Consider the following 72,089-nt stretch of genomic DNA (forward strand, 5'->3'; position numbering starts at 1 on the left):
GCGTTTCAGGAAGGATTTCAAGTTTTTAAAATCTCTGGAATCTTGTAAGTGGTCTTGGATGTATGCCAGGAGGAATCCTTAGTAGCTTGAAGAATTGGAATCCATGGTAGTATTTCTATGTGTGTAATTTCTGGGTTGTTCAAGTAAATTTCAGAAAGAAGAGTTTCAGAAGATTCAGGTAGGTTTCAGTTGGATTTCAGTTGACGTTCAATTCGGTTTCCTTTGAAACCCTCGGAAACCCCAACCTCTTGAAACTCCCTTGCAATCTCTAAAACCCCTGCAATATAAATACGAAAAAAAAAACTTCAAAAATATAGTATCCTACTCCTAAATTTGTTGTTTTCGACTCCAGGAAATCAAAATTTGAGTGAATTTGATTTAGTCTAAGGGGGCGCTCAAAGAACTTGATTTAGTATGGACAAATTGGCCAAATGTATGCAGTATTGACAGGTTTATTTACCATGTTTTGAAAACACGATTTCCTACCACTCAGTTCCATCTTTTTCCATCTTTAATATTATGCGAGGCCAAACCACTGCATCACCCTGATTCGCAAATGAGGTCCTCCTATCATTTACTTACGCCTCACTGTTGGAGGCTGTACACAAATGTTGATTTCTTAAACACGAACTCGTTTGATGACGAACAAACGGTATGTATATATTCTGTGCCCTGATGTTCTAGAGAATTACTCAATGGGTGCTACCTATTATTGGGTGGGCAATCCAACCCAACGCCAAGCAAGGTGGCCCAGAAAACTAGAGAAACGTAACCGAGCGACCGACCGACCAACAGGCTGTTCAGTAGGCCGTCCCTTATTTTGCAAAATTTAGAAATGTTATAAGTTCGTTAGTGGAAAATGATCGTTTTAGCTAAAAAATGATCGTGTCAAAATTTGAAATCCGTATCTCAAGGCTAAGTGGTCCCTCAAGGGGCCTAAAAATGTCAAAAATTGTATGGGACCAAAAAAACATGAATTTTTTTTCGACAAAACAAATACGCTATTCCACTAAAACCGGTGATTTTAGGACCCTTAAGGGCCAAAAATGTGCTTAGATTTGCGATATCTCTACTCGTTTCCAAGATATTGTCAAAAAACCACTGAAAAATCAGCATTTTTGACAATTTTTTTAGATTCCGAAGGAAACTTATCCTATTTTGTTCAATTACTCAAAAAAGAGTAGAGATATCGCAAATCTAAGCACTTTTTTGGCCCTTAAGGGTCCTAAAATCACCGGTTTTAGTAGAATAGCGTATTTTTTTCGTCGAAAAAAATTTCATGTTTTTTGGTCCCATACAATTTTTAACAACTTTAGGCCCCTTGAGGGACCACTTAGCCTTGAGATACCGGCTTCAAATTTTGACACGATTATTTTTTAGCTAAAACGATCATTTTCCACTAACGAACTTTTAACATTTCCAATTTTTGCAAAATAAGGGACGGCCTACTGTTCAGGTATCAAGTTACGAACGCGTGGTCCATTGCCCATCATTTCTGCTGCTGAGATGCACTACTAGGATGAAAGGTAGGTAGGGTAATTGTTCCCATCGTTGTGGTAGTACCTAATGTTGCGGTAATGGCAATTGAGCACTTTTTCGACTGAAATGTTACCAAAAGGTATTTTTAATAGATGTATGGTGCTTAAATTATGAGATTGCACCATTTGTTTGCTTGAGATTTGCCCAAAAACCTATTTAAAAAAAATATGTTCCTAAATGTGTTTGCTGCTGTGTTCCTATTGTTGCGGTAGTGTTCCTAATGTTGCGGTATCCCATATGATTTCAATGGGATACCGCAACAATAGGAACAAAATACCGCAACATTAGGAACACAATGTTCTTTCAGATAAAAACGAATAAAATGCTCATAACAACTTAAAAGTGGCAATATTTTGTTATTTTCCCGTAGATTAAGGATGGATTTTATTATTTTCAATTCAATTCATGTAAAAAGTTTGCGTGGGGCGATACAATTGGGGTTTAAACATGAACCCAGCGCTTAACTCCTCCATGATCGGATCAATAACCCTAGGTATGTGTCGATATGAACATCTGCCACTGATCAGAATGATGTGCATAAAAGTAGGATTTCTTCATAACGAAAATCAATAAACGAAAAAGCTACTCTAATGCGCCATGGAAACACAACTCAGCCCTTCCATACTTCAGCATTGTTTTCTTTTGCATGAATCAAAGAAGTCCCAAAAAAATGACCACGTGGTTTATGGACAGCCCCTAAGTTAATCCAACCCATCGCTCAGAATTTCTCACTTTTTTCGTTTTCTTTGAATGTGTTGCCGAAGTGAACAATGTTTTTACACACTGAGCAAAAATCCACAATTTTTTGTTTAGTTTTAACTCTAAACTATTGGTAAACAGATGTCCACTTTCTTTAATGAACAGTCCTTAAATACGCTTTTATTGATACTAGATCATCATTTCCACATGCTCATTATACTATTTTGTCCAAAAAATCTTAGACAATCCGGTCAATTGAAATAAAACAAGCACCTCCTGTTGATAGGAGTTACCAACATTCACGGATTCTTCCTGATGCATTTTTTATCTACGTTCATAAAGAAACGAACTGCTAAACATAGGAAATTTATGTTCCTACACGGTCCACATAATTGTCTCGTATAAATAATATAAACAAACAGCTCCCTGGGGAGTCACACATCCGTCGTCGAATGCGCCGGTCCCTATTCTCCCATAAACTGCCGGCCATGCAGAGCGTAGTGTAGAGGAGATTGAATAACACTTCATTTCACGATTCACATCGTTTTAGTATCTTTTCCTGTTTCGCCTCTGTCTCATCCGTACACATTGCTGATCGCTACAAGCGATTAAGTTGGTCGTTAATTACGATTGGCGCTCGTCACCCACCTCGAAAAAGTTTTTAGGTGAAAATAGGGATTACAAATTCCTTCTGTTAGTTCAATAGAGGTTGGTCTGGCTGCACCGCCCTACTTGTAAAGACATTTTTAAAACAGATCAAACGAAAGTGCTGTGTACATGTTCCACATGTCTACTGGTCAGCTTTTACTTCGAGTCTTCGACGAGTATTCCAACCAGGCTCGAATGTTGTAGATATGTAGCGTCGAAGAACATCGCCTGGGTCATGCTGGCCGCGTGTCGTCCACCAAGTCGAATAAATTAACTGGCGAAACTTGTGAGGTCTCCTTTCCTGAAGATACCCCTGCCTGGCTTGGCGGCTTATCCCCGGATTTGGATATGTACAGCAATCGCTCGATATGGCACATGTTCTACACGATTCCAGTCTAAACGGTTACAAAATGCTCACTACAAGCCAAAGGCGAGGATTAACTACACGATCAATTCACACCTCGCTGCTGCTGCTGCCCAACCCACTGCGCGGAGCAAACCGCGTGTTGGGCAGTGCGCGATTGGAGGGAATCTCATTTCCAATCGATACTACCAGGGTAGTGTGTTAGAGAATGAACCTGATTTTAAATAATCATAGCTTGCATCTCATTCAGCTAATACATACTTACACTTATTTGCTCAACAACACACTTAAGACAAGACGTGATCAACAATAATACGCCACAATGATCGGTGCGTGGCTGACGCACTCCATCCTCGGTCACGCCTAATGCTCGCCAGGTTACGCTCCACCTGGTCATAAGGCCCAAAGCTGAACGAGTCCGCCCATCTGCATGATCTATACCGGGAAATCCTCGAACAACAGACATCCGATGGGTAGTCCCAGGTGCCCGGACTTCAAGAAAGCCGCAGTGAACAACAAATCACAGTGCAGGTAACGCAGCTGAACCTGAACCACTGTGATGCGGCTCAGCAACTGCTTTGTCAGGCGGTTTCTGAGTGGGAGACGGATGTTGGAGAGGTAGACGTTGGAGATGTTGGAGAGGTAGACGATCGGATTCCCACAGCGAAACTCACTTTTATGCTTGGAGCTTGCTTTGAGCTGTAATTAGTTCATTTTAATTTTAAGTACAAATTTAGATCTAGTTAAGAAATTCAACAAAAAAAACTTACATTTCTAGTCCAATTTTTAGTCTGTTTGTCCTCTGTCCAACTTTGATTTTAGAATAGATTTTTAATAACTTTTATATAATTCAATCGTAGTGTTTCGTTCCACGTCCTATTACACACTGTCAATCTATCATAGCTACAGAGACCACTGCTATTGTTCACCGCTCTGCAGCAAATATCACGGTAGAGTAGAATTACTAGGGTGACCATCTTCATCGCTGCTGGTGTCCGCAACATTCCCCGCCCCGTATTGCTCGAGATTCCCTTGAGCTGTACCGCCGACTTCCAGGACAGCTAGCTTTCTGTATCAAAATTTTCCCGTGGATGACAATTATCGCTATAAGTCCAAGTGGGTCAAAAATGCTCATAACAATACGAAGTAGTTCCCTTTTTGTTGGAGTGGAGCAGTTATTCAGCGATAGTAGAATTTCCGGCTTGAAAAGTCCTTCGAAAACGAATGTATCCTCTTCTGGCAACCATGTCATTCCAAGTATCCTCTCGTAGTTCTCCAGTTTGTCAGCTTTGAAACTTTTCGTCTGTTCCTCACCTTTATCGCCGACTTGTTCCAGAACCTCTGCAGAGTTCGACAACCAATTGCGAGTATCGAAACCTGCTTTCGAATTAACGAATTTGACCTCTTCAGCAAGCTGTATTGCCTCTTCTTCAGTATCCAAGCTGAATAGTACGTCGTCTACGTAGGTATTCTCAATTATTGCAGCTGAAGCCTGTGGATGTTGATCAGCATGTTCCACTGCGTTCCTGTTTTTTACGTATTGCGCGGTACAAGGCGAACAGGTCGATCCAAAAATAGCTACGTCCATGATGAATACTTCTGGTGGTTTGCTAGCATCGTCCCTCCAGAGAAATCGTTGCGCCTGACGAACCTCAGGTCGTATTTCGACCTGATGAAACATTTCTCGAATGTCTGCGCTAACTGCAACTTTTCTTTGTCTGAAACGACACAGCACTGAAGAAAGAGGTGTAAGAAGATCTGGACCAGACAACAACATCGAGTTGAATGATTGACCTCCGGCTTTAGCGGCTGCGTCCCAGATCAAGCGGAGTTTCCCAGCCCGGATAAAAACTGACCATAGGGTGTTTGGTGAAAACCATTCCTGCACCATACAGTGTACCAGCTACAATAAAGTGTATTGTAATGAAATGGTTCGCTATACTATACATTTACATTGGATTTTTATGTAACAATATATCATACTGTTTTCTTACGTTTGAATCATTCACTTTTCCGAAACATTATTTTTCCGTGAATTTTTAATTATTTATTCAGTTTAAGATTTTTCCGTGCTTTGTTTTGTTGATGTTTGTGACTTTTTTGATGCGAAGGAAAGGAAAGAGAAAAAAGTGAATAAGTTAAAACATCAATTTAAAATCAATAACATGTTTAAATCAGTAGTAAACCAGATGTCCTAAGAACTGCAGATCCAAGCAGGGTTCCAAGAGATATGGCGGGCTAGGTGTGTAGGGTGCGATGAGAGAAATACGAATGTAGGCCAACCCGGAAAGATGCAGGTCAGATTACCGTAATTCAGTGGATGAGTTCAACACTATTCTTTCGGTATTTGCATTTAGGGGAGTTTTCTCCTCTCCTCTCAAGTGAACTTGCCTTCGACCACAATCGAATCAAATGCGATTGACAAACTTTATCTTTGACGTCTCTCTCTCTTCTTGGCGTAACGTCCTCACTGGGACAAAGTCTGCTTCTCAGCTTAGTGTTCAATGAGCACTTCCACAGTTTTTAACTGAGAGCTTCCTCTGCCAATGACCATTTTGCATGTGTATATCGTGTGGCAGGCACGAAGATACTCTATGCCCAAGGAAGTCAAGGAAATTTCCTTTACGAAAAGATCCTGGACCGACCGGGAATCGAACCCGTCACCCTCAGCATGGTCATGCTGAATACCCGTGCGTTTACCGCCTCGGCTATATGGGCCCCACGTAGAGCCATCTTTAACATATGGACTGGACCAGTCTTGTAAACATTCGACATTTTTCACTACCTTCATTTCGATGCCGCAGTCGGGTGTCAGAGGGCCCATATAGCCGAGGCGGTAAACGCACGGGTATTCAGCATGACCATGCTGAGGGTGACGGGTTCGATTCCCGGTCGGTCCAGGATCTTTTCGTAAAGGAAATTTCCTTGACTTCCTTGGGCATAGAGTATCTTCGTGCCTGCCACACGATATACACATGCAAAATGGTCATTGGCAGAGGAAGCTCTCAGTTAATAACTGTGGAAGTGCTCATAGAACACTAAGCTGAGAAGCAGGCTTTGTCCCAATGAGGACGTTACGCCAAGAAGAAGAAGAAGAAGTCGGGTGTCAGCTTGCTCTGTTACATTCATGCGCTACCGTTACCTCTTACACACAACACGAGCGGTAGGACGAAGATCAAAAAACATAGAAAAGGGCCAAATCAATGTCGTCTGACACGATGACATTTGTCTAATTCTAGCTTTTCGCATAGATTTCAGCCAATTCCGATTATGAATGTTAATATTAGTTTATTCTTGTTTGTTGAATTGAATACAACACACATATAGCCATCACAGCTCTCATTGTGGAAGAAGACAGGAATAACAAATGCCGAACCGTCTCCCGAAGACGCAATCGTGGTCAAGTGCATTCGTTTGACATTTTTGTTTCGTACGGTAGTTTGATTGCTTGTGTTGCGAATGTCGGAGACAAAGGCAGCCAAATATCGACGAAAAGGTGTAAATGACTGTGATCTCTAATAAGACTGGACTGGACTGAACACTGAAATGACTTCTAATATAGGTTCGTCTGCGGGTTCGCTTTTTAACCTAACTTATGTTTGAATTGAACTTGACAGTTTTCTCATGAGTTGTTATGTATTTCAAACTTTAGTCAAACTGGTGCCTCAATATTGCAATAACGGTTAAGCACGCTGTAATGATACTTATGTACCTCGTCACCCACTTCATGCAACTACATTAGTGGTCTAATAACACTTAGCGCGCTCGGCATGGTTCCATCATGCCGCTCAAAGTGTTGCCACAAATAATGCTTAGTTTGCAAAACCCAGTTATCTGGCTGGTGGGGCATGGGAGCCTAAGCTTGAACTGTTAATGCAATCAGAGACTACTCGGACTTAGACGTGGGCGATCCTATATATGAAGGGTTATCGAAAACGCTCTGGAAAATTTCCAAAGCGCATTTTAATAAATCTAGTAAGCCTAAGGTGCCATTAACAGGAGGAAAAGGACAAGATAATATAACAATATATGGTTTATGTAATGTAAAACAATACAACATAACAAAAGAGAACAATTCCAAAACCATTTGATTAAATGTATAACCAGTAGTGAAATTACAATTAAAAACAATTTATTTACGGTACATTTTATTGTTTGAAACCATTCATGTACCATACGATGTACGGTATATTTAAACCCACGTATCAGTATTTTGAACAATTCATTAACAATAAAATGTATGGTTTTGCAAAAAAAATATATATGGAGAAAAATATTTTTTTATATTGTTACGATACTTAACAACCTGTATAATATATTGTAAAAATCTTATTTACAATTCACGGTAATGGTGTCTACATTACATCTTATTGTTTTTGTATTTTTTATTTTTACAGTGGTGTCTATTGTAAAAATATGGTTCTAAATAGTACTGTTACAATACAACGTTCGGTTTTTCTACTGTATTTTTTATTCGGGAGGTTTCCGAGGATTGGCGACGACACCGAGTGGAAGATACCAGGTGCGTTTTGGATCGGCATTCTGAAGTTCGTTAGCGGTAGCTTTATGGGCGTACCCCTTAGTTTGATAATCAGCAAGCAATTGTTTCACGCTCGCGTACAGTTCGGGGTTTGTCTGTAAACGACGCTCAAGACACTGCAATCTTCTTTCTGCCATTGGACGACTGTTGTTGAACTCTACGAAATCGTATTTCCATAAAAGTCCTGATTGATAACGACCCGAAGAGGTGCGAGTTGTCGTCTCTTCTAGAATTTTGCGCGCTCGTTTCTCCTCATCACTCTCCAATAGCGGCGATAAAGTAACTCCAACGTTTTCCAAGGAGAAGAACTGATTCACTAAATCGTGTAATTGTTGTTCAGGAGTTTGAGCGCAAATGTGCAGCTGTCGATGTACTTGATCCATTGGTCCCGGGATTTTCCCATAGATAGTCCATCCGAGCCTGGTCTTAGCAGCAATTGGTGCATCTTTCCCCCCTTCTCGCAGTTTTAGAACGGCTTTCAAATGACTGTTATCCAAACCAATAAGGATCCTAGGGCGCGCATCAATGTAACTTTGGATGGGCAGACCACGTAGATGAACGTATTTTTCACAAAGTTCTTTCGCTGACAGTGTTTGAACTGGAAGACTGAGGTTTTTCACTGTATGTACTTCCCTCATAGTGAACAGTTTCGACGCATTTGTACCTGAGATGTCCAACCGAACGACACGCGAGTTTTGCTCTGTCCTCTCGATATCATTGGTCCATTGTAAGCACAGCGGATGTATGTCTCCGCTCAATCCCAACTCTTCGGCTATTTCTATGTCAATCAACGTTGAAGACGACGTCATCAAGGAATGCGTAGGTGTTCAATGAGGTTCCTTTTCCATAAAGTTTTACTGGAACTAGTCGAAACAGCACAGTGTGACCTGACTGATGATGAGCGGCAACCGTTGTTTTGACAACGTTACCTTCTACCGAAGAAGCTCCGGGTTTTCCAGGATGTAGGAGTTTATGATGTCGCTCCTCACAACCGTCATAGCCGCAAACAGAAGCCTTACAGGGGAATTTACCGTGGCCTATCAAGCAACGGCGACAAAGATAGCGTTCTTGGACACTTTTACAACGGTCATTCAAACTCATCTCACGAAACGTAGAACAATCGCTAGCTTTGTGTCCTGGTTCCTGGCAGATAGGACATGACTTCACGGGTACGTCCTTTCGTTCACTTGCATTTGTTCCGCCGAACGGTTCCTCTCTACGTTCCATGTTGTCCGTTGAATGGGTATTCACAAACAGCTTCTCCCTCGGCTGTCTTTTTTCTTCCTTGGTCGTGTTGTCTGCTACGTGTGAAAACGTTACATCACTTGCGTCTGATACGAGATTCGACATGAAACTACCAAATGTTGTTAGGTCCGCAACGGGGAATCCACGTTTGTACATTGCCCAATCCCATCTCAAACTAGGAGGAAGCTTCTCAATTAGTTCCTGTAGAAGGGATGGATTCGTGAGATGGACCAGTTGTCCAGCTGCATGTAGATGCGCACACAAATTTTTGCACGCCAATCCGAATTTGATCAACGTATCCAATTTGTCGGTCCTAGGGGCTGGCATACCGCGAACTTTAAGCAAAAGGGAATTGATGATGAGTTCCGGTCTCCCGTACAGGGTTTGCAGCGTGTCAATAACGATTGGTACCGATGATGGGTTCAGCAAAAAACTCCTTACAGCTTCCATGGCATTTCCTTTCAGACAGCGTTGTAGTCTCAGAAGATTTTCCCCGTCCGAAAAGCCACACATTTCCGTTGAATTGCGATAACTGCTAAAAAACAACGGCCACTCAACAGGGTCGCCCGAAAAGAGAGGCAGGTCCTTGGGAACGACGTGTCTGGCTGCAAACTGTTGAGGGTTGGGACCATTGAATGGCTGCTGGGGATGTTGCGGCGTTGACTGAATGGAGGGAGTAACGACTGGCGAAAGGAAACTCGAGACAGTTTGCACGGAGGGGCGACTTAGGCTCTGATATGCCAAGGGGGTGCTCCCAATCGATGGTTGGAAATCATGGGACACGGCCGGCGGACGTGGGGGGGGGTGTACATGGTTCGGTCAAAGGTATGGGTTGCGGTATTGAGTGAATATGTGCATTTGGCGGCGTATCAAGTACTGATAAACTCGATTCATTTATTTGATTTGTTGTTATGATATCGAAACATGCCTGACTTACCGAAGCAGCTTGTGGTATTGAGCTACTGACGAACGGGGTTTCTGTCCTGGACGGCAGGGTGGACGTCCGCGTGCTAGCGAACAACCGAGGGTTCCAAGTAATTGCCGGTTGGCTACGAATTGGCTGGTACTGCAGCGGTGGAACTAGCAGATGTTGGGATCTGGAAGTTGGCAGGCCTTGCGACATTAGTGGTTGTGATTTGGGAATGCTGGTTGCAGGCGGATCGGCATGATTCGAAGCTGATCGCAACTTCTGCTGCAGGCGTTCCATTCTCTCCTGAAGTTGGGCGAATTCTTCGGTGAGGCGATCGGCTGACGGTGGGAGTAAAGTCATAGCGTCGGAAACTTTAGCTTGAACGGTCGAAACTGGTGCTGCTACCGTTGAACCTAAAGTGCAACGCGTATGGTCATTGCTAGGCACTGGGAGAAAAGTTTTTGGGATGGTACCAGTTCGAGACTGTTGTCCAGTAGTGGTTGGCTTGATACCTGTACTAGCACTGGTCGGAACTGATTGGCTATCCACCCAATCTGCTATTCTCCGTGCGCCACGGCTTGAACGACGACTTCTTACACTCCCAGCATCTTCTGGCTCATCTAACTGCAAAAGCAGCAAGTCATACTTCTTGGCTAAGAACTGTTGTTCCAACTGGAAAGCTTTCTCCCGTTGTGATTTCTCCCTCTGCCCTTCATCAGCAAGTTGCTTCGCATGTAATTGTGTTTCTTCCTCCAATCGTTGCAGCTCGAGTGCGGCTCGTGCCGCGCGCGTACTTGAGGTTGATGATCTACCTGATCTGCTACCATGCGAGACAATTGCGAGCTGTGTGCACGTTTTGCAAACAAATTGCCGATCGTCGTTAGCAATGCTATCACCTACATCGGCACATGTGTAGTGGTGATAAATTAGACATCGCTCGCATTCCACCATCTTGCCCGAATCTGGAAGACCACATGGGCAACAATTCTCCAACGATTTATCGGTATTTTGTCTCGGTTGCGACATTCTTTAGCAGGTGGCTCTTAATCCTGCGAGATCCGATTTCTAATTAGAAATCTCAAAGTTTGTTGGAGAGGTAGACGTTCGGATTCCCACAGCGAAACTCACTGTTATGCTTGGAGCTTGCTTTGAGCTGTAATTAGTTCATTTTAATTTTAAGTACAAGTTTAGATTTAGTTAAGAAATTCAACAAAAAAAACTTACATTTCTAGTCCAATTTTTAGTCTGTTTGTCCTCTGTCCAACTTTGATTTTAGAATAGATTTTTAATAACTTTTATATAATTCAATCGTAGTGTTTCGTTCCACGTCCTATTACACACTGTCAATCTATCATAGCTACAGAGACCACTGCTATTGTTCACCGCCCTGCAGCAAATATCACGGTAGAGTAGAATTACTAGGGTGACCATCTTCATCGCTGCTGGTGTCCGCAACAGCCATCATATCGGACCAATACCGAGTACCCACCGGCAACGGCAACTGGGTCGCGGATGGAACCAGAAAAATGGCGGTGATATGGACGACGAGTAAATACCGCGTTCAGGAGTTGGTGTCTACTACCTATGAGGGCTTCGTGGTCGCCAAAGTAAACGGGGTCTTCTTCTGTAGTTGTTATACGCCTCCGCGGTGGCCGATCGAGCGGTTCACGCAAATGCTGGACCGCTTAACGACCGTGCTAATAGGCCGAAGGCCGGTGGTAATAGCGGGTGACTTTAATGCCTGGGCCGTGGAATGGGGATGCCGCTTCACGAATCAGCGGGGTCAGATCCTGCTAGAACCACTGGCTATCTTAGATGTCGACTTGGCTTATGTCGGTACCAAGAATACCTACCTATAGTCGAAACGGACTTAGGGCCCATATAGCCGAGGCGGTAAACGCACGGGTATTCAGCATGACCATGCTGAGGGTGACGGGTTCGATTCCCGGTCGGTCCAGGATCTTTTCGTAAAGGAAATTTCCTTGACTTCCTTGGGCATAGAGTATCTTCGTGCCTGCCACACGATATACGCATGCAAAATGGTCATTGGCAGAGGAAGCTCTCAGTTAATAACTGTGGAAGTGCTCATAGAACACTAAGCTGAGAAGCAGGCTTTGTCCCAGTGAGGACGTTACGCCAAGAAGAGAGAGAGAGAGTCGAAACGGAGCGGAGTCAATTATTGACGTGACCTTTTGTAGCCCTGACTTAACAAGTAGTTCGAACTGGAGAGTAGATGATGGCTACACTTACAGCGACCACCTGGCGGTTCGCTACAGGATCGACTACAACAACAGCAGACAGGGGATAGAAGGTCAAGGCCAAGCCCTCGCAGGAGGAAGCGAAACTTGATCAGTTTAGTCGGTGACGAGCTGGTAGTGGTGCTCTCACGTGCGTGTGATGCGACCATGCCTAGGCGAGTCCACCCTAGAAATGGGAGGCCACCGGCTTACTGGTGGACCGACGCGATTGCGGACCTGCGCCGCGCCTGCCTACGGGCTAGGCGGCGGGTGCAGCGAGCACGATCAGAGGACGAGCGAAACGAATGACGGGTGGTGTTCGCCGCTGCAAAAGCCGCGCTTAAGACCGAGATGAGAGCAAGCAAAAAGGCCTGCTTTGAGGGTCTCTGTCAGAGTGCCAATACGAACCCGTGGGGTGACGCCTACAGGATCGTTATGGCCAAGACGAGAGGTGTGATGGCTTCTACAGAGCAATCTCCAGAGATGTTGGTAGGGATCATTGGAGGACTTTTTCCGCATCATGATCCTAGTCCTTGGCCTCCTTTCGTAGGACAGCCGAGGACTGGGGCTGGCGATGAGGAGGGGGTCACCGATGTGGAACTTGCGGGGATAGCTAAGTCCATTAGCGTAGGTAAGGCCCCAGGTCCGGACGGAGTTCCGAACCTGGCTTTAAAAGTAGCTATTGCAGAGGCTCCCGAGATGTTCAGGTCTGCTATGCAGAAATGCCTGGACGAGGGAGTTTTCCCAGAAGCTTGAAAGAGGCAGAGCCTGGTTCTATTGCCAAAGGCGGGGAAACCACCCGGAGACCCGTCGGCATATAGACCAATATGCTTGATTGACACGGTAGGGAGGGCGCTCGAAAAGATCATCCTCAATAGAATGTTGAGGTTCACCGAGGGCGAAAATGGTCTTTCGAGCAACCAGCACGGCTTCCGGAAGGGGAGGTCCACCGTAGACTTATCGGTTACAAAAACCGAGAAAGCACTCGAGCCTAAGAGGAGGGGAATTCGCTTCTGCGCGGTAGTTATTCTGGATGTAAGGAATGCGTTTAATAGCGCCAGCTGGTCTGCTATTGCCGATGCGCTCTTGCGTCTGGGGATACCGGAGTACTTGTACAAGATTCTCGGAAGTTACTTTCAGAATCGTGTACTAGTCTACGACACGGAGGTGGGTCGGAAGTGCTTTCACATAACCTCAGGAGTCCCTCAAGGTTCCATCCTGGGTCCGGTGTTATGGAATGTCATGTACGACGAGGTGTTGAGGTTAGAGTACCCAGTGGGAGTGGAGATTGTCGGATTTGCCGACGACATTACGCTCGAAGTCTACGGTGAAACGATCGAGGAGGTGAAGTTGACTACCGACCACTCGATAAAGGTTGTGGAGGCGTGGATGCGGTCCAGGAAACTGGAGCTGGCTCACCACAAGACAGAGGTGACGGTTGTTAACAACCGGAAGTCGGAGTGCACTATCCTGTCAAATCACTCCGTCAAACACTTGGGCGTGATAATGGACGATAAGTTTACCTTTGTTAACCACGTTGATTATGCCTGTAATCCCAGTAAACATTTTGGTCTGTATAATTTGTGAAATACATCACCATATAAAAACCAATCCAGTCGTATAAAATGCACACAACTGCTTTATACATACCAAAGTGGAGGCCATATATATACTTCTGACGATTTTGCTCGACTTCGCTTGATTAGTAGTACGATTGGCCAAGCTCCCGATGAAAATTAAACAATACAACATTTTGTAACCATTACTACGATGCCAATTAAACGTTAAAAAAAAAGAAAAAAGTTGATACCCGGGAATCAAACATGGAACCTTTAGATTCATAGTCCTGTACTTTACCTCTACACCAACTCATCTTTCTTGAGTCGAGGGTAATTTTGACCAATAAAAGCTTAAAGGTAATCCTAAAGGTAATCCGTATTCGTCACCTTGCTTATTTCTATGAGCACCGATACAAAGACTGGGTTGCAATTTTCCCTAAGTCGTAGCGATTCAGTTTACCTCTTTTCTGACATTATATCCCATATTATGATCTGCCATTTATATACAACTTGTAACGATTTAGAATTACGCTAGTTAAGGCATGTTTTGTTTACAAAAACACAACAGTCCCGTCGCGTACTCGTCGTCGTCGGTGCCGTCGTCGCGAGAATAATACCCTCAAAAATTAAATATTTGCTTTTCATTTATTACCATCCGGTGCATGATAATCGGTAAGAATCAACCATCAATCACAGGAAAACTAGAATTTGGAGTAATGTAACACCAGCGACAAAATTTAAAAAAACGGATGAATCCCACATCTGGAATAGGTATCCGCGGTAACCGCCAGCTGGAGGTGCAAGCGAAGTGAGCGGGACATTTCGGGATGACCGATTTCAATTGATGGCTTTTGGAAGTGCTGTGATGTGCTTTAATTTCAGGTGACCGTAATCCAGGTAAAGAGCGATTGAAGAAATTTGATTAGTGAAGATGCGAACACAAGTGCGAACAGCATCAATAATAATTGTGAGGTGGCTGGAAGCGGCGATACATTGTACTTTTAGTGAAATGTAGTAACGTGCAGATGTGGTGTAGGGGTGGCGGTATGTGGAAATGGTGAAAATGGACTTTTTTGGTTTCGAAAACGACTTCCGTGTGTTCTGCATGTATGAAAAAATATCCAGTTTTTTGACGAATTGCAATGTTGATTTACGTTTGTTGTCAACTCTTGGGTGCCGGTTTCTATTACTATATTATGACTGCATTTGAAACATTGCTGACATGTTTTATGATCTGTCAGATTTTACAACTTGGAGCGATCTTGATTCGCGCTATATGTGGCTTTTATAATAGACCATTCCCGTCAAATTTTTTTATGTGCTCTACGGCTTTCCGACAATTTATTGAGTAAACTTTCCCAAAGAACCCATATGTTTTGAGGCCTCTAACTATTGAAAAACAATGAAAAACCTGCGAAGTAGCGCTTTAGCCCTATAGTCTCCTATAAAATATTTTTCCTCAAAACCCGCTGAACCCCATTCTCCGCTACGGCTTTCTTGGAGAGATGCGAAGAATTTTCAATCAGCTGGCTGTCAAATATGACGTTCAAAATTTTTGTTTTTATCCGCTCCCTTCCGCTACATAAAAACGGTCTGAAACGAACGAAATCCGCGAATTTCGACAAAATTTCGCGAAAACAAGCAGCTGAAAAAGCAGACGCGTATCGCCATCGTCAGTTCCGATGTTCCGATAGGTAAAAACATAAACGATGCCACCAGGACTGCTAGAAGTTTTGTTCGGTGTTCAGGTGGGCAAGCTGCATCGTTTGAAAAATGAAGATCTTGGCTGGCAAGTTGAAGCCCAACCTGCAATGTACGCTGATCCTCCGGGTTGCAACGAGGTCCTGGCCCACTTCCGAAGCAGAACTGGTTTAACAAAATTTTAGGAGTCCCAGATCCCTGATCAAGGCCAGATTCCAAAGACAGACAAGGGCACTGTCGCGACTTTGTTGGACAACATCCCACCGTAAACATCCGGCGCCTTCCTAGGCTGGCCATGGACCTCCTCCGTACGATTTCATTTCCTCACAATCAAATATACCTATCTATGACAACAACAGTGAATTCCAAAACGTCCGAAAACGATCTCTTACCCCGTAATTTCAAGCGCCTTGACTAATAAAGCCTTGTCAATTCTACCTCCGTGCTTGGTGCAAGCACATCCGCCACCAACCAAAGTTTATCATTCCAAGAAACGCTCCTTGTAGAGACCATGGCGAGTCTCTAACTGATCAAATTAAATGGTACTCTGATTGAAATTAGACTGAAGAACCACCGTAAGAAACCAACGAATGAAATAATCATTGGGCGACACACCCAACCGATTCAATGCCCAAAAGCCTGCCGTGAAAAAGGTTCCAAAGCATTAGAGGTGCTGCCCTGCATCAAGGCAATCGAAATCAAAGCCAACGGTGGCTGACCTCGGGAACAAGCGGAAGCGCTCGCCTCATTCTAAGACCCAAATGCGACTAGGAACACTACGCGGAATCAGGTCCCCTAGAACCACAAGAGGAAAACATCCTGACCACCCAATCATTACCGTTAAACCCGAGTTAAACCACTTCCACTTTATGATCCACTTAAGGAAATAATATGAAGTTCAATAGTAACGAAGTAACGTATTTTATTATTTCTATAATATTGATAACGCCGAGAGACATCCGGAACACACCGAACTGATTCAATGTCCAATGCTTGCCGTGAAAAAGTTTCGGAATCAGAGAAGCCAATCGCCATGCATCAAGACAATTGAGATTAAATCCAACGATGGCAGAATTCGGGAACAATCGGAAACGCTCGCCCTATGCAAGGACCTAAATGCGACAAAGAAACACTACGCGGAATTAAAAACCCTGGAACCACAAGAGGAAAGCATCATGACCACCCAATCATCGCCGTTAATAACGACTTCCACTTCATCATTTAATGGAGGAAATAATCCCGGAAACACGTCTTCTACCGGCGCGGCGGAACCTTTCTTCTTCTGGATTCTTCAGTTGCAACGGCAACACGGCGTCTGTAGCAAACAAAAACTATCTGAGAAAATATCAAAAAATATCAGTGTATCGTAAACTCGTTCAATCGTAATAAGTGAGATCATTGCTATTATAGTAAAACAGAACTATTTTTATTTTTCACATAGATTTACTAAAGAGTATTTATTCAACTTTATTCATATGGCCTGTTGAAAATCGCCCTTTATTAGTGATTTGCGTTCGTCAACCGTGCCTTTCAGCGACTTCTAAATCTCCTCACCATCCGACGAAAAGAAAGATCTTCTCAGCATCTTCATCTCCTTCACCCGTATCATAATTATCGAACGATTTTTTGTCTTCCCCTACCTGATTATGGTCTATTTCCGCTTAGCAGCATTGGGAATCAACGAGAAACTCTCGAGTCATCGCGAGAACTGCGACTTGTTTGTGCCGCCTGTCGTGGGCTTCAGAGCTCCAAGAATCTACATTGACAGATCCACCGAAGCTGAAGCCGCTTCCAATGGCGGAATTGGCTTGACCGCGCTAGTTCCACTGCCAAAACTGAATTTGGGTTTATCCTCCGAGCTGGTCGTGTTCATTATAGACGTCATGGGAACGAGATTCGGTACTCGCCGGTTTTGATGCATTTGCTGGCGGGACGCCAAAGAAGCTCGGGATTGGGCAGTATGTATTTGGTCGGTTCGTTCAAAACCGTTCTACCACTGGGTTGAGTGGCCATCCGCCATCTGTCGACCGCTACTACTCACATTCCAGATGCTTCCCTGCTATCAAGCTTCGGTCAACGGGTCGGGACGTTTGTTTAGAAACTCCAAGATCCGTTTGGCCATATTCGAGTGTGCTGAGATGTCCGGTGATGTTGGAAGAAAAATCTGAACTAGAACTCTCAGAGCTTATCGCTGAGCATCCCGACGACTCCTATAGGCTAACGCCCTTTCCGTACATTGTCCTCCTATTGCAAAACGGAGAAAATTGTCAAACAAACTGCTATTACTGCTACCCAGCGACATAGTGCTCCTATAAAGCGACGCATTGAACGCAAGCCGTCAGGATTGACCAGAATTCTCGAACGCAAACAGCAAGATCGCCAGTGAAATCTCTGACGCTAGATCGCTTACTCCGACTGTTGCCTATGAATCCGAATAACTGTCTACCGGCAGGTCTATCGGATAGGGTGTTCCTCCGCCTGACTCAGTTCAGCTTGGACACACGCTACTACTCTTCGACGCGCTCTCGTTCAAATTACCGTCGGATAGCATATTGCCCTCTTCCCGTAACTCCTCAGTACTTTCTCTTCCTGTAGCTGTTGCTGCTGCATCTGCAGGGGAAACCTTGGGGGGAACCTCTGACCAAAAATCAGAGCAGGACGTTCCGAAGTTAAACGATCCGCCGGCATTGATGGAATGTTCAGACGTTTCCGGCTGCTAATATGTCGGGTATCAATGCGCTGCAGGGGGCGATTTAACATTTGCTGCTGGTGCTGCTGTGGAAAATATCGATGAGGAGATTGCATTCTATTAATATTGGCGGAAGTTGTACGCCTGATGCTGTCACCGGAAGCGAACTGCGACAACCGATTGCAGAGATGTTGAGACTACTGCGATCCTCGACTCAGATCCTCGTTGGAATCGACCTTGGTGGCATTCTGGGAAGATCATACAAATATAAGTCATCGGATCATTCGAATAAAATGAAAATATACTTACAAATCCCTCCACCTTCAATTTCCTAATCAGGGAGCATGATCCTGGTCCTCCTCCTGCTTTCCATCATCGTCCTCGGGATAGGATTATTTCGTAGATGCTGCCGTTCCACATTCGCCACTTTCGATTCGCGGAATCCAAGTTTCCATTCCCACCGGCCGCCGATCCAGAACTTCCGCTGTTGCCACTACCGATATCCCTCAAACTTATTGCGGGGAAATAATTTGGACAGTGCGTCCGGAAGGATTCTCGGTTCCTGAGAGGAACGAATTTTGTTGACCCGGCGAGCCAGCGAGCAGGTTTGACATTTAAAAATGTCAACATGTCAGATTGGCAACAGGGTTGGAAGCATAATCTCCACAGTTCAAAACCTCTCCACAGACAAGGGGTGGGCACACTACTTCGCACGGCGATTTTTAAATAAATTTGGAGAGAATTTTCGAGTTTTCAAAAAATTGTATGAAAATCAGGAATCCATATAAAAAGAATTGAAAAACGGCAATGATCATAAAATGCAATTGTCTTTCGAAGAAAAATGTAAAAAAGTGGGGTTAGGTCGGACGGGAATGGTCTATTTACATCCAAATGCATCGTTATGCAATCGCAACGACGATTGATATACTACTGTTTTTGTCATTGTTGTTGCAAGATATACCATTTGATGCGATTTTGATTTTTGGCATATTAATAAAGGATTTGGCACGCACATTCTTTTACGATACATGGTTTACTGGGATAGAGCCTCCACAGCTATTGCGGCACTGTCCCGGATTATGTCCAATAGCTCTTTGGTGTACGCCAGTAAGCGCAAGCTTCTGGCTAGTGTCGCTACGTCCATACTTAGGTATGGCGGCCCGGCGTGGGGCACCGCGCTAAGTACTGAATGCTACCGACGGAAGCTGGAAAGTTCTTACAGGCTTATGTGCCTGCGGATTGCGAGCGCGTACCGTACCGTGTCACACGACGCTCTCTGCGTCATTACTGGTATGGTGCCTATCAGCATTCTTATCAGTGAGGACATAGAGTGCTTCGAAATGCGCGGCACAAGAGGCATACGCAGGACTGCCAGGATGGCCTCTATGGTCAAATGGCAGTGCGCGTCGGACAGTTCCACCAAAGGAAGGTGGCCCCATAGGTTGATACCGAGGGTAGATAGTTGGATTAATAGGCGCCATGGGGACGTTACATTCCACCTGACACAGGTCCTTACAGGTCATGATTGCTTCCGACCATTAGCGGAGCCAGCTTTTTCTCTTTTTTTACTCACTCTGGGGCTGTTCATAAACCACGTAGACCAAAATTTGGCCATCTCAGACCCCCCCCTCCCCCCTCGTAGACTTTTGTCCATACAAAAATTTTGAAATTTATATGGAGCGTAGACTTTGTTCAGGCCCCCCCTCCCCCCAAAAAGTCTACGTGGTTTATGAACGGCCCCTCCTAAACATACACGAGAAAGAGTGGGATGAAAGAGGGGTAAGAAGAAAGTAAGAAAAAAGAAAATGCTGGCTCCGCCAATGCTTCCGACAATATCTACACCGTTTCGGGCAAGCGGGTTCTCCCGAATGCCCAGTGTGCAATGGTTAAGAGGAAACGGCGGAACACGTTTTGTTCATGTGCCCGCGTTTTCGCACAATGCGTGACCGCATGCTTCCCACATGTGGGGAGGACACAACTCCGGACAATTTGGTCCAGAGGATGTATAGGGATGAGTTTGGCTGGAACGCCGTTTCAACGGCTATCACCCATATCGTCTGGGAGCTACAGAGGAGGTGGCGCGTGGACTTGGAGAATGGCTAGTCCAGATGCAGTACATGAAGTGGTCCAGGGGTTCGAAGTCGGCTTCGTAGGTCATGCCGGTGCCCTGCGGTCGAGATCGACCCTTACAGTGATTAAGTGGCCGCGGAGAGGAAGTCCCGGTAGCGGTGCTGTCGTAGCGTCGGTCTACTGGGTTGGATCCGAGCCCCCGGTAAGGGTCGGGGTAGGTGAGACCCTGCTGTCTGCAACCTTCGGGTGCATCTGATAGGGCCTGAAGGGTAGTGATACCCTTCCTTTGCGGGCAGGTCAGATCGGGTTGCACGTGGGCATCAGTTCTTGATGTCTGCTAAGCAGTTGGGCGCGGGCGGGGTTGACTCTGCCCGCCTTCCAAGGACAAAGGGAGTGGCGAGGACCACTCGGGAATCTGGCTAAGCGCCAGCATGTTACCGTGATGGACTCTCCAGAGCGAGTCATCGATGTTCGTTGCTGCAGGCTACACAGCTAACCTTGAGGGTGCGATGTGCACTAGCCCCTCTCTGAAGCAATACCTTCTTGGTGGTTCCGGAGAGACGTAGGGTTTGGTGACCATAGGAATGTGTTTTAGTGGGTCGAGGAGAGAGTAGTCTTGGCTTTTATTAGTGTTGTAGAAGACGGCCTTAACCCCACACTACCCCAACCTTCCTGTTAGGGTGTCTGTTGAGCAGATTTCCCCCCTATGGTTTAGAAGGAACAAAATACCGAAATAAGGCGAGATGGATCTACATAGGTCTTAGCCGAGTCGAAAGACACCAGCAAAGAAAAAAAAAAAATACCGAAATTATCACCAAAGCTAACAAACAGCTTGGGTTCACGCTCAAAATTTCCAGCGATTTTCATGGCCCAACATGCTTACGTTCACTATTTTGTTCACTTGTTCGCTCTATTTTGGAGTTTAGCCTTGTCGTATGGTATCCGTATCACGCTAATTGGATAGCACGTATTGAGGCAGTTCAAAAGAAATTCGCGAAACATGCACTCCGGAATCTTCCGTGGCTCGATCCTTCGAATCTCTCTCCTCATGAAGACCGTTGTCGCCTTCTTGGTTTTAATACATTAGAACGGAGGCGCTTCAATCCCCAAGCTGTTTTTGTTGCGAAGATATTGTTAAGACCAATGTAGCATCAAATGAGTTAAATAAAATAAATAAATAAATGACGATCCTGAGGTGCGATTTGCGGACTCTTCGCAGAGTGTAGAACTGGGGATGCACAGCCATGGACCGAGTCAAATGGAGACGACTCCTACAGCAGAGTACCCTCAGGCCCAGAGTTTAAAATTTTCATTTTCAGTGAGTGAAGTTCAACGTGTATTCTGAAGATTCTCAACTGAGGGATCAAAATAAAATTCATTTTGGTGAATGAATTTTTTCACCTATTCATTCATTTTTCTGTCACTGACAATTTTTACTGAGAAATAAAACTGAACCGTAACTCCCGATTATACTTCCAATTACCTCAAAACTTGTGTATAGTAGTTAATTAGAATATTAATTATGTTCTCTATTTGTCCATTAAGTCCGATTGTGCGTCAGTTAATAGAAATTGGACATTTTACGACGTGCGAAAAAATACTCGTGACAGAGAATTGAATGAAAAAAGAGAGGCATTCAGCTGGCAATGAATGTGGCCAAACACGAATGAAAAAATGAGAATGTCAATCTTCACTTTCAATCTTCGATTTTTTTACTCTCTGCTCAGGCCTTAGTCTGGCCGGTAAGATAAGGTAAGGCGGTGGCGGAGGCGGTGAAATCGAAGTGTCATAGTCCATTTTCGTTCGTCAGCTGGTGAGCGCTAAACTTTTCAATCGTCGGTCTGAATTCCTCCTAATGGCATATCTGAGCGTAGATCAGCGAGTATGTGGGTGCTCCCAATGAAGTTGAGAGATCGGCAGATCCACGTAGCGAGTATCGTAGCGAAGATCCATAGTACACAGTAGAGCTCGGAGTATTTCCCTGGCACTCGGACATCGATCAGCCGCCGTTAACATAGGGATCAAACGCTGTTGTAAGCTACTACTGCTGGAGAACAGAACTCCCTGTCAGTCTGCGACGAACATTCACACCGGGGTTGGTTATCTGAACTTTCCTCAGTTTAGGGCCTAAACTTTAGGCTTGTAGGGATATGTACCATTCTCCCCTGTCATCAACCGTGCATTCTCCAGATTATCGAAAGTTCGCTAAATAGCCCAACATCTTCGAATGCGCGTTTCTGATTCAGTTTCAGCTGCTGCTGTTGTGTCAGTTCCTCCGATGCAAGCTATAAATAAATTTGTTCAAAGATAAGCCATCGTTGATAAGAACGACGCGCGGTAGTGTTTGGCAGATAAGCAATAAAGTTCGCACCCTGATGGGAGGTCGATTTGCGAACAGTGATGATACACAGTTGGAGAATGTTATTAGAATTTGATTTCTTTAGTAGAACTATAAACAGTTTATATCACATACTTTACCTTTATGTATTCGTGGATACAAGTCTTTAAAAACATTTAGAAAATCCAGACACGAATGCCACATAAGTGGTAAAGCGTCTTTAATAAATATTAATAATAATACATAATAACAATTTAGAAAATAACTCAGAGTAGAATACTACATAAATTTTGTATGCGCGAATTTTCACCATGGGGCCGTGCACAAATTACGTCACGCTTTTAGGAGGGAGGGGGGGTTTTGCAGAACGTGACGACCCATACAAAAAATATTTAGGTCCCATACAAAGAGTGTGACATAGGGAGGAGGGGGTTGTAAAAGGTCGATTTTGGCGTGACATAATTTGTGTATCACCACCATGCCTTGTAATCCCTATATGACTCAGTAAAATTACATGGCTTATTACTCAAGTCCATGTTTTACTGAAGAACAATCCCGACTTCGTGAAAAACCATCAAATACTAACGCATTCCAGACACTTCATTCCAAATACCAAAATATTTCAACAAATTATGCCCCACCATCGTCGTTGGAAACTGCCATATCTCGAATTGGGGATCGCCTGCAATAAACCAACGAAGCCGAGACTGCCCTGCAAGGCAGCCAGCAAGTCTTCCACCAACCGACGACTGCCCAGTAGATCTCGCCTCACACGGTGTGTGTGAGCATGAATGCACACACAGCTTTTATGGCGCTCATAAATTGATTAATAATTATCACTTCGTTGTTGGCTTTGTTTCCTGACGGCCGGACACGCAGTCATGCTGGGTTGGAGGTGCGACGGACGCGCGTCCTGGGTAGTCTCCGAATGTTTGCGATTTTTTTTTTGTTTGTTTGAGATTTGATTCGACAATCTAATTTTCATAAAAAATCATGTTATTGGAATTAAATCACTGCTGCGAAATCAACTGAAATTTGCTTAATTATGATTCGATACCAGTTCTATAACAATCAATGACAATGAAAAAGACTAATATTCTTTAAAATACACAGAATAAACAGCAGAGGTCAGCAAGCTATTGACTTCTCGAACTCAACTTAACCAGCATCGTCGACACCGTAGATCTTCGATGGATACGACGGATAGTTTTTCTGACTTGCTTTGGATATCGACTATCGAATTTTGTCTTACTGTTGATTCTTGAATTCTTCTTCTTCGTCTGCTCATTTTTCTTCTTTTTCTGCTTCTTTTTCGTGTTGTTTCTCATCTTATTATTTTTACTTTTCATTTTCTTCTTTCTTTCTTCTTAGTGTTTAGATTTCTAAATATCTAAGGAAATTTTCGTCTGCGAAAATACTAATTTTTATTGCCTAAGTATAGGTTATATGAAGACTTAATAATTCAGCAGAAGAAAGTTCAATTTGTGATGATGCACGATGAAACGTACTGCATCGTCGTTTGAAAACGTCTACGTTTCCGGAACAGTGAAACAACACACTCATATGTCGTTGGAGTGTCAATTTATATTAACTGAACACACGTTTTCTCTCGCGATATTCTCCCTCATTCCCAAACCCCAATTCGCACCGGGATCCATGTTGGTTGAGAGTAGACCCCAACCTCGTCCCAGATGACAGTATAATATCGATATCGTAAGGTTTCTTGCTCATGAGAAAACCTTTGAAGGCTGGGCGGTGGTACTCTGTCTAAACCTGAATCCATTGCGCGCATCAGAGGCAGGTGAGAGTAGTTACCTACACAGTCGTCTCTCGGTGCGAATGAAATATTTCTTTCCGAATGGCGTTTGACACTTGTTTATGGATATGGAATTTACGTGCAAATTATATTTCGATCTTAGATAAGCACCTCCCCGAGGTGGGAAATAAACGATTCAGTTTTGCACAATAATGGTATTTATTGGGGTTTGGTGGCACATGATTAATCAATAAAAGTTTGGTTGACAACTCATGAGAATATTTTCAATGTTTATAGGCTGAGGCCTGAGAGATATAGATAATCATCCCATATAGAAATATCTCGTATACACCAGATACGATTTTCTAAGAAATCCAGTAATTAAAAGTTCTGCATGTGCAACACACTTCTCAAGTTCCACAAAGTTCAGCACTGTACGAATCTTTCTGTCTGCTTAAGGAGAAACTTCAGAGAGTACCAAGAACCAGAACGTCAAAAAATCATAACTACACTAAAACTTGTCAACATTCATTCTTTCGGTAGAAATTGAAAGATATACTTGTTTGCTACAAGTTCTCAGAACAACGTATCCCAATAAAATTAAATGAAACATATGTAACTATCACATTTGTAATCAGTAAAACCTTAAAACGTTGATTTTTTGATAAATTCCGATAGATTTCTGACACTAAGGAAGATTACAAGTGGTAGTCGAAATACACGTATCTGTCAAAGGATAAGCAAAAAGTGGTTGCAGGTGTTTTCACAGTTATTTAAGGAAATTGAGAACTTTCAGTGGGTTTCAGGGGCGTTGTTGGCGCGACTGGAGGAGCTGGTTACCCTAGATAAGCACAGTTTGATAGAGAGAAAGACAATATAAAAAGAACGCTGTGAATTGTAGACGCTAGAGTTTTATCGTTGAATTGATAACACTTAATAGGTTTGAAACCATAATAAGGCGGATAGAAGCACCGATAATTGTAAGTGAAAATCGTGTATTACATAGTTAGAATTATTAAATGATTAAATATTATTTGCAGTTCAAGCTGCTCACTGAAAATCTATATCTTTTGATCTGCTCTGACGGTGCGCAGTTGGTGGTTGAACCATCGCAACAGGTGTATTTGGGGATTCCGGAGGGTGGCGTTACAGTGGATTTTGAGGAGGTTTAAGGGGTTTACAGTTTTTGAAAGTACAGGGAGATTTCAGACGTCTTTAAATGCGTTTAATAAACGTTTCAGGCGGTTCCAGCAAGGACTCAAACCGTTCCAGACAGATTACGGTTGTAGATTCGATTACCTATACTCAAGGGAACTCTCGGAGATTCTTGAACAAACATCGAACACATCACGTGACAGCATATAGTTGCGTAAGACTATGCAGCATGGAACAAAAATCAAATCCTCACTCCAGTCAACTTTTTGGATCCCGTTTAGGTCCCATATGACAAAAATGTGCAAAATTTTAGTGCAATCGGTGAAACTGTATTTTAGCGCAAGCCGTTCATAGTTTGCATAGTACAGGTACTCTTCGATATAACGTACAAAAAAGTTTTCTCTTTGTACGTTATATCGAAGTGTACGTTATATCGAAGCAGAGAAAAATTTAATATTTTTCATGCAAGTATTGATGTATTCGACGTGAAATTAATCCCAAATAATGATTTCGGTGAAATTCACAAAACCAATAATGAAAAACTTGAGATTTCACGAAAAAGTCATTTCGTTTTTTGTGCTTCGATATAACGTACATTTTGCTTCGATATAACGTACAGTAATTTTTTCCCCAAATTGCGCTAATTCTGAGTAACAAGGCTAATGCTGCAACAAAATATTGATTTGAGTGATTTCGTAGTTTACCTAAGGGTTATTCCTGGGAAAAATATAAATTTTAATGTTGTACGTTATATCGAAGCAAAATGTACGTTATATCGAATTCGCTATATCGAGGGTGCGCTATATCGAGGGTACGTTATATCGAAGATTACCTGTATTTACAATGGGAGAAGTTACACTTTCAGAAAAAAAATCCCAGAGGTCTCCGCTTGTCTCCGTAATTCATTTCGATCAATGCTTATAGTAGAAAAATCATTTGGATCATTCCTTCGAAGACCGCAAAACGATTGGATGCTTGAAAAAAAAGTTTTTAAGTTATTACCACGTATCCCATGCTACTACTGTATTGTTGCGATCAAGATATGTAGTATACTTGATTGTATTATTTAAAAACATGGGATTTTAAGGACATCTCTATTTTTTATATGTTGTGTAAGGCAGTGTTTTTTAAACTATGGGTCGCGGACTAATTTTTATTGGGTCTGCAAGCCATGGGTGATATTGTAATATCTTAATTTATTTATGTCAAATGATATTGATAGACATTCCTAATTTAAGAATATGTAGTGTAAATCGCCAATTGTTGCACGGCTAAAAACTCTCCTATTATTGCACACTCCATGTGTTTCTCATGAGGTGTGCAACAATTGACTAGTTTTTAACCGTGCAACAATTGGCGATTTACACTATTCTCTTGGAAAATCGTCCAAGTTATTTCTGGAAACTCTATTCAAATTTTGTATTGGAGTGTATAAACTACTGTCTGCGTCCAGAAAACGATTCTAAAAGTATGAGTTTTCTATCAGAAGGCTGAAGATTCTGGTATAATTTTCGACAAGGAATCTACGAATGTTTTTCTTTCGTAAGCCCATACTACCGAATTATCTGTATATTTTCACCGAACTTCGATTTAACTTCGATAAAATTTTGCTGATTTCCGTTTATCTGATTTTTTACAGAATTAGAACAGCTAGAAAGTAAATTCTATAACATAGAAGAGAAATAAATATTTATGAAAGATCTGAATACAAATTTCAAGAGGACTGATCTGACCATCCAGCAGTATGATAATCTATATAAATAAAAATGGAATGGTGTTTGTAAATATGTATTTATAAAGTTATTTCACATCAAGGCTCCGACTTCGTTCGTACGAAAAAAAAATTGGAAAAAGTGGCTGAGATAGCCAGAAAAACGGGAAAATCTGAAAATTGTTTAATTTTGAGAGAAACTCCTTTCTGGATCTGGATGTCAAAAAAACACAGTAAGTAGGCAGTAGACGTTTCCCAGGACAGCTATCATTAATTATAGAGCATCGAGTAAAAAGAACTGTGAAATATGAAAAAAACGAAACAAAACGCTTGTTTTCATGTCCTTCCATTTCAAAGGACATTTTAAAAGTTTTGCAGTAGCGGAAAGGACACTATTGCTTAAAAAGTATGAATTCTCCTAATTATTTGTTTTAATAAGGCCGTTACATTTATTATTTTCACTTTTTGTCCCACCACTCTTTGGCTGGTCGAGGGCGGGGGGATAAAAATAATAAAATATTTAAACTAAAAATATTTAAAACTTATTGGATTTTGATGATTAACCTGGGCTTGTTAGGGGAATATCTGTAAATAAAAAGAAAATCGGGTTAAGTACGGTTCCTTTGAATTCCACTAAGAATTTGCATCCTTTGACAGATACGTATTTCGACCTCAACTGTAAGGTCGTCTTCAGTGTCTTGTACTTGACTCGACACGTACTTAACCGTACTTAACCCGATTTTCTTTTTTTTTATTTACTAGCTGTCCCGGCATACGTCGTACTGCCTGCCTACTGTGTTTTTTGACATCCAGTTCCATATCAAAGTTCCCCTCAAGGTCATTTGTATGGGGGAGCCCCCCGTTCCAGAGACCGGAGAGGTCTCACACCAAGCTAAGAACCTTCCCCGGTCCCAAAAATACCCACACACAAAATTTCACACCGATCGGTTCAGTAGTTTCCGAATGCATAGCGGTCAGAAAGACAGACAGACAGACAAACAGACAGACAGACAGAAATTCATTTTTATATATATAGATATATATATATTTAAACATATTTATTTATTTCTACAGCTTTCCCGGGAAGCTGACTAGACTGATAAGAGCAACGATGGACGGTGTGCAGAACAGCGTAAGGATTTCGGGTGAACTATCCAGTTCATTTGAATCTCGACGGGGACTACGACAAGGTGATGGACTTTCCTGCCTACAATTCAACATCGCCCTGGAAGGTGTTATGCGACGAGCCGGGCTCAACAGCCGGGGTACGATCTTCACGAAATCCAGCCAATTTGTCTGTTTTGCGGATGACATGGATATTATTGCTAGAACATTTGGAACGGTGGCAGAACAGTACACCCGCCTGAAACGTGAAGCAGCAAAGGTCGGACTGGTGGTGAATGCGGCTAAGACAAAGTAGGGAATCGCGCCACTTGGGCGGTGGTTCTATATTCGTCTGTTTTCCACTATAACTCAGTCAAATTTGAACCAATTGGCACAACTTTTGGAATGTGGTGAGATAGGGATAGTATCTACCCGAGTACAACATTTCAAGTCAATTGGTTCAAAATTGACTGAGTTATAGTGGCAAACAGACGAATATAGAACCACCGCCCAAGTAGCGCGATACCCTACATGCTGGTAGGTGGGACTGAGCGAGACAGGACAAGCCTTGGCAGCAATGTTACGATAGACGGGGATACTTTCGAGGTGGTAGAAGAATTCGTCTACCTCGATTCCTTGCTAACGGCTGACAATCAGTGCTGAAAAATTCATTTTGTCATATCTAAATTCAATCACCTACAGCTCATTTTGGAGGCTGAACCTGAGAATATGGTATATGAAAGACTTGTGCAGCTAGACCAGTTCTGCTAGAAAGTCACGAAAAAACCGCTATTTTTCGAATATTTAACGTAAATGTCACGGGCTTCCTTTGAAAAAATGCCAAATGATATTCACGGTGAATATCATTTGGCATTTTTCAAAGGTGGTCCGTGACATTTACCTTAAATATTCGAAAAATATCGGTTTTTCCGTGACTTTCTAGCAGAACTGGTTTAGCCGCACAAGTTTTCCATATACCATATTCTCAGGTTCAGCTTCTAAAATTAGCTGTAGGCGATTGAATTTAGATATGACGAAATGAAATTTTCAACACTGCTGACAATAACGTGAGCCGTGAAATACGAAGGCGCATCATCAGTGGAAGTCGTGCCTATTATGGGCTCCAGAAGAAACTGCGGTCAAAAAAGATTCACCCCCGCACCAAATGTACCATGTACAAGACGTTAATAAGACCGGTGGTTCTCTACGGGCACGAGACGTGGACGATGCTCGAGGAGGACATGCAAGCACTCGGAGTTTTCGAGCGACGGGTGCTAAGGACGATCTTCGGCGGCGTACAGGAAAACGGTGTGTGGCGGAGAAGGATGAACCACGAGCTCGCTGCACTTTATGGCGAACCCAGCATCCAGAAGGTAGCCAAAGCCGGAAGGATACGGTGGGCAGGGCATGTTGCAAGAATGCCGGACAACAACCCTGCAAAGTTGGTGTTTGCTAACCATCCGGTTGGTACAAGAAGGCGTGGAGCGCAGAGAGCACGATGGGCGGACCAGGTGGAGCGTGATCTGGCGAGTGTTGGGCGTGACCGACGTTGGAGAGCTGCAGCTGGAAATCGAGTATTATGGCGGCAAATTGTTGATTCAGTATTATCATGAATTTGATGTTAACTAAATAAATGAATGAATTTATTTCTACGTCTTCGGCAAAACTGCCGTACAGACTGATAAAACAGAAAAACAAAATTAGCTTATATTTCTAATACACGTTTTGAATTGTGTTCTACTAATATTAAAATCAAACCAAGGCAAATCGTTGACGAGGGCGAGGCATCTTTCCAGGAGATGATTATGGCCAAATACTGTCGTGTGCCTAGTAGCGTGGAACAGCCCGGGTAGAGGCTAATGGCAAACAAAGGACAAAATAATAACTGGTTTTGCCATCATATCTCGTTTTGCCATTCTTCTGTTATTATGAAAAATTTAAAATGGCAAATCAATAGCAAAATATACAATCATAGCAAATCTTGTCATTGATATGTTATTCATGAATAATGCTAAATAACACATCAATAACAAAAATTACTATCATGGTATAATTTGCATATTTTATAATGAATTGTATGAAATATCAAAACAATAACATAATTTACATTGCTAGCTAAATTTGCCATTATTTTGATATTGTGAGAAATTATTTATAAACATTAGGCACCATAACATATTTTACTCCTCATACCATTAACTATTATATTGTATATTTCAAGCATAACTTTTCAATTCGACGTATCTCGCAAAAGTAAACAAATCCGGATTCTCAGCTGTGTGTTTGATTCGTAATAGATTCTATTTGATGCACATCAATTTATGTTAATTTAGAACTCAAACAATTAATAGAAATAGCTCATTTTACCTTTCTTCTGCTACTTTTAAATAATAACTGAATCTACAATTATTTTAAAATAGAATTTGAACAACTAAACCTACCATTATTTTGATCGCCACACAAACAGCTAAATTTGTTCTTATCCTGTTATCAATAACTCAAGAATGTCATATTTTGTTATTCACCGATAACAGTTAATTTGGGTCTTATTTTGTTATCAATATCTCAATAATAACTTATTTTGTTCTTCAATTTAATCCGCATGCTTTACCATTACTTTGTTATTACAATGGCAAAATAAGTTATTTTTAAGTTTTTCTGCTACCAAAATTTTGTTATTATTTTTGTTATTTTAACTCTTATTTCAAACAAACAAATAACACATTTTGCCATTCAAACACACTCAGATTTGATTACCGAAGTCGGTAAAATTTTACTGGGTTTTTGAACAGCAGAGTTAAGTCAGTAAACGGTTGTGAGTACCGAAAAGTCGGTAACACACAACATTTCGATCTGTCAAACAAATACTGATTTAGTCAGTAATAGCTGATATACACGTTACTCAATTTTCGGTAATCTAAAATTTGATTGGATTGGTCTTGCTGAGTTTTTCAGTTCCGGAAAATATTGTGTTCCCTCCCAGCCTGTTCCATTTTCGATGCATTTTGAATCCGTCCATATTACATAGGTGCTTCCGATTCATTTACACCTGTCGGCTGCCGACCGCTTTTGGAAGTATTTAAAATCTACGACAACTCAGGCAGAACCGGAATGACCTCAGGGCAAAGCTCGATGCGCGGGAGTATCCAGTCGATGATCGAGTCCGAGTGTTGCTCCATCTGGAGATGCGGTCAAATGTATCCAATCTGATGTAGCACTTGCACAAACGAAGTCACTGAAGGATTGTCCGCACGAGGCCATTCTAGTTCTCTGGGCCGAGGATTTTCGAATACTTACCAAACATGCGGCAACGGCACAGGACAGGAATCGGTGTTAAAAATGTAATATTATGATGAGAGCAGTTTCACGGCGACAGCTCTGATGATCAAAGCTTTTTTCTATTTTTGACAGCTAGAAGCGCGCGCGGATTAATGTTTACATTTTACTTTAACGGAAGCTCAGTGAAAACGAAACCAATGCTGAAAAGTCAGTACTGCTTTTTACTGACATTTGACTGAACTCAGTAAATCTTCAACTTTGCTGAACACTCGGCACAAACTATAACCGTGTTCACTAAAATGTCAAAAAAAAATATTACTGAACGTCAGTTACGTTGTACAAAAATGCTGAAAACTCAGTAACTTTTGTATTTTACGGTTCAAAACCCGTAAAATAAATTACCGAACAGAGAAATCGAAATTGAGTGTGAACATTCTGTTTTAATGGTAAAATTTGCCATTCTTTTGCCATTAAGCTTTACCCGGGAGTTGACGCTGGCGGAGACGGCGAGCAGGAACATAAAAATTGACGCATTGCAGGAGCGGTGCACAGTCTAGATGTCCACTCACTATGTCGAAAGCAAACATTCTTTGATGGTACTCACGACGCTGGCGTAGAGATTCTAATCTAATTAGCTGGCGGCGGTGGTCGTATGGTGGCAATCTGTGCGGATCATTCCATGGCAGTCTCCTCAACGCAAAACGAACAAAACTACGCTGAACTCTTTCGATCCGTGCCATATGAAGTTCTTGGTACGGAGCCCAGACTGGAACGGCGTATTCTAATATGCTTCGCACAAGACAACTGTGCAGTTGTCGTCGAGATATGCTCACTGAAGTTCAGTTTACAGTCTATCGTAACACCCAGGTCTTTGATAGAGGACACACGATCTACACTGTTGACATTTATGCTGTAGTCGAAACTCGTAAGTGGCGTCGTTCTACAAAAACTGATCGTTTTGCACTTTTTGATATTCAACTCCATTCCATTTGAGGAACACCAATCTGCTACGGCGTCGAGATCCTGTTGTAGCGCAGCACAGTCGATTAAGGATGAGATTATTCTGTATATTTTAAGGTCGTCGGCATACATAAGGCAGTGAGAACGGATTCGGTGGCATAGGTCGTTAGCAAAATTAACGGACCAAGGTGGCTTCCCTGCGGCACGCCGGTTGGCGTTGTGTAGATGTCGGATTTTACGTTTTTCAACTTTACAAAGGCAGATTTACCAACCAAATAGGAACGTAACCAGCTGATGATCCAATCCGGAAATCCTAAGCGCTCCAACTTGGTCAGGGTAAGGCCGTGCGGGACTTTATCGAAGGCTTTCGAGAAGTCAAAATAGATACTGTCCACTTGGCATCGCTTTTCCAGGCAGGCATGAAGTGTGCTAGTGTAGCACATCAGATTTGTTACGGTGGATCTGTTTTTAACAAACCCATGCTGGTACTCCGATATTATAGGCTTAGCAGCAGAATACATCCTATCATGAATCAAAAGCTCCAGTACTTTTGCGAGACAGCACAATATTGATATAGGGCGGTAATTCTCCACATTGTGAATGCTACCAGTCTTATGTACGGGAGTGACTGCTGATAGTTTCCATACGTCTGGAAATACGCCTTGCCCAAGCGACATATTGAAAAGTAGGCATACGGGTGGCCCTAGCGCACTGGCACATTTTTTAATGAATGCAGGAGGCAACTTATCAGGTCCTGGACCCTTTGATGGATCGAGTGAGCTGAGAGCACCGGAAACTTCTTCTATTGAAAAAGTAGGGCGTGGAAAATTGATATTGTACGATGGCAGGGAGTTCACGACCTCCGGCGAAAAAATAACGATAGATTGGATTTGTTCAAGAATTTTCACCAAACCCCGATATTTTGATAAATATTTTTTTGTCTGCCCCCTCAAAATGCAAAATTTAGCCAAACATTTTTGAAGGGGGGAGACAAAAAGTCAAAATTAAATTTGTATCAGTTTAATGTGTGATAGAATACCTAAAATATGTACTGTTCTGTAGTGTTGCATGGAGCTAAACTGGTTAAATTTATATTAGAAACTTCCCAGACAACCAGTAATCGTATAAGATGTTGCATAAGATGATAAAGTGGAGGCCATATGCGTGCATGCCTCCATTTAGGCGCATGTAAAATGTACGCATCACCTCAGCTTTAACATCTTATTCAACATCTTATACGATCACTGGTTGACTGGGTTACAAACTTATCTGAAATTAACAAACAAAGAGTTTACTGAAAGGGATCATTCGACCTTATTTTGGCTTTTCCAAAAAAAACGAATAAAGCACTGCAAATTTAAAAAAAAATAATAAAATTGGTAAAATTGAGAGTTACGATACGAAAGTTCATAAAATTTATGATTACAAACAATCAAAAGTGAGTCACAAGCTGAAAAAAGGTTGAGAACCCCTGGTGTAAGAGTATCTCTGCTTTCGAATGATGATAAAATTTTAAAAACCAATCAATGGATGCAAACATTGTGATTTTTTGCTCTTGGAATTCAAAACTACGGCCAAATCAATACGGACGATCCAACTTTTTAAAACTGCAAAAAGTAGCTCTACGCTCTACTTTTCCTCTTTTCAACAACATTTCATTTTGAAGTGGTCTCTAAAGAAACTTGAAAATATAACAATTTGATTGTGCTATTATTTGTCAAAAATCATGGGAGCCGTAAAAATGGTTGTGCTTCTAGTCAACAGAATTACCCAATATTTCTCAAAAAAAACAAGACATGTGTTTGCACTATTACCTACATTTTGTTAAAACTTATTTTGGACATTTCTCAAAGGAAATCAATTTTTCATGTGCTCAAAATATTGTAGCAATGATATTAAAACTAAACGACACTTTCTGATCGTAAAATCTTTTGTGTGTTATACTCATTAATTTTTGAATAGCGTAAAATATATTGTTTTATGTTTGTATTAACGAGATTTTTAACCCTAGGCTAGTTCATCTCGGGACCCACGCTTTACTTCCCATTCGAAGGAAGAACTCACATTTTTTGTGAGTTTGTCGGGAGTGGGGTTCGATCCCAGGTCCTCGGCGTGATAGTCAAGTGTTCTAACCATCCGATCAGATCTGCTCCTCCGAGTAAAATATTTTAACTTTCCAATAAACTTCACTTTACTTTCACAATCATAGAAGCAAAAAAATGTCATGAAAATGTCATTTGGTTATTGTCGAATTCTACTACCACTAGTAGATAAGAAATGTTTATCGATGACGTCAATAAGTTTCCATAACTAATCAGCATTGTTGCGTGTTGATGTTATTGGATGAAAATTCGCACAGGAAATGGTGTAACTGAAAAATGTAATAACTTCTTCTCATGACACTCCGCGACATTTTTCAGTGAAAATTCAATGCACTGCAAGCAATGCTGAGAATGTCATTCCGACATATCTAAATTCAACCACCTACAACTAATTTCAGAAGCCTGAACCTGAGAATATGGTATATGAAAAACTTGTCACGGACTACTTTCGAAAAATGTCAATTGATATTCACCATGTATGTCAATTGGCATTTTTCGAAGGTAGTCCGTGACATTTACCTTAAATATTTGAAAAAAAGCGGGTTTTTCATGACTTTCTTGCAGAACTGGTCTTGCCGGACAAGTCATATACCATTTTCTCAGGTTCAGCTTCTAGAATGAGCTGTAGGTGGTTGAATGACATTTCCAGCCCTGGCTGCAAGTATAACTAAAAATCCAGAGGTTCTCGTATAGCAAAATGTGAGCGATTCATTGACAAACTAAAAAAGATGTTTTCTTTAATTTATGACCAAGTTGTGCATCTAGAAATCTCCACGTATCCATTACAATTTCAAATTTAAATAGAAATCTAGTGAGCTACCTTATATTGACAATCATTAAAATCCACTATACCCATAAGGAAAATTTTTACAATCTTGTTGATGGCGCTGCTCTCCACCCGACGACTGGCGATGGTAACAACGAACAGCTTGCTCAATAAAATTAAACTGAGGATAAGATTACACCGAATTCCAGTGATCATTTTAGCATCGTGTTTTTTTTTCTTGTTCAAGTAGGGAGTTCGAAGTAAATGCACTCTCTGATGAAATACTGAGAAGCAGTGTTTGTCCCAGTCAAGGCGTCACACCAAAATGAAAAGAAATATTGAAGTACTCTCGTGTCTCGCCTGTAAAGGTTCCATCAATCGACTTCTATCGCAAAACACGTGAATCGGAAACACAAAATTATGTTGTATGGAACAATTCACCTCGATGGCACATTTTATTCCTGTTCACCCTAGGGTTCACCTAAGATTGTTTATGTTAGCCGGTTTGATCATTAAACACACAGCTGCTTTTCACGCGACAAAGCGCCCTCCGTATCAGCAGTGCCATAAAGCGCATGCCGCCCATCACACGTGCGACCATGGTAACCATACCCAACAGCACAAATACGGTTGCCGTGAGGCTACTTTGTTTTGTGCTCGAGAGATTATTTTGTGAGTCCTTGTGAAATGCCCTGCTTACTTGGATTGTTAACGGAGACGTGAATTTGGAAAATAATTACAAAATCCTAAAACAGTTATTAATTTGTTACCTCAATTTGGCGCCCAATTCTAGGGTTTCATTCGCGCGTAGTTCCTATTTGTTGCCCGCGTGTCCGCGTGCAACCCGCGCCAGGCGGAAAGGTTCTTTTGGTGTAAGGTTTCGGTTCCCGGAATGTTTTAAAAGCGATTAATAACTCAATTTCCCGGTATTGCTCGTGCGCACCTAGGTGGGTTTGGCCGGCATCCAGAGGAAGCTTGCAGTTCTTTGAATGGTGAAACGGGGCCACCTTCCGTGATAGAAGCCATGAATAACGTGAACGTGATTTTTAATGTGTCGAAAAATGAACTCTTCAAGCTACCGGACAACTATAAGACACTGCACCGGAAGCTCAAAGTTAGCTATAGAGTCGAAAGGTAAATATATTGCAAAAATAAAGTTTGGTTTACACTTCTGGAAACGATCCGGGATTTGTACTCTCCAGCAATAAAAACGACATTACGCCAGAGATTTTGAAGGGAGCCACAGTGTTTGTTCTGGCAGGTCCTCAGGAAAAGTTTACCGAAACGGAGTTTCAATATCTAAAGGTTAGTGTTTCGGCAAGGATGTCTTTACGGCCCTACGGAGCGATTATTGTACAGCACTATTACGTCAATTTCTTTTTTAGGATTACATATCTGAGGGTGGACGTCTACTGCTTCTGTTAGGTGAAGGAGGAGAAATAAATTTTAATACTAATGTGAATTTCCTTCTTGAAGACTATGGAATGACAATCAACAGTGGTAAGTTTAAATATACATACACTGTGGTGTATATTTAATCGGATAAACGCCGATTTTCATACAAAATGACCAACTTTAAGATGCTGTAACTATGGTTTGCTTTGGTGGATTGACCTGTGATTCTATGTCAAAAATTGAGCTCAGTTCATAAAAGCAAACCATCATAAGCGCCAACTAATGACGTAGTTGGGGGGTGAAGCTCTCCAAAATTGGACAACATTAATCTTTTTTGAGCTCAATGTACTAGTTTTCACGTGAATATGACTAAAAAAGATTACCTGCGTCGATATTTTCCGGATTTCATTGATTTTGAGAGGCCTTGCCCCCTCATCTACGTCACAAATTGGCGCGTGTGCAAACCATAGTTACAGCACAGACAAACAGACGAATCACTTGGAACAAAATGCGATAACAATCATTGTCACCCAAACATAATCGCCTAATGCTAATTACGCTGTGGTACGCAAACCCACTGAGTAGATGGCGGTAGTGAGCAAACGTCGAACAGGAGCAAAAACGATGCGAGCGCCAAGAGCGAGCGATTTGCGAACTAAGTATGGAATATTTGAGTAATCCGTTAAAAAGGGAAACGATGGGAAGTGAGTAGAGTAAGACGTCTGTTTGCCTGTTACAGCATCTTAAACTTGGTTATTTTGTATGAAAATCGGTGTTGATCCGATCAGTGATGCACACAGTGTACATATATAGGGGAGACTGAGGAGACTTGATCCCTGGGGAGACTTGTTCCCCCCATATTTTCTCGGAATCAAAAACATTTTTCTTCTAGCATAATTTTTCCAAAACTACTCCTGGACAAACGACTATGTTTTGGCTATAAGTGATTTAGATTGTACATTGCATTATTTTTTAACGGCTGATGGTTTGTTTTCAGTCCTTCAGAAATCTTTTAGGCGATTCCGAAAAATCTCAATAACTTTGTGAAAATTGATCCAAATCGTGTCAAAATTTCACAGTTCATAGTTTGAATAAAATACTTTCAAACTTATTTATCCAAATAAGGCTGTTGTTAACACATTCTAATTGATTCAGCTTAGTATACACAACAGTGACATGGGGAGACTTGATCCCTCGAGGATTACACACACATTATACATGTGAAAAAATAAAATTCTATTCGGAAGCCCCTATTTACTTGGAATTCTAGTCTTTTCAACGATAAAATGTGTCAGATAATTATAACTTTAGTACAAACCAAGAAAAGGGGGATCAAGTCTCCCCATTTTGAAAATACGGCATATCCTTAAAAATTTAAGGAAATCTTACAATTTCAAACACTCCATATTCATCGAAAATACAAGAATACTCGAAAAGAAAATGAATAGGAAGACTCTGGGATTATTTTCCCTTTAAATAAACCATGTGCTCAAAGGGGGATCAAGTGTCACCCATTTTTGAAAAATGCATCATAAGACATGCCTTCATAAAAACACAGTTTTTAAAACTTTAACAATAATTTAAAGGCCTTCTGTTGTGTATTAACTTGCAATATATGTTTACCTGCCATTTTGTGCGGAAATCGGATCTAGTTTTGAGTTTTTCTTAAAGTTTCAGGTAAATTAAGAAAAAGGGATCAAGTCTCCCCAGTCTCCCCTACATTTGTTCCAGTGGCGTAGCAAGGGGTGCAGATGGTGCGGTCCGCATCGGGCCCCCGAATTTAGGGGGCCTTCAAATCGGAGGAGGTTTCTAACACTAGTTTGAATAAAGTTCTTTAAATAGTGAAAGTTTCCTATAAGTTCAAAACTTGAAGATCTGCTGATAGATATGAGGAGCCCCTTCGTGATTATCAGGAGTTTTTGAAATTAGGCACACAGAAGGCTAATTTGAAGTCCTGTTATTAACGAATATAAATGTGCACACTTTATTCTAGCAGTTTAGTCAGTATAGTTTTGCTTAGTTTGATGATTACTCTTTGGACCTACAGGGGCCCTGAAATATAAATGAGCTAGAAATCTAAATTGAATTAGACGAAGTTCAGTACCGACATGGAAGTAAAATTCATGAGCATTATGAAAATGTCCCTGATATCCCAAGCACTGGACTAATCATATTTGTTGACTTAGCTTAAGCTAGCAGTTGAAATTCAGGGGCCCCATTTAAAAAAAATAAGATCTGACCACATGTCTGAAAAAAATCTCTGCAGGTATAACTAAAGAAATACTTTAACAAAATTTCGAGAAAAATTCTAAAAAAAATTTTGATGGAATTTTAAAAGAATTTTTCTGAAAATGCCTAAACAGGTTAAGTAAGTTAGGCGCAAAGGAATCGTTTATTACTGAAGAAATTCCTCCAGAAACGCTTGGTGTTATCGCTAAAAAATGTTTAAAACTATCAATAGAAAAAATCTGATGGAAACCTTGACAGAATGCCTAAAGGATTAATTGAAAGAATCCCATTAAAATTTCTTGGAGCGATGTCTGTGAAAATTCTTGAAGGAATTTTAACATTTTTTAATATGAATTTTTGAGGTCTTTCATCGGACATTACTTTTGGATTTTTTTTTTTTCAATATTCAATTTGGAAATTCGTACAGCAATTTGTTAACGAAAATCTGTAAAAATATTTAGAAAATCCTTCAAAAATCATTCTGAAATTACTTTGGTTATTCCTTCAGCATTTTTTTGTGAATTCATTCTTTTTTTTAATATCTGCGAAAACTTCTTTAATCTATTCTTGGCAATGCTTGAGCAATGGCTTTGCGAACAGGTTTTTATTTCGACGCAAATTTATTTTAAAAAATTTCGTCTGCATCTATTTGCTGCATTTATTTATTTTTTGACAGTTTGTTTGAAAAATCCGTTTATAATGACTTTGGGAATAACCTAAACACTGTTCAGCAAATTTCTTGGAATTTCACTGTTTTGGAAATTTATTCGGCGAATTCTTTGGAAGTCCTTTTGCCAATTTTTATTGGACTTGATCCGAAAATTCCTATAATTTTACGGTATTCTTGGACAATTTTCTATTTCGGCAATTCCTTCGGAATATGGTTCGGTAACTCTTTTGGAAATTTTCCCGGCAATTGTATTCGAAATTGATTTAAGTTAAAATTTTTAAAAATATCTACAGCATTACTTTTCGAAATTTTTTGGGCAATAGCTTTGTAAATATATCAGGCAACTCCTGTGGAATTTCAGCAATTTCATTGAAAATTTCACCGGCAATCCCTTTGATAGTATTTCTGGGAATTGCTTTTATAATTATGTCAATAATCCATTTAGAAATTCATTCGACAGGTACTTTGAAAATTGCTTATTCAATTTGTTTTTCAAATTTAGGTGGAAATTTTTTGAAAACTTCTCCGATAATTCTTCAGAAAATTCCTTTGGTAATTGCTCTAGAAATTTCTGTTGAACATTCCTCATGGAATTCCGTCTGTTATTACTTTTGTTGAAGTTCTATGAGATACACTCTTTCGAATTAAAAAAAAATCCAAGAATTTACTACGGAACGGCCGGAAAAATGTCAAAAGAATTACCTAAGGCATTTTCAAAAAATAAGGTGATCGCCAGAGAAGTTCACAAACAATTACCTTAAAAATAATCACAAAGCAAAGGAATTTCCAAAGGTCTCTTTGAAGAAATTCCTTTATAATTATGAATGAAAACTTGGAAGAATTCCTAAAGGGATTCCTGGAAAAATCCCAAAAGTAATCCTCGGTAGAATATTTGGAGAAATTATTAAATAAACTAAGCAAGGAATGCTATAACCGATTGAAGAAACCGTTACAGGAGTTTCTAAAAAGAGCCTTGAAAAAATTCTGAAAGTATCTTTGGATAATTTTCAAAATATTTTTTTAAGAAATATTTAAGAAATTCTTGGAAAAATTCTTGGTAGGAATTCTTGAAGCGATTCCTGAAGAGTTCCCGATGGATATCCTCTATGAAATATTAGCCTTGCATTAATCACTTAAAAGATGCTTCTAAACTCCAAGGAAGAAGCCTTGGAGAAACTTCTGGAATTGTTTGATTTTATAAGATAAGGGTATCTGTTCATTTACCATATACGCTCCAATTTTCATCCCAATCAAATCAAAGATAGAAGTGAGCACGAATGATTACAAAAACTACGTAATCATTCGGTGCCGTAATCGCTTTGTTATCGAATATGATACATTTGGGACTGTAAGATTACTTAGGGCATATCAATCATTCTCAGAGAACTTTTTTAAACTATTTTTTGGAGGAATCATTAATAAATCCTGGTGAAGTTCTTGACTGAGATACTTGATTTTTCAAAAGGTTTCTTGAAAGAATTTCGAAGGAGTGTCTTTGTTAAAAAAAAATCACAATAGTAATTTGTAGAAGAGTTCCCAGAGGAATTCTAGCAAACAATCCTGAAGAAATCCTTGGGAAAACTCCTAGAGTTGATGGATATTAAATAATTCGTTGGAGGAATTCCAGAATGATTTTTCGAAATAATTCCTACAGAACTCCTACAGTACTTCCTCTGAGAATTTTCTTATAGGAACTTTTGTAGGAATCCTTAGAGATTTTTTGTTAAATTATTATCCAATGGGTTCTTTGGAAATTTCCTAGAGGAGTTCTAGAATAAATCTTTTAGTAAAACCTTAGAGAAACTTAGAGAAGAATACTTGCAGAACATTTTCGAAAAAAAAGTGTTCTGAAGGAATCATTGTAAAAAAAAACTTAAGAAATCTTCAAAATAACGCCAAGATGAAGTGATGAATGCTTGAGCAAATACCAAGATAAATTCTTGAAGAAATCTCTGGAAGAGTTATGTGAGGGAATAATTAAGAAATCCTTGCAGAATCTATGGAGAAATACTTAACTTCTGTGGAAAAATCACCAAATGAATATTTAGGGGATCTCCTGAAGGAAACCATGAAATGTTTGAAGAAATTCTAGAAGGACTTCTCATCCTCTGGCGGAATTGCGATGTAATTTATTGGAATCATATCTGGTTCCAAAAGAATCATTGTAGATTTTTTTTTGCAGTATTTTTTCTGGAGTTTCTTAAGAAATAATTGTATGGATGATCTCTAGATTATTATTGATAGAATCTCTGGAGGACTTCCTGAATGAATATTTCAAGAAATACTCGATGAAACCTTTGCAAGAATCTTTTGAAGTACTCTGAAGTACTTTTAAAAACATCCTAGTAGCAGGGATTGGCGACATGCACCGTGCGGTGCGAAAAAAGCGTGTGCCTCACACAATTGCAAGTGCTTGTCTCCCGTTTTGACGAGAGACAAGAGGCGTATAAGTGAGAGCTTACGTAATTGTACGAGAGACAAACCGCAGCACTAGCTCTACGGCGCAGGGAGTAATGCACGGTGCTTGGGACTGTGCTTGTCACCAAACATAAAAAATCACTTAATAAATTAATTGAATAGTTTGTGTTTTCGGAAAAATTGTTGAGCTTGTCAAGGGTTGACAAGTGATAGGTCGTTTGATTTGAAATTTTCCCAATCATGCGTAGTATCAAGCAAAGTGCAAAGCACGGAGACAAGCACCGAGAGAGTGCATACGACAAAGCGTGAGAGACAGGAGAGCTCCAGCGCGCGGCAAAGTAAGCGAGCAACACACAACCGATTGCACGTACTCGTCTCCTTCTGGTTTGTTGTGCTGTCTCGTAGCAGCGTGTGCGGCACGCAAAGAGTTTTGAGTCGCACCCTATCCCTGCCTAGTAGACAACACTGACATCCTTGCCTTAACCACCTAGAAAATTCTTGAAGACAAATTATTCTTCAAGATTTTTTTAAGAAAACGGTAAAGCAATCTTCAAAGGAATTACTTTGTGCTATTCCTTAATAAACCGTTAAAAAATCGACATAATACTTGGAAAAAATCTTATGCTCATTGATGAAGCTCCGGGATGTATACTTGCAGAAATCTCCGAAGAAATTCATAAAGGAATACAGAAAATAATTTTTAACCTTTCATCAGTCAGTTATCCATCACTAGCAGCATCACGCTAATGCTGAGTACAAAAATCGAGATTTTTTTACGGTTTGTACAAAATACAACAGCACGATCATTCAAGAGTTAAATGAATAGATTTATCATTGTAAAATATTCTGTAATTTTCATGGGGGCCTCCAAATACCTAGCTACGTTACTAATTTGTTCAATTAAATACCTTTGTCTGAGCTAGTTCCTTCTAACAATAAACACATGTGAAACAAATAACTTTGACACCGGAAATTCTCATGAAACTATAATAAATTGTGGTGGTGATACGTCAACTGTGTATCCCGTTCAAATTTGGAATCATTGCAGATGCAGTTGTTCGGCCACAGTACTATAAATATTTCCACCCAAAAGAGGCCCTAATCAGCGGAGGTATTGCCAGCGATGCCATGAACAATTCCCTACTAGAATTTAGCAAAAGCATTCTGACTGCGTTCGATTTTATGGATGACAAGTACAAAGTAGAATTCGTTTACCCTTTTGGGGCCACTATGAATGTCATTCAACCGTCGAACGTCCTATTGACTACGGGACCTGTGGTGTATCCCTTCAATCGCCCTCTGGCAGGATACTATCAGAATGAAACCAATGGCAAATTAATAGCCATCGGATCCGGTCACATGTTCCAGGATAAGTACATTTCCAACGAAATCAACACGGCCATCTGGGACAGCATCTTCGGCATGATCCTCGAAGATAACTTCAAGTTCAAATCATCGGATTTCAACGACCTGGAGGTTGGTATGACACCAGCCAATCACGACATAATAATTCACTCACGCCCGCCCCATCCCATCCCACAGATTAATGACTACGCAATCATCCCCGATACGATCTATCTGGCCGAGCAGCCGAAGATCTGTCTGATGGATTCGCTCGACTACGACATCCCGGCTGACTTCAAGAAGCTATTCGATATGGGCCTGTACTCGATCAACAACGATTTGCTGCGCGATGTTATCAATACCTATGAAAAGTTGGACGTGCAATATGAACCGCTCAAGATCATCAAGCCGCAGTTCGAGATCCCATTACCGCCGTTGCAGCTTGCGGTTAGAACGAGCATTGCTTGCTTATAGATCGCAACAAGGTTAATCGGTCCGTTACTTTCCGTTTCAGGTTTTCCAGCCGATATTCAGCGATCTGTCGGCGCCACCGTTGGAGCTGTTTGATCTGGATGAGGCCTTCAGCTCGGAGAAAGCCCAAATCACGCAGCTCACCAATAAGTGCCTCTCGCCGGCGCTGGAGGGCGGCAATCGGAGAGCGTTGGACGAGAAGGAGCTCGGCTATTTCATACAGGAGTGTGGGCGTATCCTGAAGGTTTGCCAGGACGATCAACGCATGACGGCCAAGGAGATTTTGAATTCGATCAGCGTGAAGGTGGCGCACTATAAGAAACTTGATAAGGAGTGAAGTGCGTGAAAATAAATAGTTGGTCATACCAACACTAGTTACTTATACAACGAATTGCATAAAGATGATTTTTTAGCACGAGTTGAACATTCATCCAACGAGGTGTGTCTGTGAAAACATCGAGCTTTCCAACGAGTTGCATATCGAACTTAATGCCACAAAACAATAAGAACATCAGCCATTTTCATACATAATGGCCAAGTTTGACGATGTGCTCGGTTTCTAGTGAACCAATTTGGCTGAAATTTTGACAGTTGCCATGGGGGCCGGATCACAACGTCCGAGGCTATACAGTCCCGGACATTAAGTCGCGTTTTTTTTGCGAAATAGCGTCCGAAAGTTTGGATGCGTCATAATATCCTATGTGCCTTCTTTCCTTGGACATCGTGGCGTATCTGCAAGTTCGGACGTTATGCCCCGAAAAAATGTGCCATAAAGTCATGGGACTTTATGGCCTCGGACGTTATGATACTGCGCCGTTGCCATGCAGTTACGTGAATTTTGATTTGTATTTATTTGTATTTGTATTTTGTATTTAATTTTTGAAAAGAGAAAAAGACATCTTTAATGTTTTGATATTTTGTGTATAAATGTCGCAGCTTTCAATTGATGCAAAAACTTGACTATCACGCCGAGGACCTGGGATCGAATCCCACTTCCGACAAACTCGCAAAATGTGAGTTCTTCCTTCGGAAGGGAAGTAAAGCGTGGGTCCCGAGATGAACTAGCCTAGGGCTAAAAATCTCGTTAATACACACCAAACACTTTCAGCAATATTTTGCTGAATTTTGCCGAGCTGAAGGGTCCAGCATTTTTTTTTGCTGAAGCAAAGTTTGCTGAATTTCAGCAAAACGTTACTGATGATCAGCAGAGTTTACTGAACAAATCAGCAAATTTTGCTGAATTTCAGTATTTTTTTTGCTGAAACTTTCAGCTCGGCCAAATTCAGCAAAATTTTGCTGAAACCCTCAATCGATTTTTTGGTGTGATACAGATAAAAAAAATTGATGCAAAACTTTTGAAAATCGGTGGTTGCCAATATGGTGAAAAGAATGTTTTGGCACAGACAAACAGACGTAATACTTCGAACATTTTGCGGTTCAAATCATAGTCACGGAAACATGTTCGCCCAATGCTCTATCTTTCCTCTTTTCAACAACATTTCGTTTCGATGTGATTTTTGGAGTAATTTTCGAGTTATAACGGTTTAAATGAGCCACCATTCGACCAAAATCGAGGGGTCTGCAAAAATTGGTGTTGCTATAACTAACGAGAGATCCATCATCGAGAATTACGCATAGTGATTGTTCATGTGATTATTTAATCTAAATTGCACCTTTGTTATTTTTCATAGATTTGTCGATTTGTACTTCCCCACATTTAAAAAACCACCTTTTTCATACAATGGGATTTTTATTCCACCCCTCAAGTAACCAAAAGTTCTGCTTCCCACGACAAATACACTTTTAAGTTCCACATAGTTCAGATTAAGCTCCAAACTAAACTTCCTAGCTGATTAACGGCCGATTTCTTCACCTTGGCTTAACTCGTAAGCCAGGCTTACCCATATAGTTAAACCTGGCTTAACGCCTAAGCCAGGGTGAAGAAATCGGCCCTAAGAGGCTAACAATAAGCCTTGCTGGAACTTCGCAAACCAGCAAGGCTCATTGTTAGCCTCTTAATCATCCAGAAAGTTCCATTCGGAACATTATCTGAACTTCGTGGAACTTGAAAGCTGCTTAAGATGCTACTCGGAACTTTGTTGGAACTTTCTATTTTCTTGAAGTTCATTTCAGTAGCTTGATGTTCTAAGGATTTATTTTTGTCGTTTTAACAAAAACGTCATTCTCAAGTAGACAATCAAATTAAATTCATCAAATCAATGAATATGAAGTGCAAATAAAAAAAATATGACGCCCACTAGATTCGAACCGGTAGTCGTTGAGTTAGAGTCCTACACTCTACCCCGACACCACATTTGCGATGAAGTGCAAAGCGGATGAAGTCTAACTTAAATCAATCCTCTGTCGACATCTAGGTTTGTACATTTGTACAGTAGTGAAGTTAACTTATCCAAAGCAGCGTAACGGTATGACGGCTGCTTATCACGCAGGAGGTCCCGGTTCAAATCTACATAGGAGTGCCGTGCATAAGTAAATTAGCGTGTAAAGTAAGTTTGAGCATGTTTCTCAAAAATACAAGCAACAACAAGTTTTGATGAATCTCAAAAGTACATTTTTGTTTTCACATTCATTTTGAGGAAATTCCGTCAGAAGCTGCTTAGAAGGCCATCCGACTTCTTTATGTGAACTTTCATGTTCCGAAATTACTTAAAAATGGATCTGCTTAGAAGGCTAAAGAGCAACCTCTAATAAGCTTAGTGTATTTATACAGCATGCTTAGTGTATAAAGTACCCTCTTATCTGAACTTTGGTCTCCAAGGAATTCTTTGGAAAATTATCCAGACCCCTTCAGAAATTCTGCCCCCACAAAATCTTCCAAGGACTTGATAGAAATTTCTCGGGAGATTCCCCCAGAAATTCTTCATGAGATTCCTCCATAAATTTGTCCAAGGATCTTCTATTCTTCCTTCCAAAATTGCTCCATGTGATCCTTCAGAAATTCCTCCAGGTAGTCGGTCTGAAAATCTACGAAGGTTTCTTTCAGAAACCCCTCCAATGGTTACCTAAGATTGTTTTTCCAGGGATACTTTAAGAAATTTCTCCTGTGCTTCCTCCAGATATTTCCTTAAGAACTTCTTCAGAAACTTCTCCAAGAACCCCTTTAAGTAGATATCCATGTATTTTTCTGAAACTCCGCCAAGAATTGCTTCAGAAATTCTTCTAGAGATTCGTTTAGAAGATTCTTCCAAAATTTCTACAGGGATTCCTTTATACACGTATTTCTTCCGTACCGAAGATTTATTCAGAAATTCCTTCATGGTTTGTTTCAAAAATTTCTGCTTGAATTCCTTCTGATATTCCTTCAAAAATATCTCCAGGGACTTTTAAGGATTTCTTCAAGAATTTCAGAAAGGGATTTCCTCTAGAGATGGGCAAAACAGTTCTTTCAACGGAATCGTTCTCAATTGAACAGTTCTTTAGAAAGAACTAGTTCTCGTGAACCGTTCTATTGTTCAGTAGTTATCGTTGTTTTGTAAATCTAATGTTGAACCTAATCAAAATGTTCAGCCCTACTCAAGTTTTTGCGTGATTAGAGGAATCCTATAATTTTTGTACATCCAACTTCGCAAAAATAGAAGTTTTTTTGATTTTGTGCATTGTACCGATATTTCACAATTGCCGTTATTGGTCTTGGACCAGCTGCATGTCATCGGAGAATTGTTTTGTGAGATGGTTTGGCAGATCATTTACAACATTCACTCTTTCAGAAACCAAACGTCATCTTTGGAAAAGCTGAATGAACGGTTCTGAAGGGCATTCAGTTTTCTCGATTTTGAGAGAACGAAGAACTACCGTTCTGTTCAAACGAACAACAGTTCAGTCATTCTTTCCAAAGAACTAGTTCTTTTGAACCGTTCGCGAACGGTTCGCCCATCTCTAATTTCCTCAAAAGTTTTTTCACGGAGTTTTTGATTCGTGAACAGATTCCAGAAATCTCTGGAGAATCGTCTGGAGGAACACCTTAAAAAAGCTTCTGGTGGCACCTTTAGAGATTCCCAAAAGAAATTCTTTTACATTGGACAAAATTCCTGAAGCAATTTCTGAAGTCATCGCTGGAGAATTCCTGCCTGGGAGAACACATGAAAAACTTCTTTCTCCCTAATTCCCAGAAAAAAAGTAAAAAAAGTAGTTCCAAGGAAAATTGTTCGAGAAATGTTTGGTGACATCCCTGGAGCAATAATTAATGGTGCTTTGAAGCATACTCTGAAAAATGTTTGCAGAAATCTCTCAAAAATTGCAGACAAAGGTGTTGATGGAGTTCTGAGGTATCCCTGGAGTAATTTCTGAAGCAATCCTTGAAAGAACTACAACAATTACAACACGACAGTGTAAGTGATGGGATGCTAGTGCCACTCAACGGAAACATAGCCACATACTCTGATATGACCGTTACATAGACTTAATACAACGTTACAACGTTTTACACAAGGCAGAATGCGAAGATAGACGTCTGTTCTCTGTGGAGATATGTCAAACACATAAGGCTACGGTGGCGCTATCTGTTCCATAGCGGCCGTTTTAGTTATTTAAGTGCAAGGAGAATACATTTTACTAAGGTGGCGCAGATAAACATTGCAAACCACTGGTTGTCTCTTCCACTCTTCTGGTGTTCTTATGCAACTAAAATAGTGACGTCACTATTTCCGTTCCATAAGAACACCAGAAGAATGGAAGAGACAACCAGTGGTTTGCAATGTTTATCTGCGCCACCTTAGTAAAATGTATTCTCCTTGATTTAAGTGATCCATTTCCCAAGCCAGATGTGCTCGACGGCATTCAATGTAAATATTTATATGTATTAATTACACCCCACGTTGTGACAACCCTATTTCTAACTAACGCGTTTGTCAGGATACAACATCAATTATGTATTCACAATCACAATGCATTGGGTACACAAATTTTCACATACAAGATGTTTGATTCAACATGGTGGCGACGCACTCGGCACAGACAAACAGACGTGTCACTTGTAAGAAAATGCGATAAAAATCATCGTCATGCAAACATAATCGCCCAATGCTAATTATGCTGTGGTACGCAAATCTACTGAGTAGATGGCGGTAGTGAGCAAATGTCAAACAGAAGCAAAAACGATGCGAGCGTCATGAGCGAGCGATTTGCGAACTACGGAATATTTGAATAATCTGTTAAAAAGTGAAACGATGGGAAGTGAGTAGAGTGAGACGTCTGTTTGTCTGTGCACTCGGTATTAAGCCCGTACCCTATTATTAACGGTTCATTTGAAATTGTGTCAACCATTTGAGCCCTGCCGTCAACGTCAAAGTTCCAACCCTGCGCGCACGTCCATTTTGTGACGCTCAAATGCTGTCATTTGACTTCCGCCAGCTGTCACCCGTCTTCTCTCATCGGATTCTTTTCCTGTCAAAAATCAATCGAAGAGTGCTCTGTGTGCGCCAGGTAGAAAACGCGAAGACCCGTCTACTTTTTTCAAAGCCTCACCGCCCCGAAGTGTGAACTGTGAATTCCGGATTCGATTCGAAACGATGGCGTCCCTCTGCGGAAGATTAGTGCTCAATGCTGCCCGCCGCAATGTCACCTACACACCGGTGCGATTCTGCAAAAGTAAGTACGGGTGATGGTGAGGAAATTGTGCCTTTCTTCCAGTAGCAGCGAGGAAGGCACTCGTGGTTGCACAACCATTTTTTTCGTCGCCGCTATGACAGGAGAATTTTCTCTCGAGTTAGCACCGCTTACGTAATGGCATATTTCCGACCGATATCGTCGGCTGGGAAGGGTCATTTCGATGCGAAGGTTCCCCCGGTGGGGAGCTGGACCACTGGAAAAGAATGACGGTCCAAGTGGGTTCCAGTAGGGAAAGTGCACTGGATGGTCCACCGACGGAGAAAAAAAAAAACTAACGGTGGTAACCAATGGCGATGATTAATGAATGATTGCAGCAGCCTGATCATCTGATCGAAGCGAACGGAACGGAGTTGTAATGTTTTGATTTTGTTCTTTGCTTCCAGTGATGAACGACCCGATCGAGCACGCCACCGGTCTGGAGAAACGCGAACTGTTGGCCAGACAGGCCGGCGATAACGATCCCTTCGATATGCGTGTGTTCAAGCGCGGACCGGGCACCAAGGAAAGCCCGAACATGATTCCATCGGCTTTTGAGTCCCGTCTGGTTGGATGTGTCTGTGAGTAGCCACTTTTGAACTGGCTTTTTTTTATTTTAGATTTCCGTTTCTAGAATCTATTTAGAGATTAGGCAATAGTATTTTAAAAGTAACATAACGGGAAATCGACACGAGCGGACTGAGAATTTCTTTTTGTTTACATAACAGAACCGTTTCAGAACGGAGTATTTCTACATATTTTCTTCAGAATATTCGGGTAAAATTTATAGAAACTCTATTTGCAATTCTTGTAGAGATTTATTGTTAATTTCTCCACGGGAATTTCTGATTAAACTTATTTCTTTTGGCCTGGAACTGTTTCCTGGATTTAGATTCTAGTGAGCTCCGGCGTGTCGAGTGCTATCTGTCCGAAGATAAGCGCAGTAGTAGAATTAAAAGGGATTTGCTCGTTGTTTCTAGGTAGTTTGTCTTTTAAAAGTTATTCATTTTTTAGCTTCCTTTCACAAAAACGAACAGTTTTTAATATCTTACAGACAGTACAAAACACTTCGTTTTTTGAAAGTAGATGCGCTTTGATCTTAGCCTGAAGGGCAATCAGTTCTGAATCCCAACGCAATCCTTCAAGTTTATTTTCTCTACCGGACGGCAGTTTGATGGTGATTCTTTTATTCTCTTCAAGTCTACTGGGATTCACATGTATTTAATGGCGTTATATGGATTCAGCGTAGTGTCCATCGTATCAATAAATATGTTCACATACGTTTTTCTTGGGCATTCCTTTAGGAGTTTCTGCTGGAGATTTCTCTAGGAATTTCAGCTGGAAATTCCTCTAAGAATTCCTGATGGGGATTCCTACAGAACTTCCTCCAGGTACTGTGGATGACTCCAGGAATTCCATTTGGGGATTTCTCCAGAAATTGCTTCTATGGATTCCTACAGAAATTTCATCTGAAGATTCCTTCAAAAAGTCCTTATCTGGGGATTCCTCCAGGAAATTCATTTGAAGGTTGCTGCAAGAGGTCATTTAGGGGATTTCTACAGAGTACAGACAATCCTTTTGTGGTTTTTTTCTCTGAGGATTCCTGCAGAAACTCCTTTAGTATTTTTTTAGAAACTACCAGCAAATTTTCCAGGAATGCTTTCTGAAGATTTCTGCAGAAATTTCACCTCTGGAATTCTTCAGAAACTCAATCTAATAATTCCTGGAAGATTCGTAGGAAAGAGATTTCCAAAATTCCCGGATAAATGTATGTAATAAAAATTTGCAAGATTCTCAATTCTTACAAGGGACTGCTAGAGTATTTTTGATGAAAGAAAGCAAGGTTTGCAGAAAAATCTCCTGGAGGAAACCCACAAGGAACACTTGGAGGATTCCCAGAAAGATCTCCTAGATAAATTCTAGAAATAAATCTTGGAGAATACATTACGGACTCCTGGAAAAGTTTATGAATGATTCCCAGAATCTCCGAAAAAAATACTGATGGAATTAGAGTTATTGTTAGAGATTACCAGAAAGTACTCTGAAGAAACCAAAAAAAAAAGGATCTAAGCTTATTCTAAAAAATATGCAAATATGTATGTAGAATCTTACAATATTATCTACAGAAACCGCACGAAACGTTCTAGGAGGGATTCAATACGATTAAATAGAAGAATCTCATGAAAACTACAGATTCCCTTACGGCACTCCTGGATACATATGTCTATGTTGCCATTTACTGGCAGGGCCAGATTTGCTGGTACGTCGAAACGTACTTGAAAAAAAAATGAAATTAGAAGACACAGAATGTTGAATAATTGCCAAATTGAGAGATGGAATTGTGAAAAATCGACAATGATTTTTCATAAGGACCTAACTGACTTGATCGATTTCTCTTCGTCGATTCTCTTTCGCTAAAAACTTAATCAATACAATCAAAATCATTATTCTTTTTGTTTCTATAGCAACATGTAGTCGTCTTCTTAGCATTTCAACCAAAAAATCTTTGGAAAACTCAATACACATTCTGTGATAACACAAAGAGAGGATCGATGAAGAGAACTCGAAAATGTCAATAAGGCCCAAATGAAAAATCAGTATCGAAATAATCACGTTCTGGTGGGATTCGAACCCACGACTCCGTATTCGTTAGACCGACGCTTTAACCAATAAAGCCACATAATAGGAAACCATTCTGCGGCAGTCCCACAAGAAATTCCTGGAGGATTTCTAGAACTACTTTCTAGAGAATTAGCAGAAAGGTCTTCTAAAGGAAACACAGAAAGAACTCTTGGAGGATTGCTAGAATGAACTCCTGGAAAAGTTAATGGACGAATTCGATCTTGTGATTTCTCCAGGAACTCCCAAAAAAATTCCTAAAAGAATCCCGTCCATCTTAAAGGTTTCCCACAAAAAACTCTTGGAGGATTTCTTGAAAGAACTTCTGCAGGACTTCTAGATGGAATTTCTGTAAGATTCTCAAAAGGAACTTTTGAAGGGTCCCCACAAGGAACTCCCAGAGGAAACTTCTTGATAATTTGAAAGGGGAACCTCTAGAGGATTTCCAAAAGCAATTTCTGGAAGACTCCCGGAAGCAACTCCTGGAGGATTCCTAGAATGAACTCCTGGAGGACGCCTAGAAAGAACTCTTGTAAACGCAATAAGGAAATCTGAAGAAATTCTAAAAACTATCACACTAAGAATAAATCTCAGAATTCTGTGAAATTTCACCGAAATCTCAACAGCAGATTTTTCGGTAAACCGTTCGGTGATTTTATGTTTCACCGAACGATCTGTAAAAATTGAAAATGCTCATCTGTCAAATTCACCGTACATTTCGGTGATTTTTTTCACAGATTTTATGTGAATTCATTGTTTAGTTTCGCAGGTTTCACAGAACTTTCGGTGATTTCTATGCACAATTTCGATTATTTCTCAATTAGTTTATTTGCTATTCACAATATTATTTCTTTTTTTATATATTTTTATTAAATCACAGTCAGAAACAGATTTAATTTCAATAATGCTGCACAAATTAATATGATGAAAGTGGTTGTGTTTAGATGATCTGAAGATGCAACGTTTCGGTCTCAATCCGGAAGAAACAGCAAATAGTTGACTGCAATAAATATGATATTATTAAGATGCAATTAGTACTTACGGAAACTACCAACCAAATCTTCGTGCTACTGTTGGAAATTATCCGAAACTTCTTCCATTATCGTGTTATTCTGCTAAGTTTTCCCGATGACTACCTTTGCAAGCTTCACGGAACAAAAGCCAAAACCAACCACATTTGATTAGACAGTGGATAAAGGTTTTACAGAAGTCCGGTGAAAACCGCAGTGTTCGGTAAAAAATTTGATGTTTACCGAACCGCAGTGTACAAATTTCACAGAGTTTGGTAATTTGTTTGCCTTCATCGAACTTCCTGTAAAATTTTGACAGTTGGATTGGAAAACATTGCATTTCACAGAAATATCTGTGGAAACATATTTTACAGTTTGGATTCGGTGAATAATTTCACAGAATTCTGCGATTCATTCTTAGTGTGTAAAAAATGATAGAACCCAGCAAAATCTCTTGTAAGTATTTAAAATCAAAGTTCAAGAAGGAACTCCTGCTGCGCATTAAGACCAAAAAAAGAACTCCTGCAGGAATCTTACAAAGAACACGTGGATAAATTTTTGAAAACTCTAAAAAATCCCAGAAAGAACTCCTGATGAAATCACAGATAAACTTTTGGTGGAATCTCCTGGAATCACCCCCCGTAGAATCACACCGAGGACCTGGGATCAAATCCCTCTGCCGACAAACTCACAAAATGTATGTTCTTCTTTCGGCTAGCGCAGCTACCGAGATGAACTAGCTCTGGGGTAATAATCTCGCTAATAAAGATCGCCAAATCCCCACCGGAAAATGTGGGGGGTGATCAGAGGGAACTCCTGGAGGGATACCAGCAATTTCTGTAGGGATTTCAGAAAATGATCTTGGAAGAATTCCCGTCGTTTTTTTTTTTTTTGAGATTCGGAGGAACGCCTGTAGGAATTGCAGAAAGAACGTCTTAATTAATCCTAATAGCAAATCTTAGATGAATTTTAAGTAGAAGTCTAGGATAAAACGCGCAATGATTTTCTTAATGAGTTCCGATTCCTGGTAGAATTCCAGTAAGAATCCCCGAAGAAACTCCACAAGATATTTTTTAAAAAGGATTGATTGAAGAAAGAGCTCCTGAATAAATCTCAGGGGTCAGAAACTCATTCTTCATAAAAATCTCATCGAATTCCAAGAGATAATCAAGTGATACGTGATAACCTTGAGAAATACTAGAAAGAACTTCAGGAATCTAAAGAAGATCCAAGTGATTGAATAGACAAATTCCTTGAGATTTTCTTAAGTCGACACCAACATTTCAAAAGGGCGTAACTGCATTTGGAAGTTATACCTTCTTTCAAAGCTGTAGGTCGTACTGCCTCCCTTACACTCAAACCACCGTGGTTGTCGGAAAGAGGAGGGTTTTTCCCATCTGGTACTTGTTGTGAAAAACATGGAAATCATAATACATGATCTACAGCTTTAAAAGAAGGGGATGATTCCAAAAGCAGTTACGCCCTTTTGAAATGTACGTGTCGAAGTATTCTAGGACGCTTCTATCGAAAATCATCAAGGAATGCTTAAAAGATACTCGTTGAAAAATGCCTTCCGGAAGAAAGGAAGCATATGTATTCTTCTTTGGTAAGATGACGTTTCGGGTGATTGATCTTTCCAGGAAGTGTGCCATTATTAAAAGGGTTGATCCGGGTACTAGAACTGTAATAGGGTAGGGCGGGGCAAGATGAGCACCCTAAGGATCACGTTGAGTTTATTGAAAGTTTACACAATTTTTCAAAGCACCTCTCAGTAGTTCTTTTCTATATCATGTTTTCTATCACCCATAAACATGGGAGGGTTCAAAATTCACAATAAGGATGATTTATTTGACTAAACAAAAAAGATGTTTTATATTTTTTAATTCGTTCATTTTGAAGTACCTTTTATCAGACATACAAATAGGATGAACATTATTCTAACGGATTATGAAATTGTTTGGGCAAAATTCATCATAAAAGTAGTAAAACGGAGGGGTGCTCATCTTGCCCCGGGTGGCCATCTTGCCCTGTCCTACCCTATGCGTCATATCATGTTTTATAACTCGAACGTCGAGAGTGTGAGATCAGACACTAATAAAGTATTTAATCTGAAAATTTTTTAAAACTCATCGGATTTGTTAAAGAATTTTTAGCGAGACCCGATATTTTGATAAATATTTAAAAAAATGCAAAATCCGTTCAAAAGTTTTTGAAGGGGGGGGGGACAAAAAGTCAAAATATAGTTTGTATCTGCCTTATAAATATTAAAAAAAATATTTAAAAAAAATAAAAGGCGGTAGCAATATTGACAATTGATATGTCCATATGCAAAAGTATAGAAAATGTTGACACATTATAAGTTCAATGTAGCGTAAAAAATATCAAGCCTTTCATTTTTTCTTTTAAATAGGGGTAGACGGGGCATAATGAGCAGCTTAAGCATTTTGCCACCAAATCAAGTAAATTAAGCGCAATCATACGTTTTAAAAAAACGTACAAAATCGTAGATTGGGGGTGGGGCATAATGAGCATCCTAGGTGAAGCAGGATGATCAATCTCTGTTTTGTATACCGCATTTAGTTCACCACTGGACTACGCACTCAGTCTCCACAAGTGCGAAAACGTTAATAAAAGTGCGCGATTGCATCAAATCAAGTTGATGTCTGCGGCGCACTATTTCTTCGATCTATGCTGAATAAGTGCTCTGAAGACACCGAGACGATTTGATGCAATCGCGCACTTTTATTTGCGTTTTCGCACTCGTGAAAACTAGTGCGATAGTCCATTGGTGAACTAAATGCGCTATACACAATCAATTGCTAATTGACTGTTCTTGTCAATGATAAACAACAACCATTGAGAATTTGTGGGGAACGTGGGCTTTAATTTGTAGGGAACTGTGGGGTTCCATGGAACTTACTATTAAGGCATTTTTAAACGGTGTAAATATACAGATACTGATTTTTTTTTAAAGCTAATAAATTGAAAATCAATGACAAAACATGACTACCTCTATATGCATCTTAACGGAGAAACCCAAAACTGAAATTCGTTTGTTTAACACTTATGTGGCCGGCAGGGTACCCGGGTACCTTTTTCAATTTCAAATCTCGATATTTTAATGGTTATTGAGACTAGGATGTTGGAACTCTGTTAGATCTTAGAACTCGTGAATATACATCTATTACTGTGGTTGACCAAATTTTAAAGTGAGGAGGGGCAGGGGGAGGGGCTCCTGCATTTTTTTATTACGTGGAAGGCCGGCAGGCGGCAGGGTACCCGGGTACCCACGAAATTGAAATGATCATATCTCCGTCAATTTCTCATCGATTTTGGAAATTTTTAGCTCATTCAATTCAGAAACTCATCATCTATCGGGAAAATATTTGGTTAGACCGATCTAATCACCGTGGTTTTCGGAAAATCCATATTTTTGGGAGCATGTCCTTATACCATATTGAAACCCACATTGTTAAGGCTAGGATACCTTAAAGTGTTTATGGTCAACCATGGCCTGACGGGAAGCGTGTTCCAAAATCACAGTTTCAAAGTCAACACGTTTCATGATTCCCTGCCGGTCAGATACAATATGCCAAAGCAATTTTACGATGCTTGGTACCGAAATTGCTACTAACCTACCGAAAATCCCGTATATTCTATTGTATAAAAACACGGATCCGGAAATCCGGATTTTCCGGTACCTATGGTGATCGGACCGGTCCAACCAAATACGATCTCGATAGGTAATGAGTTTCTGAGTTGAATGAGGCAAAAACTTTTAAAATCGGTGGAAAAATCGCTGAGATATGATCATTTCCATTGCGTGGGTACCCGGGTACCCTGCCGGCCTTCTACGGGTGTTTTTTTTTTTGCTGGCCACACTACGGTTAAGACGTTAATCATTTTCATCATTTTTCCACCACTTGCTTATTTTGCCCCACCCTACTATCAAATTTGAAAGTATATTTTTCTAACAAAATAATTTTGAAAGTGTTACAAATACATTTTATTGACTCAGAAAATATCAAGAAACTTGATTAGATACCCACTACGTTCTTTTCGATTCCAAAACATTATTTTAGGTCAGCTGATTCTTATAATATTCCCCCAGTACATGACCACTTCACGCATTTTGACTATTTTTTCAAAGCAAACGGCTTTTTTGACAAATATTTCGTCATCAATTCATTGGATTTGAGATAACTAAGCTACAGTCAAGCAATTTGTTTTGAAAATGTGGAAATTTACAGTGAGAATACAAGGTGCTCATTATGCCCCGCCTGCCCCTAATAATCGCACGCATACCATTGCGTAGTGATTCTGTTCAAATCTTTGATCCCCTTACCCGTTGATAATTCCTTATCTGCAATTTCAGCAGTATGATAAGAGCACATCATGGAGCACATTGACAGTGATACGATTAGAAAATCAATCATCCAAATTCACCCACAATCACTTGCATTAGCTTAATTTTGATACTGATCTTGCGCGTTTAGCGATACATGTTTCATGATTCTTACTTTCTCCAATGTTTTCTTCCAGGTGAGGAGGATCAGACCTACATCCAGTGGATGTGGCTGCATCAGGTAAGTTCATTTTATACCCATTCCATGCCAATCCCCATAAAACTAAGAGTCGATGTTTTTTTTCTGTCTTACCCTCAAAAGGGTCACCCCAAGCGTTGCGAATGTGGACACTGGTTCAAGCTGGTCGAAAAGGCTCCCGTCTAAAAGCTTTTTATGGGAATGTAATTGTAGAGAAAACCATATGTTACAAGCGAAATAAAGCAGAAGAATGATTAAAAATTTAAACTAACTAAGCAGTCAATGGAAACCACATGGAAACTGCACGATTACGTTCAAATAAACAGTAAGAAAATCGAAATCCAAAGCAGTTTTGTTTTTACATCAACTTTTGCCGTTGCTTTGGCGCATATCCCTTGCATAACCTTCGGGACAAAAATAAAAATCAACCTACAGATACGGGAAGATAGTGTCATAGTCCAGTACTTAATAAATGTCCGTTACAATTAGAGGATCAGATCTTTTTGGAGTTGTTCAGTTCATGCGGCGTTAGATCGAAATTGTAGGACAATTTGTTTTGAAAGAAATTCCTTGACTTGTAACCTTCGGTTGACTGTGGGAGCGGGGGATATCTGCAACGTTTTACCCACTTTGCTTTGGTTCACTATTGATCAGCAGAAGAACATCCATTCAAATTTGTAGAGCGGAATGAATTTGGTCTCGAACCAACCTCCTTATATCACATTGATCTCGAACTTCTTATGAATAAAACCTTCATCGTGTTATTCCTTGCTGTGCAAGCATCGCTCCTGCATGGGGTGAGTATTGCAGCATAATCGATCGTGTTAATTATTGTCTCGCGCGGCAACAAAAAACAATAGATGCGCGGGTGTTTAGTATTTAGTATTGTGTTGTTCCTTGTTGTGCATGCATGTGATATCCTGGATAACTATCGTTCGAGAATTTTCTTGTGGGGTCCGTGTTTCGCTGTTAAGTATACGATCGATGCGCTTTCGCGATTGATATTTAACAAAAGTTGCCTTATGTACATTACCCTCCACCATTGGTAGAGTGATAATCGCGACGAAATTTAATGGGTAACCAAAATGTTTGGGATAGGCAACTTTTTTTCTCTCCCAAAAAGAATCAACATGCTGTAACTTTTCATATATGTAGTACATAAAAAAAACTCAAATCTTGACTGTTTGTCAACCTATTATATGATCATATATGATTTTCATATTATACTATATGTGCATGCATGGTTCAAATTTGAGCTAGATTGGTTAAAAATCGCTCAATTCGGTTTACTGATTTCCGAGATATGACAGTTCAAAAATTAGTTGTCTAAAAAATAGACAACTACAACGGACATTCACATCTCAACTTCCGCTCTGTACGAGATTTGAAATGCTTTTTTTTAATCTGAAATGTAAATTACTTGCACCACTGAAAAAAACGCTTTTAGCCAATTTCTTGGCCATGTTGAGAATGGCTCAAGTACTCGGGTTGTTTATGATGGTTAATATTTTTGATATAGTTTGGAGTTTTTACAACACTCCTTCTCGAAAAATGTTTTTTTTTTTTTCATTTTTATTAATGTGTATTTTAGCTTAAATGCTAATTCTACACTCATCGAAAAATGTATTTTTTTACATCAATGTCATTAAATTTTAGTTTTGATATCCAAAGATTTTCTACTTTTGTTCTCAATATATCTCCAATTATAGATATATTAAAGCCTATTTGAGTTGAAGGAAGAACACATTTAGTATTTTTTGTGTAATATTGTAAATTTAAGTTATTTTCCTCTATATGGGTGAAAATGTTAAACCATCATAACTTTATTCGCCGTGAGAAAATATGATATTTTATTTTGTCGCATCAAGTATCAATATACAATGTACTGTGATAAACGTTCAAAATATCATTCAATTCGGTTTACTGGTTTCGTAGATTTGACAGTTCAAAAATTGGAATTCTAAAAAATAGTGTTTTACGAGAACAGTTCTAACTTCGCGAAAGATTGACCAACGAGCCCAAATTTGTACCAATGATGCACATATTATAGGTTGACAAACAGTCAAAATTTGATCATTTTTACGCACTCTATGAAAAGTTACAACATGTTGAACTTTTTTGTGAGAGAAAATAAGTTGCCTATCCCAAACATATTGGCCATTCCCTGTATGTTAGCATCAATTTCAACTCATATCTTTGTTCAACATGCCTAACATGAATAAATAATTGTGTTTTGTGAGTCATCTGATATACAAGGTGTTGATGGGAGGCGATTTTTGAAAGACAGTCTTTTCACCGAGGTTTGTGCGAAATTGTGCGAGACTCGGGTGTGACCGGTTTTACCTCTTGTGAGTATGCGTTTATTTTTCGCGTGAAGCTTTCTCTATCATGGTGCCATTCGATGGACTATGCTTCTTTCACCTTCCTGTTTAGCCACAACTTTACATCCGCCAGCAGGGGTACTCCGTGTAAATAAGCGGCCGCTACGAAAGGCATTTTGCACTCTGGCCTTCGTAATGTTTACTGTACTATTTGACTTCTTAGAGCGTATACTAGGACATCCTCCACCTTCCAGAGATATATGTAGTATCACTGGAAGACTCAGCTGACGAACCTGCAAAATCATTTTCGATCATAAAATTCAAAGTTTCACGAGGAGTTTTGGTAGAAGCTCTATCACAGACAAACAGACGTAACACTTGCGAAATTTCCATCGACCACGCTTTTAACGATCATTTTAAATTTTCATAGTTGTGACTTTCACAACCAGAAGCGCGCCCATCTTTTTTCTATGCGTTTGACGTTTCGCACTAGCGCCTTCTGTTGACAATAGTGCACAATACAGTGATTCGTGCAATTTTTCCACCAGATGAAGGTAGTGTGAACTGGGCGATGGATTTCCATGAAAATCGTTCAAGGTGTAACGTCTGTTTGTCTGTGGCTCTATCGTCACGTTTCAGATCCTCAATTCATTTGCATGGTCTTTTGCAAGCATGTTTTTGTGGTGGGATTCACGACTCCATATTCGCTAGACCGGCGCTTTAACCAAATAAGCCATAGAACATGTAACGATTCTTTTTTACAAGACTTTTTTTTAGATTTTCGTATTTAGTTGTTGTATTCAGACAGAGTTTTCTCAGTACAGTCCAATCTCTCGTTTGTTTCGCTTTAATGTAGGGTGGGGCGGGGCAAGATGGGTCACCTAAGGATGGATCACCTTAAGGCTCAAGCATCCGTCATCATTTTTCGGAAAATAAAAAGCAGTTTTCTCGCTGTAAATCAAAACATCGATCATGAAAATATATTCACTGCATTCTATTCCTCATGTGGAGTACAGTGAATATATTTTCACAGCAAAGACTTTTGTTTTGAACGAAAAAACTGCTTTCAAATATTTGATGATGACGATGATTTCAATGACGAATTGTTCAACGTTAACTTTGTAAATACAAATCGTATTGGTTTGTATTCGTCCGCTCTTTGATACACTAGTTAGCTATGCTAAAAGTCAATAAAAAGTTCATTAAATACAAAATATGATGTTAAACAAGCAGTTTTAAAAAGTGATCGATTTTGCGCCGAGAAAAAAGTGCGGGGCAAGATGGGTCACCTTTTAAGTAATTCACATTTTCTCAACGAAAAACGTTAAAATATATGATTTTTTCCGCATTCATATATGCGCCATATCCATACTGAGTAAACAAGAGCTACTAGTAAACATTTCATAAATTTATTTGGAATATAAAAAACTTTATGATTTGAGTGGTCATAACACCGACGAACCGACGTGACAGTGGCGATCCAAAACTGTCCCCCCCTAATTTAACGGTCGATCAGTGAAGCGAGCGATCGCTTCTGTCAAATCAGCGCAGACGCGAACCGTTTCCTATATGAACACACGGGGGTTTGGTGTCGAGCTATCAAATCATCGCGGGCCGTTATAGAGGTGGCGATAGTGTTCGGCTATTTTTCATCATGGCGTTGCGGACAACAAATTTGAATTTATTTGTTCTAGCTGTCACGTCGGTTCGTCGGTGGTCATAAGGCGACTTGAAAATCGATGTTTTCACTAAAAAAATATCATGATTTTATGTTACAATTTTGAGCGTTCATTCCGCTTGATTGAAATCATTTATGAGATAGTCTTGTAATAAAAAATAAATAACTTTTGAATGCTCCAAAAATACGTTCAAAATTAATGGTGACCCATCTTGCCCCGCGGCCGTTTATATGGAGATTATATGGAATGTATCGCATAAGAATAATGGCTAAAAACCATTTCATTTTTTATTTCCAATGAGAGTGAATAATTTTTCAATCAATGCCCCAAACTTTTGAATATTCATGCTGGTCATCTAACAAAATTATTAACATTATCAAAACATGAGTAATGCGCCCGCAAATGGCACTGCCCCGCGACCCATCTTGCCCCGCCCCACCCTACATGTTACGAGAAACATTTAAGGTTACGTAAGTGGTACGTGATCGCCCAGCAGAATAGGAGGTGAAAGTTGCTGCGGTAATCTGATTGTTTGAGGATGGCTGGAAGAAAATAGTAGGCCGAAGCGTCACACAAATAAAAGGCGTGTTTTCTTTGGCTCACCGAAAAATATCAATAAAAATGATAAATACCAAGGCAATTTAGTTTAGAGTTCCCCCATTGTGCTTGTTTAGTAGAAGACGATTGTATAGGGTAACCAATATAATTTGGAACCCCATATATTTTGGACCCCCTGTGTCGTATTATCACAAATTTCACAGATTTAATGAAAAGATGGTGAAAATTTTTAGAATCATTCGCTAAATTAGATTCCTCCGCACGGGCAGCAATCATTTCCGCACTGGAAATAGCATTATTTGCCTTGACATTCATTTTTGTCAATCTCGTCATCCGTGTCAGTGTCGTACCATGTTTACAAAAAGAGATTGCGGTGCTGAGGAAAATTGTAAACAAAAACGTTTATCATTCTAGCGCATTAAATTCGCAAAGTTCGTCAAATCAGCCTATGTCAATCAAGTAATAGGATGTGATCCAGCATATTTAAGTGGCAGATTGGCAGAAAATAGTTTCAAATGGGTTTAAACACCGGGTGTCCAAAATACATACTTAAGAGGGTCCAAAATATATTGTGGTGTCCAAAACAGTGAAAACTGGTGCTTCAAAAATAAGTTATTTTCGTCAAATTTTCAGCCAGAAATGACCTTGTGGGTATTTTTAACGGACAGTGGAAGCTTTAACGATCATACGAACATCATCATAATGTGTAACACCCTCTGAATACAGTCGAGACTCTTATAAGATCACTGGTCGGGGGGCGCAATAGGAATCCGCTTAATAGGAGACTAAGAGCTTATGGGATTTCGGCATTTTGGGGGTGTGACCTATTATCTCGGGTGTGTTAAGAGTTAACGCAATACTTTCGTTGGCAAAGTTTTAGGGCTTGATAAGATCTACCATTTAGAACTTTGGTTCATATGATTAGTTGGCAATTTGGCCGCTAGAGGGACCATCAACAAGTTGATGCTAAATTGCACTACAGGAACCATATCAGGATGTCAAGCAAACGTTACGATATGCGACCGCTCAAGACCCTGATAATTTGGAAGGATAGTGTCTTCGGGAAAGTTGTTGGGTACGCCAATAACTTACTGACGATGAGTTGCGAAGTTCGAAATTCCTCCACTGGGCGGCGCTAGTGAGCAAGTGAATTTTCAAAACCTCATATCTCAGAGTCCCGATAACTTAGAAAGTTGGTGTCTTCGGCAAAGTTGATCAGTATGACATAAACTTACATAAAAATAAACATTTGTTTCGCAATTCTGCCACTAGGCGGCGTTTACCGGGTTTTTTCGTCTTTTTTCGACTTTTTTGGCGGTTTTTCGGCTTGGCAAAACTAGTGTCGGTCCCTCGGAAACTTAGAAAGTTGGTGTCTTTGGAAAAGTTGATAAGAGTGACACGAACTTACATAAAAATAAACACTTGTTTCGCAATTCTGCCACTAGGCGGCGCTAGTGAACATGCAAATTTTAGAAATCTCATAGCTCAGAATGCTGATAACTTAGAAAGTTGGTGTCTTCGGCAAAGCTGATCAGTATGACATGGACTTGCACAAAATGGAACACTTGTGTCAGAATTCTGCCTCTAGGTGGCACCAGTAATCACGCAAATTTTGAAAACCTCATAGCTCAGAGTTCTGCAATCTTGGAGAGACTGTATTCTTCATTGACGAGATACTTGGTCTGAAATTCTGCCCCTGGGCAGCATGCATATTTTATTAGTTGTATACCTTGATGTCAGTCGGACTCGAAAGAGGAATTTTTAAACTACTGAAACTACTAGACGAATTAAAAGAATTAAAAAATTAAAGAATTGCGAAACAATTGTTTATTTTTATGTAAGTTTATGTCATTCTGATCAACTTTGCCAAAGACACCATCTTTCTAAGTTATCGGGGGGAGCTACACTAGTTTTGCTGAGCCGAAAACCCCCCAAAAAACAGTCTTCAAAAGTTCCTTAGCATTGCATTGCTTTGATTCAAAAAACAAGGAGCGGGAGAATGCACACTCCTTGTTTTTTCAAATCAACAAGGCTATGACTCGCTCCTATCATTTCGATGAAAATACTGCATCATTGATCTAAATCAATTATCAACTCTTTCCGCTAGGCAATCTTGCATTGTTGACCTAGCAACCTAGCAACCAGCTTGGTTTTCCAAGCAGTGTGATGTGTTATTGTTGAGTTTTCATCGTCATTGGATGTCAGGTGGGTGTACGGTTAATTTTTAAAATTCTCCTGAAATGTTGTAATTTTTTATATATCTTCTTCAGGATTGACGCGGATTCACATTGTTGTGTAATAGATCGATGCAGAATGCATGTATCTATACCAGGTCACTTTCACCTAACTCAACAAGAAGTTATAATGATTTTCCGGTAGACACCATGGAGAAAACAAAAGTTGTCCTAGGCGTAGCATCTGAATCATACTGTGTCGAATATATGAATAAATACATCAATTTTATGACTTTGAATGCACTATACTGCCTATGATCGTATAAATGTCCTCTATGAATAGGAAATCCAGCAAATATGAGACTGATATGCGATCATAGGCAGTATATTACTCCTTCATAAGTTTATGAGTTTTTGAACTATTACTAGGGAACATTCGCAAATATGTTGGATTATGGTGAGGCAGGTTCCAGATAAGTGTGACAGCAAGTGCATTACAATTTGAAATCAGGTGGGGAGGAGGTCTAGAAATCCAGAAAAAAACGATGGACCAATATTTCGCATCAAGCGACTGTTTGACGTTTTATGTTGAGTATTTAAAGTCATCTCAAAATTAACAGAATTTTTACTTCAAAATCTTAACAATATTTTGTTAAAAAATGTACGTGCATTTTAGCTGGAACCTGGCCAGTTCACAAAGAATGGTTAGTTTTATTCAGGACTGGAAAGGTTTCTTGACCGTCGTCAAAAATGTCGTCTGCAGCGCACACTGATTTCATAATTCATTATGGTGGTTTTGAAATTATTACATTTGCAAAACAGTTTGCTTTTGAACAATCAGACACAACACGTCATACCCAAACTTCCCGCTTTTGGCTATTGGGTGAAATGATTCAGATCAATGATGCACTATTTGCAATCAAGTGAGCATAGGAGCAATAAAATGCAAATGTTCAAATCCATCGAACTGCAAGGAGTTTTTCAACGCATGCTTTTCAAAAACTCGCCTTCGCAATGATGATCCTTGAAGACTGCCAAAAAAGTCGAAAAAATACGAAAAAAAGCAGTAAACGCCGCCTAGTGGCAGAATTTTGAAACAAGTGTTTATTTTTATGTAAGTTTATGTCATACTGATCAACTTAGCCGAAAACACCAACTTCCTAAGTTATCAGGATTCTGAGCTATGAGATTTCTAGAATTTGCAAGTTTACTACCGCCTCCTAGTGGCAGAATTTTGAAACAAGTGTTTATTTCTATATAAGTTTATGTCATACTGATCAACTTTGCCGAAGACACCAACTTTCTAAGTTATCAGAATTCTTAGCTATGAGATTTCTAAAATTTGCATGTTAACTAGCGCCGCCTAGTGGCAGAATTGCGAAATAAGTGTTTATTTTTATGTAAGTTTATGTCATACTGATCAACTTTGCCGAAGACACCAACTTCCTAAGTTATCAGGATTCTAAGCTTTGAAATTTCTAAAATTTAAAAGTTCACTAGCGCCTCCTAGTGGCAGAATTTTGAAACAAGTGTATATTTTTATGTAAGTTTATGTCATACTGATCAACTTTGCCGAAGACACCAACTTTCTAAGTTATCAGGATTCTGAGCTATAAGATTTCTAAAATTTGTATGTTCACTAGCGCCGCCTAGCGGCAGAATTGCGAAACAAGTGTTTATTTTTATGTAAGTTTATGTCATACTGATCGACTTTGCCGAAGACACCAACTTTCTAAGTTTTCAGGATTCTGAGCTATTAGATTTCTAAAATTTGCATGTTAACTAGCGCCGCCTAGTGGCAGAATTGCGAAACAAGTGTTTATTTTTATGTAAGTTTATGTCACTCTGATCAACTTTTCCAAAGACACCAACTTTCTATGTTATTCAGGGGAGCGACACTAGTTTTGCCAAGCCGAAAAACCGCCAAAAAAGACGAAAAAAACCGGTAAACGCCGCCTAGTGGTAGAATTGCGAAACAAGTGTTTATTTTTATGTAAGTTTATGTCATACTGATCAACTTTGCCGAAAACACCAACTTCCTAAGTTAACAGAATTCTGATCTATGAGTTTTCTAAAATTTGCATGTTCACTAGCGCCGCCTAGTGGCAGAATAGAACAGATCGGTGAAGTACTAGATTTGTAGTAATGAGCTGAATTTTAGTATGGTGAGAAGGTCAATTCTCAGTTTCTGCAATGAAATGGTGGAAAAAGCGTGGGTATTATGATTCCTTGCCTAATTTGATGCTGTTTGAGCAAAACTTTGGGCAACAGTGTTGTTGTTTACTCCATTTCTTGCAACATAAACAACATAGTTATCCAAAGTTTTGCTCAAACAGCATCAAATTAGGCAAGGAATCATAATACCCACGCTTTTTGCACCAATTCATTGCAGAAACGGAGAATGGACCTTCTCACCATACTAAAATTCAGCTCATTACTACAAATCTAGTACTACACCGAACGTGCCCCATTGCGAAACAAGTGTTTATTTTTATGTAAGTTTAAATCATACTGATCAACTTTGCCGAAGACACCATCTTCCTAAGTTATCGGGATTCTGAGATATGAGGTTTTGAAAATTTACTTGCTCACTAGCGCCGCTCAGTGGAGGAATTTCGAACTTCGCAACTCATCGTCAGTAAGTTATTGGCGTACCCAATAACTTTCTTGAAGACACTATCCTTCCAAATTATCAGGGTCTTGAGCTGTCGCATATCGTAACGTTTGCTTGACAACCTGATATGGTTACTGTAGTGCAATTTAGCATCAACTTGTTGATGGTCCCTCTAGCGGCCAAATTGCCAACTAATCATATGAGCCAAAGTTCTAAATGGTAGATCTTATCAAGCCCTAAAACTTTGCCGAAGAAAGTATTGCGTTAACTCTTAACACACCCGAAATAATAGGCCACACCCCCAAAATGCCGAAATCCCATAAGCTCTTAGTCTCCTATAACGCTCACCCCTGTCTAGTAGAAGTTCGTTTAATAGGAGTCCGTTTAATAGGAATAGGAAGCAATCAGTGAAGTACTAGATTGAAAGTAGTGAGCTGGATTTTTGTATGGTGAGATGATCAATTCTCCGTTTCTGCAAAGAAATGCTGCAAACAGCGTGGGTTATATGATTTCTTGCCTAATTTGATGCTGTTTGAGCAAAAGTTTGGGTAACTGTGTTGTTGTATTATTTATTTCTTGCAACTTCAACAACACAGTTACCCGAAGTTTTGCTCAAACAGCATCAAATTAGGAAAGAAATCATATAACCCACGCTGTTTGCAGCATTTCTTTGCAGAAACGGAGAATTGATCATCTCACCATACAAAAATCCAGCTCACTACTTTCAATCTAGTACTTCACTGATTGCTTCCTATTCGTTTAGTAAGAGACTCGACTGTATGTATGTTTTTGACTTAAATTCAAACTAATGTCCTCTAGGGGTCCAAAATTCGACCGTTACCCTAGTGGGGCAACTGATGTTAAAGAAATTGATCATACTTCTATTTATCTTTAGAGAAAATTATTCTATCGTTCGTGCTAACTCGCTAGTTTCTCCCATTGCTAAGGGGCTGTCCTCGGGGCTGTCCACTTATTTATAACGTAAGGACATTTTCACGATTTTTCGAAGCCACCCCTCCCCCCTCCCTTGTAAGATTTTTTGTAAGAGAACCTAAATATTTTTGTATGGATCCAAACCCCCGTCCCCCATGAACTCTTACGTAATTAATGGATAGCCCCTAATGAATTTGAATCCAACAATTTTTTCAACAAATGAATCCCGGTTTCGTTTGTCTTCCTGGACTTTCTAAATAAATGCAGTACTTGATTTATCTCCCCCGCTCTAATAGGAAGCAATCAGTGAAGTACTAGATTGAAAGTAGTGAGCTGGATTTTTGTATGGTGAGATGATCAATAGGACAGATCGGTGAAGTACTAGATTTGTAGTAATGAGCTGAATTTTAGTATGGTGAGAAGGTCAATTCTCCGTTTCTGCAATAAAATGGTGAAAAAAAGCGTGGGTATTGTGATTCCTTGCCTAATTTGATGCGGTTTGAGCAAAACTTTGGGCAACAGTGTTGTTATTTTCTTCATTTCTTGCAACATAAACAACATAGTTATCCAAAGTTTTGCTCAAACAGCATCAAATTAGGCAAGGAATCATAATGCCCACGCTTTTTGCACCATTTTGTTGCAGAAACGGAGAATTGACCTTCTCACCATACTAAAATTCAGCTCGTTACTACAAATCTAGTACTACACCGAACGTGCCCCATTCTCCGTTTCTGCAATGAAATGGTGTAAACAGCGTGGGTTATATGATTTCTTACCTAATTTGATGCTGTTTGAGCAAAACTTTGGGTAACTGTGTTGTTGAAGTTGCATGAAATAAATAATACAACAACACAGCTACCCAAAGTTTTGCTCAAACACCATAAAATTAAGCAAGAAATCATATAACCCACGCTGTTTACACCATTTCATTGCAGAAACGGAGAATTGATCATCTCACCATACAAAAATCCAGCTCACTACTTTCAATCTAGTACTTCACTGATTACTTCCTATAGGACATATCGGTGAAGTACTAGATTTGTAGTAATGAGCTGAATTTTAGTATGGTGAGAAGGTCAATTCTCCGTTTCTGCAATGAAATTGTGCAAAAAGCGTGGGTATTATGATTCATTGCCTAATTTGATGCTGTTTGAGCAAAACTTTGGACAACAGTGTTGTTGTTTTCTTCATTTCTTGCGACATAAACAACATAGTTATCCAAAGTTTTGCTCAAACAGCATCAAATTAGGCAAGGAATCATAATACCCACGCTTTTTGCACCATTTCATTGCAGAAACGGAGAATTTACCATCTCACCATACTAAAATAGGACAGATCGGTGAAGTACTAGATTTGTAGTAATGAGCTGAATTTTAGTATGGTGAGAAGGTCAATTCTCAATTTTTGCAATGAAATGATGCAAAAAGTGTGGGTATTATGATTCTTTGCCTAATTTGATGCTGTTTGAGCAAAACTTTAGGCAACAGTGTTGTTGTTTTCTCCATTTTTTGCAACATAAACAACATAGTTATCCAAAGTTTTGCTCAAGCAGCATTAAATTAGGCAAGGAATCATAATACCCACGCTTTTTGCACCATTTCATTGCAGAAACGGAGAATTGACCTTCTCACCATACAAAAATTCAGCTCATTACTACAAATCTAGTACTACACCGAACGTGCCCCATTCAGCTCATTACTACAAATCTAGTACTACACCGAACGTGCCCCATTGAAGATTATGCACCCTAAAACGAAAAAACACAGGCTTGTGTACAATGTGCACAGATTTGTGTACTACTAGATCAGCCTCCACCCCTGTGTCAAATGTACACAGTTACTTTTCTGGCTCTAGTGCTGGTATGGGAGCAAAGTTTATAATTATTTTTCTCTGAACGATGACATGCATTATCAGGAATCAATCAATGCAAAAATAATTGTTAATTTTGTTCTCATGCCAGCGCCGGAAAAGTAACGGTGTACATTTGACACAGCGGTGAGGCTGATCTAATAGTACACAAATCTGAGTAACTTCTGTAACCGTGTGTGTAAACAATACTCTCTATCTAAATAAAAATAAAGAGTATTTGGTGTAAATGATTAGATAGAGAAGTCTCATGTGGTACGTGCCGGTTTTTGATCTTGTCAAATATTGCACAGCATTAGATCCAAGATCTCTTGTTTGATTGCATTTGAAAAAGTAGGTTTATTACAAGATTCCCACTTCTATTAAGCCTCGGAATGGGGCACGTTCGATGTAGTACTAGATTTGTAGTAATGAGCTGAATTTTAGTATGGTGAGAAGGTCAATTCTCCGTTTCTGCAATGAAATGGTGCAAAAAGAGTGGGTATTATGATTCCTTGCCTAATTTGATGCTGTTTGAGCAAAACTTTGGATAACTATGTTGTTTATGTTGCAAGAAATGGAGAAAACAACATCACTGTTGCCCAAAGTTTTGCTCAAACAGCATCAAATTAGGCAAGGAATCATAATACCCACGCTTTTTGCGCCATTTCATTGCAGAAACGGAGAATTGACCTTCTCACCATACTAAAATTCAGCTCATTACTACAAATCTAGTACTTCACCGATCTGTCCTATTGGAACTCAAGAAAAATAGCCGATTATTCCGAGGACAAATGAGGTCCCCTGTAAGGGAAAAAATACTTGGGAGGGTGCCCTGACACTCCACAGGTACCGTTAAGGTGAATATTAGCGTGGGACACAAAAAGACATTTTACTCCTGTACACTTTTTGAGTTCCATTTTGGCCCCATATCAGCAGTGCAAAATTTCAGCTCGATCGGAGTTACTATATTTTAGTGCCAGCCATTTGAAGTTTTCATACAATTTACTATGAGGAAAATCACTTTATCAAAAAAAAAATCGCCACAGGTTGCCCCTTAACCTATAAAAATAAATCGATGAATGATTTCTGTTGGAAATTTTATGAAGAATCAACTCTTCAAAGGTCGAAAAACGAACTTAGGCATGTGGAAAAAGTTATTGATTGAAAACCGAATGGCATGCAAACGCTGTTTAACATGTAGGAATAACAATAAATAATAAAATCTCGTAATTTTATCGATCGAGTGATGCTTAATATTTTTTTCCACGAACGTCGCATCGGCTTGCGGTCTTTGAAGGTCTGATTCATCGTGAAGTTTTCTACAGAAATCATGCATCGACTTATTTTTAGGGATGTACGGGTGACTCCAAGCGATTTTTCTTTGCAGAAGTAAAATTTCCCCATAGTAAATCGTATGAAAAAAACTAAGAATGGCGGGCGCTAAAATATAGTTTTCCCGATCGATCTGAAATTTTGCACAGTTGATATGGGACCAAAGTGGAACTCAAAAAGTATACAGGATAGAGTTTTTCCATTTTTGTATTTTTCCATATAAACCGTGTACCAGGCTAGTGAATATATGACGAAGCCACACCTCGAATTTTCAAGAGCACAAATCTGAAGAACCGAATGTCGGTTTGAACTCAAAAGTTGGTCGATTGGTTACCCGCTGGTGGTGACCAATCGATCAACTTTTCAGCGCAAAGCAACATTCGGTTCTTCAGATTTGTGCTCTTGAAAATTCGAGGTGTGGCTTTGTCATATATTCACGAGGTTAGTAAAGGTTAGTTTTTTTAGCCCCTCATAGCTATCAATACCTAGGTACGGTATAGGACAGATTGGTGAAGTACTAGATTTGTAGTAATGAGCTGAATTTTAGTATGGTGAGAAGGTCAATTCTCCGTTTCTGCAATGAAATGGTGCAAAAAGCGTGGGTATTATGATTCCTTGCCTAATTTGATGCTGTTTGAGCAAAACTTTGCACAACAGTGTTGTTGTTTTCTCCATTTCTTGCAACATACACAACATAGTTATCCAAAGTTTTGCTCAAACAGCATCAAATTAAGAAAGGAATCATAATACCCACGCTTTTTGCACCATTTCATTGCAGAAACGGAGAACTGACCTTCTCACCATACTAAAATTCAGCTCATTACTACAAATCTAGTACTACACCGAGCGTACCCCATTGAAGCCGCTTGACACTATGAATTAGTGGTCGCCTGTTTGATGGACTTCCACCACCGGATCAGGCAATAGGACAGATTGGTGAAGTACTAGATTTGT

At 40.1% G+C, this 72,089-nt stretch overlaps 2 protein-coding genes across 3 annotated transcripts; both read left to right on the forward strand.

The window, feature by feature from the left end:
* The first annotated feature begins 36,053 nt into the window (after positions 1 to 36,053).
* On the forward strand, positions 36,054 to 44,317 carry LOC109398687 (intraflagellar transport protein 52 homolog). Of its 2 annotated transcripts, XM_019671061.3 has the most exons (6): positions 36,054 to 36,506; positions 36,575 to 36,677; positions 36,758 to 36,872; positions 43,133 to 43,560; positions 43,627 to 43,875; positions 43,943 to 44,314. In XM_019671061.3, the coding sequence occupies exons 1-6, from the start codon at positions 36,397 to 36,399 to the stop codon at positions 44,234 to 44,236; spliced, it is 1,299 nt and encodes a 432-aa protein (XP_019526606.1). In that variant the 5' UTR covers positions 36,054 to 36,396; the 3' UTR covers positions 44,237 to 44,314. The 2 variants fall into 2 exon arrangements, with proteins under 2 accessions (XP_019526606.1, XP_062703490.1); XM_062847506.1 differs by having other exon boundaries at positions 43,133 to 43,875; positions 43,943 to 44,317.
* A 4,971-nt stretch (positions 44,318 to 49,288) lies between these two features.
* Positions 49,289 to 58,172, forward strand: LOC115257348 (cytochrome c oxidase subunit 5B, mitochondrial). The gene is made up of 4 exons (XM_029856814.2): positions 49,289 to 49,506; positions 49,911 to 50,084; positions 57,675 to 57,718; positions 57,800 to 58,172. The coding sequence occupies exons 1-4, from the start codon at positions 49,428 to 49,430 to the stop codon at positions 57,860 to 57,862; spliced, it is 360 nt and encodes a 119-aa protein (XP_029712674.1). The 5' UTR covers positions 49,289 to 49,427; the 3' UTR covers positions 57,863 to 58,172.
* The last annotated feature ends 13,917 nt before the right edge of the window (positions 58,173 to 72,089 follow it).

Source organism: Aedes albopictus, chromosome 2 (genome assembly GCF_035046485.1).
Source record: "Aedes albopictus strain Foshan chromosome 2, AalbF5, whole genome shotgun sequence".
NCBI lineage: Eukaryota > Metazoa > Arthropoda > Insecta > Diptera > Culicidae > Aedes > Aedes albopictus.

What these genes read in the sequence shown, in the direction of transcription:
- LOC109398687 (XM_062847506.1), top strand. Translation starts at nt 36,397, where the DNA reads ATGAATAACGTGAACGTGATTTTTAATGTGTCGAAAAATGAACTCTTC. An exon ending in GTTAGCTATAGAGTCGAAAG is followed by an intron (nt 36,507 to 36,574) that starts GTAAATATATTG and finishes TGTACTCTCCAG; the next exon opens with CAATAAAAACGACATTACGC. An exon ending in TGGAATGACAATCAACAGTG is followed by an intron (nt 36,873 to 43,132) that starts GTAAGTTTAAAT and finishes GAATCATTGCAG; the next exon opens with ATGCAGTTGTTCGGCCACAG.
- LOC115257348 (XM_029856814.2), top strand. Translation starts at nt 49,428, where the DNA reads ATGGCGTCCCTCTGCGGAAGATTAGTGCTCAATGCTGCCCGCCGCAAT. An exon ending in CCGTCTGGTTGGATGTGTCT is followed by an intron (nt 50,085 to 57,674) that starts GTGAGTAGCCAC and finishes GTTTTCTTCCAG; the next exon opens with GTGAGGAGGATCAGACCTAC. An exon ending in AGTGGATGTGGCTGCATCAG is followed by an intron (nt 57,719 to 57,799) that starts GTAAGTTCATTT and finishes TACCCTCAAAAG; the next exon opens with GGTCACCCCAAGCGTTGCGA.